This window comes from Cyrtonyx montezumae, unplaced genomic scaffold (assembly GCF_038088225.1).
Source record: "Cyrtonyx montezumae isolate F1298 unplaced genomic scaffold, pur_monq_1.0 scaffold_21, whole genome shotgun sequence".
Lineage (NCBI taxonomy): Eukaryota > Metazoa > Chordata > Aves > Galliformes > Odontophoridae > Cyrtonyx > Cyrtonyx montezumae.
Genome location: NW_027071948.1, coordinates 16927 through 88319, shown reverse-complemented (window position 1 = coordinate 88319; position 71393 = coordinate 16927). Strand labels below are relative to the sequence as shown.

General features: G+C 48.1%; 2 protein-coding genes across 2 annotated transcripts; both read left to right on the top strand.

Moving 5' to 3' along the window:
• Window positions 1-14506: 14506 nt before the first annotated feature.
• On the top strand, window positions 14507-45097 carry IGSF21 (immunoglobin superfamily member 21). Its single transcript, XM_065737834.1, has 10 exons — window positions 14507-14638; window positions 32004-32116; window positions 37241-37362; window positions 41029-41147; window positions 41528-41643; window positions 42249-42684; window positions 43763-43848; window positions 44007-44199; window positions 44281-44319; window positions 44544-45097. The coding sequence occupies exons 1-10, from the start codon at window positions 14572-14574 to the stop codon at window positions 44615-44617; spliced, it is 1365 nt and encodes a 454-aa protein (XP_065593906.1). The 5' UTR covers window positions 14507-14571; the 3' UTR covers window positions 44618-45097.
• Window positions 45098-48644: 3547 nt separating this feature from the next.
• On the top strand, window positions 48645-52087 carry KLHDC7A (kelch domain containing 7A). Its single transcript, XM_065737833.1, has 2 exons — window positions 48645-51180; window positions 51601-52087. The coding sequence occupies exon 1, from the start codon at window positions 48647-48649 to the stop codon at window positions 50912-50914; it is 2268 nt and encodes a 755-aa protein (XP_065593905.1). The 5' UTR covers window positions 48645-48646; the 3' UTR covers window positions 50915-51180; window positions 51601-52087.
• The last annotated feature ends 19306 nt before the right edge of the window (window positions 52088-71393 follow it).

Below are 71393 nucleotides of genomic sequence, written 5' to 3'. Positions count from 1 at the left end.
ATTTCCTCTCACCAGCACTGAAATCAATTTCTAAATATCGCACTGAGTAGATGTGGCCAATCTTCAACTCAACTGCATGGGTCTCTTCTTGCTTGAACCTGTGCTGTATTTCTGTGGCCACCTCACTGCAACTCTCTTTGCAATTGCAGAAATCTCTCCTCTCTCTCTCTCTCCTAGTATGGACTAGCACCATTGAGTGAGTTTGAGAAAAGCAAAGAGCATGCGATTCCTAGAATGCTAAGGTTGAGGTTTTATGCCATGGTTGCAGGGCCTGCTGTAAGAGATGATGGCCAACCAATAGTTAGCAGAAATCCTTGAGATCCCTTAGTTGATGTAAAACTGGTGTTGAGAGCTGTGGAGTTCCCCGTGCTGGAGCATCCTCCAACCCTTCTGTGTTTTACTAATCTATGCAACCAGGAAGGCATTTTCTCCTCATCTCGAACTATTTTAATCTTAACACTACTGTGCTGGGCTCTGGAGAGCAAGATTGAAGGCAGAAGAGGGGAAGTTTCTGATAAATACTTTGTTTTTGCTGGCAAGTCCTTTCAGAAATGTATGGAGGAGGGGAGCAGCTCTACAACAAGGCAAACAGTCTGCTTTTGTGCCTAGCCCTTTCTTTTCCTTTGCTGCCAGAGGATTTACCAATTAAATGGTTGTTTGGGGCTCTAAAACCACTAATCAGATCTGCCAAAAGTCTTAATGAGAGCTTTTCACTTCCCTTCCTCTTGTTTTTTTTTTTTCTTTTTAAAGGTTCATTAAATATTCACAAAGAGTAGCAATGAGTTTTTCAAGCTGTGCTCCTTGTCCTAAAATAATTGCCAAGTCAGTTCTTCACTGTCCATTGCTAACCTGGGAACTGAATATGGAATGTTTTTCCCTGGGAATTGTTCTGCTCTTCTTTCCTTTCACTTTTCACCACTTTTTTTTTTATTGTTTTTTGGTGGAGGGGGCCTTTTTCCTCTTTTAATTTTCATGCAAAGCCAAAGAACCTTCGGACGACTGTTGATGAGAGCACACTGAGTTTGACTCCATTGTTGATCTCTAAATTTCTTCTGGACGTTGAGTTGCTCTTGTGGTTTCTCTTGCTGTTGTCAGCATCAGAAAGAAACTTCTCCCCAAAGTGCAGAGCCTGTCAAGGGTAGCAGATGGTGATGAGAAGGAAAGTTGTGGGCAGAAGGATGCAAATGATCTTTGGATGTCTTTGCAGTATTCATCTCATCAGGGCTGTGTTGCTGGGGAATGTATAATCCAGCTTGTTGCAGGCTCTTCCCGCAAGGTCACATAGGTTTTGGGTGGTTGGTGAGTGTTTTGTGCTGTTTTAACACTTTCCACATCCCAGCCACTATCACATCATGTGCTACAAAAGATGTTTTCTGTCATAATAGAGTCACTGCTGAGATACTGTTCCAAAACTGTAATTGCATCGTGTCCATGGGCAGTTCTGCAATATCTCCACCATCAGCTGCAATAAACCTGCAAATTTCAGGACATTAGAATTGCTACTGCAGCTGAAGTCCTGTGTGTTTTGACCAGCTCTAATTGTGGGCTGTCACTGTACTCTGCTTGTGTGATCCAACCATGTAGGTGTTTCAAAGATCTCAAGAAAGTAACAATTTCCAGAGGGTGTTTAGATCTCAAAAGCTGGGCATTTTGCAGTAGAAGGTAACCAGCCTGCATCTTCCTAAAAGAACTGCTTGATCCTGGACCTGATGCTAGCTCCTGGAAGTAGGCAAGGATAGCATAGCATTGAGATGACATGTTTTAATACTTAAGGGAAAACTATAATAACATATGCGGAAATTATGGGGAATTTCTCAAAGCTACTTATCAGTGCAGAACTTACCCAGACCTCTCCAAAATGATAAAACTCTGCTCGCAGATGAGTGTATTGCACATTTAATTCTCTCTGCACAGATCTCCTCTGCATTGCTAGGCAGCTTAAGATACTTTAATGTGTTCTGGAAAGGCTCATGGTGACACATGTAATTAAGTCTTGCAGAACACCCTTCAACAGTAGAGATCAAAGCAATTTGCAAAATAAATGTGCGTCATTATCTTGACTTTACAGGGAAACTGAGGCTTAGAGAGACAAAATCTCCTGGCAGACAAAGACTTGTGGCAGGGACGAAAAGCAGGATTCCCAAATCCCTGTTCTGCTGAGGAGGCAAAACTGCAGAGCACTGAAATTTGCAATGAATGTGTTTGGTAGCCTACAATGAAGGCTGCAAAGCGGGGATAACTCAGCTTACAAGAAATGAATTGAGATGCAAACCCCCACACCCCTCAAAGAAAACGTCTTGAAAGAAGGGCTTGACTTTTGCTGCATGGGATCATAGCTTTAAGGAGAAAATTCAATTTTTTGTTAAGTTTATCCCAGGAGCTTCCTCCTGAGTGAATTGAGCCAATTGAGCCTCCAGTTCTATTGCTGTGAAGTCCCAAGCTATTTGCAACTCGTGGACTCAGTCTCTCTCCAGAATTCCTGCTTGCTGGCATGTTATGGCAACTCCATAGACCAGACAACCAAAATGAGATGAAAATTTAGGATTTCATGGTGGAGTTGCTGTCCCTGGAGGTGTTCAGTAAATGTGGAGATGTGGAACTGACTGATATGGTTGGTGGGCATGGTAAGGGGATGTTTGGACTGGATGATCTTGGTGGTCTTTTCAAACCTTTACAATTCTAGGATGTGCCCACATGCTGATATTCTCATGGCATGGTCATATTGATCAATGCTGGCATGCTCATTACTCTTTTTGGCTAAGTAGGAGTGGAACATGCCAGAGCTGTCCCTCAGCTCACCATTTCTTAACCCTGCATTGTGGTGATGAGTTGCAGTCAAAATTAGATGTTCCTCATCGAGAGGAGCTGGATCCACTACTCTCCCATCCTATGCTCTGTTTCCAAAAGCTCTCAAGATACTACCCGTGTACTTTCTTTGCCATAATTAAATTTTGCTTTGCAACTGCAAAAAAAAAAAAAAAAAAAAAGCCTCCTGACAACCAGTGGAAAAATAATTAGTGGCACATTGTGTCATTAAACACTAGACTTTAATTAAATTGCATAGAGATAACTATCTCTAATGACTGGAAGTCTGGAGCCTCAAGACAGCTGAGCACTCAGAATAATGGAGTAAAACACCTCATAAAACAGACAAAAGTCAGGTCCTTTCCTCTGGCTGATTAAGCACCTGTCTAAATACACCTGTCTAAATCACATTGCACCTTCCACATGAAAATAGTTTGCTATCCGTTTTCCTCCCCTGGTTGTCATCTCCCTGGAGCTAAAGGATGTTTGACAGGGTTAAGTTTTACCCTAGGAGGAGGTGCTGCTTCTCTCCTGTTGGCGCCCCTGTGTTTGGTGAATTCTTCACCTCACTGCTTTGAGAAGATTCTCCTGGCTGTGGTGTGGTCAGACCTGGACCAACCATGACAGTGGAGGTCACCCATGAAAGATCACCTCTGTCCACATGTGATGTAGACATGATTTTGCTAAATTGGTTTCTTGGAGCATCTAGGATGCTACGTCTAGTTGCTTGCCTATGTAGTCAGTGCTCTTGAGTTTCTATCCTTAAGATTTCCATTCACTTCTGATGCATTTTCAAGGTTGTTTTTTGTCAACCGTATCTCAAAATTGTTTTCTGGCCTCACACCAGCTGCCTGTCTCTGCTTAGGGGATGCTGGGGTGAGCTGGCACTGCTCCTGCTCACAAACTTTGCGTTGTCTGTGTGTTGAGTGGCGTTGGGGAATGGGGAGACAATTGAATTCGTATAGGGTGAGGAAGTTGCTCCCAGGCTTGTAATTAGTTTTTGAGCCAGAAAATATTACATTTTTCTAGGATTTCTGCCTTACCTTGGATACAACTGAGATCCCCCTCCATTGCTGGCCCACCCCAATTTTTTATGCTGACTTCTTCAAATGTGGGCAAAAAGCACAAGCCTTCTTCTGTTGTGAAAATTTAATTACTGCTTTCTCGTGTGTAGCTGCCAGACCTATAAAAAGAGGCTTATCAGGAGTGGTAAGCTCGGCATCCTTGGGAACTGTGCTGTAACTCATCCACAGAGCAGAAATGCAAAGGGGCAGCTCTTTGTGGCCTTTTTCCAACTGCTTTCTGTGGCAGAGTTACAGTGAGTGTAAATGCTCCAGGTTTTCTTTTTCCTCTTCTTAAATAAATAAATAGTAATTAAAAAAACCCACAAAAAAACAATTAAAATTCAACTGCTTCTCCATGGGTTTTGCTCCGTCTTCCATCCTGTTTCAACTTAGGGGCACAGTTCAGTGGACAATATTGGTGATAGGTGGACAGTTAGACTAGATGATCTTAGAGATCTTTTCCAACCTTAATGATTCTTTGTCTTTTTTCTCCTTAATCCAAAATTCCTTGGGAAAAGCTTTGTTTTTAAATGATCCCATTGTTGGTCTTTAAAGTCCACCCAGTTCCGACCGCCTGCCAAGAGCTTGGTGCCTCTACCAGATCAGGCTGCTCAAATGCCATCTAACTTGGCTTTGAGTATTTCCAGGTTGGATGAAGGCATTCAGGTTGTAATCCTGAAAACTAGAGGACTGGCTTCAAATCTGAGCTATATGTCTATTTCTGCCCTCCATCTAGGCACCATTGTGGAAGATAGTTTTCCTTGATTTTGACAGTTTTTGGTGAAAATAGGGGGAAAACAATGTGTTTGTGAGGCAAGATGTCATGCAGGCTTGCCTGCCTGTTTCTGTTAGCTTGGTGTTTTACACACCTAGTTAAGCCAGGGGGAAAAAGGTGATTTGTTCCTAGGGGGAAACATTTATAAAGTCTTGCCTGCCTTGGAAAAACTAGTCTCTGAAGAGCGATTGTAAAGACTGGATTTATTTCTCCAAGTCAAGAGCCTGGTAGGAAAGGCATGATGAGCCTATGAAATACAAAGAGATGAGAAATCAGATGCCAGCAGTCCTGGAAGACGAGAGGAGTCAGTGACAGAAAAACATTACAGAAACCCACTGGGGAAAATGTGAATTGATAAAAGGAACATTTTGCACATCTGGCCCACAGTGAGACAGCGTGTTGCCCTGCTGCAGTTCCCAATTCCCTCTTCCAACTCCCTTAAATCCAAGTCAGTGCATGCTATGGTGCAGCATCAATTGCAACAGGAGGGGCTGCTCTCTGCTTTGAAATGAGAAAAGCATCCTCTCTGTGGCTGCCAAAAGCATTTTGTTATCCTGTTTGCATCCAAACTTCAGATGGTGTTTGTTCTGGTCTTTGCAAGGTACTCAGTGGTGAATGGATGTAGCATTTAACCACAGCCTATTCTCCACCTCACCCTTCTGAGAAGATGTGAGGAGCAGCTTGTATATTTATTAAATATCTTTTCACAGGATACACGAGCAGTGGTGCTGTGTCTTGCTCACAGTGCTGGCAGGGAAAGGTTGGGAAATGCTCTTAACAAATTATGCTGAAGCCAACACAGGCATTGTGTTGCTTGAGCAGTCAGGATTTGTCTTTTTCTTTCCCTTAAAGTGGAGAAATGCAAGTTCTTTCTTCTCTCAGTTTGTCCACAATTTCTGCATTTTGGTGTAGTGGCGACAAAATGCACCATCCTCTTAGGTTTGGACAAAACTCTTCACTTTTGCAAGCTTGCACTTCCCCTAAGAAAACCCATCCTCTGCCATTGCTGCTTACTCCAAACTTGAAATTTGGGTTGGTTGTCTCAAATAGGCCACTTTGGAGCTCTTTTATCCAAAAGCATCCATCTCTTTCCTTTAGATTCATAGATTCATAAAGTTGGAAGGGACCTACAAGATCATCCAGTCCAACCATCCTCCTATCACCATCCCTACCCACTAAGCCACTCAATCAAATCCCTTAGCACCTCATCTAAACGCTTCTTGAACAGCGCTAGGGATGGTGCCTCAACCACCTTCCTAGGCAGGCCATTCCAGTGCCTGACCACTCTTCCAGAGAAAAAAAAAGTTTTCTCAAATCTAATCTAAATCTCCCCTGGCACAACTTGTGGCCATTCCCTCTTGTCCTGTCCTCTTTACCTGTCTCTTATTACTGAGAAGCTTGTGCTGAAGAGTTCATAGAAACATTAAAGTCGGAAAAGATCTCTAAGATTCCCAAATTCAACCACCAGCCCACTCTGCTTATATGACAGAAATCCCATATCCATGAGCTTGTGACATGCAGAGGTCATGTGAGAAGCCAGTGAGAGCACTGACACCCAACCCAGGAGCAACCTCAGTTTCTAACAGATAGCGCAGCTATGAGATGGAACAATCTTTGGTAATCACAACCAAGATGTTACAAAACCCATGCGTGGGATTGACTTGCTCAACTTGATGTCAAACAGTTGACCTACATGTCTTTAATCTGGGCTACAAATGAGAGTTTTTTTGCTCTAGCAGGGAAACTTGATAACCTGCCTGCTGGGAGAGTTTGCATAATTCACTTTCCTTCCAAGGCATGCTGAGCAGAAAGCAAATAAGTTGCTGCTGGGGATAAAGGAGAGAGCACAAACAAGCAATTCCCATTTGCACCTTTGGGAAGGAGACTTGGATGTGTGGAAATAAATGGAAAATGCAGTTATAGGCTTTATCCGAGACTGAATTTTGCCTGTGTGCATCAGCACACATTGTAATTTCTTGCTGGGTGATGGACAGGGCTTGAAGTCAGCATCTAGAGCAGAAAACAAATGCTATCCTCTGAGATGGATGCACGCTTCCTGTTCTATGAAACATATTATGTGCCCAAGGTGATACAGATATTGTAAGAGCTCCCCTGACAATACGTAAAAATTTATTGTTGCTTCAAACCTACTCTGTGTGCTGCAGATTTATGGGCTGAGAGGTGAGGTTGCTTGGAAGCAAAGTGGGTAATGGGAAGGTGTGGAGAGGAGGTACAGTGATGGTGACTTGGAGCAGAAACGCATATAAATTGTAGCTAAAAGCAAATTTAAAAGTATTTTTAATTTTTTTTTCTTGGTGAAGGCCAGGGGCAATTTCTTGAGGCTGTGGGGTGATGGAGATGGAAACAAGCTTTGTAAAGTGGGATGAGAAGAGGGAGTTGAGGTGGCATGGCTGAGATGTGAAACAAGATGATAGAATGCAGCTTGGTGAGATTGCTATGCAGGAGGGTAAACACTGGGCTGTCCGTGGGCAGCATTTCTGTTTGAACAGACCACAGCAGCTGTTTGCTCCTGTGATGAGAAATGCCGCAGTGCTCCCCAAAAGCTGCATGCCTGAGTGCCACCCAGGATTTACCAGACGATCTCTGGGAAATGCAAGCCCCTTTGCACATATTGGTGGGGATGCATTTGCAAATACACCTGTTAGCAGCATGCAACCTGTGCTGGATAAGCTGCAGAACGTGCAAATCACATATAGGTGAAGCTTGCAACTTATGATAGGTACACCCTAAATCAGGATCGAAAATTCAAGCTAACCCACAAAACTTGGGGAAAGTGGAGCAGGATGTAAAAAAAAGACCTGACAGCCTTTTCACTTTGTGCAGTGTAAGCAAACAATGGCAATGAGCATCAGTAAATAAATAAGAGATCTCTGTGCCGTCAACAGCAGCAGGGCCAGGTTCTGCTGACCCTGGCATTGTTGCTACCCGAAGGGAAAAAGGCTCCATAAAATATTGGGAAAAAAAAGTAATAGAAAGCCAGGCAGCATGACTAATGGTGTGGGGAGGGAGGCAGCCGTGCTCTCCCAACGTCATTTTGCAAAGGCTCGACACTCAGCTGTGAGAGGACCTCAGGAATGGGTGCAATGCTCCCAAAATGTGTTTTATCAGCCAGTGGTTTGCCACCACTCTGGGAGTGGGGAAAAGCACCTTCAATGTAGACAGTTCCAGAGGTGCACAAGTTGCCCCCGAGACCCCTGCAAGACTGCAGGTTGCTATGACTGAGTCCATCTCCCTCCTTTATCAAATACATGATAATGCATGTTAAGATTACAAATTTATTTATAGCCTTTTTTTTCCACCCCTCAGCTTCACAATTTGTCTTACAGTTCATCAGCCATATGACTTCATAAAGTGAAGATGTGGGTTATTATTACTTTATGGAAATAAAATGGAAGCAGCAGATCTCTGTTCCTGTGCTCAGAATTTGTTTCCTTGAATGCTTGATGTGGTTTCAGTTGATGCTTCAAATTTGTTCCAGTCCCTAAAGACAATGGCAGGCTCAATCTAGGGGGCTTGGATCATCTTTCCTCCCTCTGGCCATTGCTTTCAGTGGATATCGCTTCCAAACCCCATGTTATTTACTTCCAAGGGATGCTCCATTGCAAACACAATGTTATTTGTCCTCCTAAGGGATGCTTTGTTGCAAACCCTACACTATTTCTGTTGGAGGGATTCTTTGGGGGGATGCATACTGTCTCTTTTTGCAAACCTCTACAATTCTGATATTGTTAGTTTTGCAACTCCTTGTTGAGCTGAGGGTGTTGTTCTGGTTTTGCTTGGTGCAAGGGCAACTCAGCCTGCAGGGTGTGATCTGGGAGAGGACTTACCCCAAATCAGTGTATGTTGGAAGGGGAAAAGTCAATGGGATGGCCATGGTGAGCTCTGATGGCCATGGTGGAGTTGAGATGCCCAAAAAGTCAGCAGGGTTTTGGGCATCATCCTATGGCATGGTATGGGTGTGAGCTGATACCTGCTGCCCATGGACCCATTCTCACTTACAACCCTGATTCTGCCATGCCACAGTGTTTTTCTTGTTTTCTACCCAAAACAAAAACTCTAAGTAAAAAGTTGAATCAACCATTGAGCATGGCTGCCAGCATTGCCAAGATCAGAAAAAGATCCTGAAGTTATTATTTTCTTTTAACTCATTTTTAAAATTGAGGAATGTATGATAGGCCCTAATTAGGTACTCCTGGGGTTTTATTTTGAATTTAATGTACTGGAGGAAAAGGGAGAAACACAGCATTTGCACCAGCATCTAGCATAGATGACAACAATTCCTTTTGTGAGTCAAAGACTTGGAAAAAGAGTTTAAAATTAAACCACATGTCATCCTGCGTGTCTGGACGGAGGAGGGAGACAAGCCAGGGAAAAGGATGCCTGCAACTTTTATTTATATCAACTCCACGGCTGTCATCAGCCTATTTATGCAGCTGTGAGGATGTTCTCTAGAATGCCTTCTGTGTGTATATATATCTGTGCATGTGTACTTGTGTATTTATATAGCTCCAGGGGTTATTCGTTTAGTAAATGATGGGAGATGTTTCACCAGCTGAGGCTGGGCTCCTTCCACAGTGTGCAATCTTTTTCTCACTTTTGGGTGCTTTTAAGATTTTGAGGCTTCCTAGGAGGTTATTAGCACCAGAGAATGGGCAAGGTGTGCCTGGGATGGGCATCACACTGGGGGCGCTCATCATGTTGGAAAAGCAAAATACTTTTGTTTACGTTAAAGCAATTTGTTTTCAAGCTGGAGCTTATGAACTTATGAACTTATGAATTTATGAGCTTGGTTTTCATGTGAACTTCAGGTCAGTGCTACGGGATAGATGCTCCTGGAGCCATGGTTGTATATCAGAAATCATTGCCCTTGCAGTGCTAAGTTTTAGAACTGATGGTAAATGGAAAGAAACAGTTATGGGTTCTTAGCACACCCTAGGTTTAGGGGAAAAATCTGAACAGGTGGCTGTTTCATCTCTGAGGGGGCTGAAATGTTTCAGTTTTGTTATGGACTGAAACTTGCCATTTGCAGGGAGGAAGAGAAAGGCCAAGCTAATCCTTTAAAAATACTCATTTTTTTAAAAAATGTGACATTCAAGCCCAGAAAATCTCCCCAGGTGACTTATAGTCATGAAATACTGTATTGTTTGGGAAATCGGGATTTTTTTTGCACTCCCCCAGATCTTTATTTTGGTGGAAAACAGCAAATCCAGCCTTAAGATTGATTCATGGGCTTGGGGGAAGAGATGGGGCTGAACAGATGGGGACCATATATGCTGGATTTCATCTTTTCAAATGGACATTTCTCCCTCTCCTTTGATCATATAATGAACTATAGGATCTGGTTTTGGTGTTTTACGTAAGAAATTGCTGTGTAGTAGCTACCAGCATCCCAAACTGGTTTGCACTGATGTCAACTGGGCGGGACTCCTCCAAACAGGTGGCTGCAGTGGGTTTTCTGTCTTTTAATTGGAGCAGTATCAGCCTCACTGAGCCATGCATACTAGATGCAAAGCTCTTCCAGAACACATACTAAATGCCTTCTATATTTTTATTTTTAATATATTTATTTGTATATTTCTTTATATATTTCAAGCAAAATACATGCAGCAAAAACAAAACAAAAAAAACAAAAAACAAAAAAAAACAAAAAACAAAAAACCACACTGGGGAGAGAGACGTATATCAGAGCATTACCAAGAGCAATAATTTAATGAAAGCAAATACCTATGCTTGTGATTACACCAGAGTGGGGAAATAAGAACTTCTTAACAGCATTAGCCACTGGCACAGATTTGTATGAATAATTACAGCCCAAACACCAACCTTGGGAATTATCTGTGGTGCTGGAACTGGCTTGAAACATACCTGAATATTTTGGGGTCTGTAATACCATAATATTTTGGGAATAATACCTGAATATTTTGAGTTATGAAATATATATCCCCCTAAAGATTTAGGGCTAAGAGCACTTTGATGTGATGCCTCCAGCATGTGCAAGTGCAGCAGTGGGTTTGGGTGCTCAATGCTCTGCTCATGTCCTTTTGCATCAACGATGGAGTGTGTTAATTATAGCATATTAATTATATGTAATAATTAAAACATGCATTCTGTGAAAAGCCCCTTGCTAACATGATACAGCTCACTTGCTCTCATTGTCAAGGGAAGAGAAAGGCATTGAGGAAATCGCTTCAATTCCCTCCTGGGACTTGGTGCAACCTGGACAGAGCGAGATGAGTCAAGGGCATTTGGTGCTCAATATAACACTAAAAATAAATGCAGAGGGAGGGCAGGGCTCCTTGGAAACAGAAATAGCTGCTTGCAGGGTCGCACTGAGCCCAAGGTGGGTTTGAATGAAACAAAATGATGTCTCTAAGGAAAATTTGAGGCTGGATAAGCTGTGATTCTGGAATGCTGCTGTTTCATTTTACTGTGGCTTTTTATTGTTTAAAAGGGATGAAAATAGTGAGACCTTCTGCTATCGCAGCAAAGCAAAACATTTGGGGTTAAATGCAGTATGTTGGGTTATCCTATGGTGATATTTCTTTGCTTTGTGGCTGCCTGGGTTTCTATTTTTGATAGAGAAATGCCAGCAAGGGTCATGAGCAAAGCAGCAGCAGTCAGGGCTGGGAAGAATGGGTGGATTCTCCTACTGGGACATTTCTATTGAGAACAAGTTCCAGGTCCATACGTTGAGATAAATCTTCCTTTCTGTGGAGAAAATTGAATTATTTTAAGATGGAGAAAGTCTGAGAAATTGGTACCAATGCTGCAACCACATCTGCAGCATCCCAGTGCCTAAATCCTCACCAGTGCATCTCTTCCCAATGGGAGCATTTCTTTCCAATGACCGAACCTGGAGTATAAGAAATCCCAATTCTTTCTCTTAGGTAAGATTTCAGTGGGACTTACTCTCCACTACACCCAAGTATAAGGAAAATCATAGAACCATAGATTCATTTTTTCCAACCTTGAATTCATAGATTCAAGGTTGGAAAAAACCTCTAGGAATCCCCAGCTCCAACCCCAGCCCATCCCACTATGCCCACTAACTATGTCCATCAGTGCCACATCTCCACATCGAATGCTTCCAGTGATGGTGACCCACCACCTCCCTGGGCAGCCTGTGCCAATGCATTGTCACTCCTTTGGAGAATATTTTTTTTTCTAATACCCAACCTGGAAATCCATGGGGATGGAGTAGGGATTTGCAAGGAACAGGGATTCCTACAGCTTGATCAAGTGCTCAGAGTCCTCATCCAGCCTCACCAGGATTCTGTGATTCCATGATTCCTTTTTTTCACCTGCAAATGGGCACTTTTTATCATGAGGGATGGTGCAGGATGTGAACCTGCTAAGATCCTCAATACATTTCTTTGAGTTTTTCAACGGAAGGTAAAATTCAGGTCTTGTACAGACTCAATGTGGACTTGTTTTGGCAAGGAATATCCTCTCCAGAAAAGCCCATTTTGGGGTCACCCAATTCCTGACAAATAGTTGGTGAGGGACAGGCAATACAGACAGCTAGAGCCACATGCTGCACTTTGCCAGTTTCCTCATTAATCTTGATTATGAAGCTCCTGTGTTGAAGTTAATTTTCTTGTAGATGCATATCAATCATGTAGCTGGGAATCTTGTGTGCACTAATGAGGAATTGCAGCCTTGCCATGTTATTACTCTGCTAATTAGTATACAGACTTCTGGAAAGGTCAGGAGAGAAGAGATGAGAAACTTCACTTTTTTTGTTTCAAAGTGGGGTTGTTGGGTGCAGAGGGAGGTCTGCCCTACAGCTGTCTGCCCTAGATTTCTGCTGTTCCTGAAGGTGTTGAGGACAGTGCTTTGGACTTTGTTTTTGCATTGGCTCCATCCATCAGGGGTGGGGTGGATGTTGGCTTCATCCTCAATTAGGGATTTTTTTTCTATTGCAATGGGATAAAGCTGTGGGAAAACCCTTATTTCAGGAAAGCAAAGACAAAAAACAGCCAAATCAGCTCATTTTGTGCCTTTCCAGCCTCCAGGGCTGTCAGCAGAGTACCTTAACCAGCTGCTAAATTCACAGGAAATTAAAACCCAGGCAAAACCCAATGAAGCCAAACACCCAATACAAATGGCAATATTTTCATCCAACAATTTACATCACTTACTGTCTCCTCCAATGTCCTGGGATTCAGCTGACAGCCTGCACACTCCTTTTGCATTCCACTACTAAATCTGGAAACTGTCAAAGGCGTTTTGCTGGGGAAAGACGACTACTCCTTCTCCATGCATTTTGAGATGCCCCTCTCAGCTCACTGAGGGGGAGTTGTGCATGCAAAAGGCAGTTGCAGAATGGGAAAAAGTGGACAAAATTGATATTGGGAAGGCTCTGCAAGGAGCGGTTGCCTAGGGAAGCAGAGGAGTCACCATCCTTGGAGCTGTTTAAGGAAAAGGTAGATGTAGTACTTAGGAATGTTGGTTAGTAAGTAACATTGGTGGTAGGTGCATGGTTGGACCGGATGATCTTAGAGGTCTTTTCCAGTCTCACTGATTCTGTGATATCTACCTGTTAAACATCCCTCTTCTCTACACTGCTTTGAGCTGTGTGACCCTTTTAAACTTTGAGCCTCATCTTCTCACCCCTGTAAGTGTTTCTGCTATGGGTTATATCATCCAAGGGATGGAAAAAAATCCATATGCGCTCTCCCTTGGGCATGGAACAGCAAGCAGTGCTATTCCTGCTGCTCAGGCACTGGGAAAGCAGAGAGAAAACCCAGCCCCATGCAAAGGAATTTCAACGATTAATTGCTTTTGATTTGATTTTGCAGTGACCTATGCAAAGCCTGATTTCTTTCACTGGGGGTTGGTTGGTGAAGAAGCAAGCCACAAGCCAGCTGATTTCATCAGTTTGGTGCTGCTGGTTGTGTTGGTTTGGAAGCTATAAGCCCTAGGGACAATGCCGGGGAGGGGGTTGGGGGGGGGGGATGTTTTCATGAGGTTGGCTCGAAACGAAGGGAATGAAGCTGGGATTGAGGGCTGTGTGTCCCGTGTTCCTAACACTTTTCCAGTGGTGTGAGGTTGGAAAAATTAAATGCAATTGCAAAAGATAATTTTGCAAAGAAAATATGCAGGAACTAATGTGCAGGTGCCCCCACGCACCTCATTTACCATCCACTCCCCTATACTTCCCTTTCTGCTCCCCCATGCGAAGAACATCACTTCATCCACCTTCCATAGATCATATATTGATCATAGATCATTTCCATATATTGTTTCCTATAGCATCCCTATATAAAGCGCAACTCCCATGTACCATTCATCCCTATATACATCATCTCCAGACAAAGCTCAGTCCCCTGAACTCCCCCCATTTATCATGCAGCCCCTATGCGCTGCCCCCATCTATATCATGCACCTCCCATACATTACTTGTGTTTCTGCACAAGAAATGAGCAGCCACTTGCACCTCCATATAGAACCCAGCCCCCATATAATCACGCCCCCCATAAAAAAAAAAAAAAAAAAGCACAGCCTTCCTACACGCTATACATCATTCCTCTGCCTGCAATACCATACAGAGCTGAGCTGAGCCTCCCCTCATACACTATGCCATCCCACACACTTAAACAAATCACAGCCCCACCCCGCACCCCACGTCCCATCCATCCCCTCCCACCTCCCCGCAGTCCCTCCCTGAGGCCGGGCCGGGGCGGGATCAGCTGGCAGGCGGGTGCCGGTGGGGTCGGGATGTGATTTCGCGGTGCCGCAGCTGCGAGCGGTCGCTTCAACGCGGCGGGACCAGCGAAAAGGGGGGGGGGGAAATCACCGAGCCCAGCCCGGCTCCGCCGTGATGCCCTCCGGACCTCCCTACGCGACGGCCTCTGGCTCGGGGCACCGGTGAGCCCCGTGGGGCTGCTCCACCCCGCGGGCACTATGCGGACCGTGAGCCCCCTGCCCCTCTGTTTGCTGCTGCTTTGGGATCTCCTGGACCTGGCACCGGGTGAGTTCCATCGCGCCTCCACAACGCGGTCAGCCCTGTGTCCTGATCTTAAATAACGAGGGGAATGCTTTGCTGCGAGTGTCTGGGGGCTCTGGGCTCTGTGTCGTCGTCGTTGTCGTCATCCACCCCCATCCCCCCACGGCTTGGGAAAGACATTCTGAAATAGGGCAGTTGTTTTGGATCTGGGAATAAGGCACCCAGTGATAAGGCAGCGATATTGTACTCGATAATAGGGCAGTAGTTTTGGAGCCAGTAATAGGACAGTGTATTTGCACCTGGCAATAAGGAACCTGGTCATAGGGCATCAATTTTGGACCTGAAATTAGAGTACTTGTAATAGGTCTCTAGTTTTGGACCTGGTAATAAAACAGTGGTTTTGGATCTGGTAATAGGGGAAGCCACCAATAATGCAACTCGTTTGGATTTGGTAACAGTGTATCAGATTTTGACTTGTTAATAGGATGTCTGCTAATAGGATGCTGGATTTGAACCTGTTAATAGGGTGCTCGTTAACTGAATGCTAGGTTTGCATCTGTTAATAAGGCAGTTGCAAGTAGAGTGCCTGTTTTGGACTTGATAATAGGGGAACTCATTAACAAGGAAACCCTTTTGGACCTAGTAATGGGGCATCTGTTAATAAGGGTGCTAGTTTTGGATCTGGTGTTAGGTCACCTATTAATAGGGTACTTGGCCTGGATCTGGTAATAACTGAACCTGCTGATAGGGTAGTGGGTTTGGCTTCTTTAATAGGGTACCAAATTTGGACCTGCTAACGGGGCAGGCATTAATGGAACACTGGTTTTAGACCCATTAATAGGGCACTTGCAAATCAGTGCCCAGCTTTTGCCTTTTAATAGGGCTCCACCCAACAGGATGTTGATTTTGAATGCATTAATAGGGCACCTGCTAATAGGGTATGCAGGGATACCTCAAAGCCCATTCACTATAGAGTGCATCAAAGCCGTTTGCACAGCTCCGAGTGAGTGATGCTGATTTGAGCAACTGTTGGGATTTTGCTATTTCTAACATAGTTTTTCCTGCATGAAATGCAGCTGTCAGTTGCTGCATGACACAGGGAGGAGGAGCGGTGGCTGCTCTCAGTGGAATTGGCACAAAGGGGCCAGTTCTTCCCCAGTTTGAGGCGAAGTACCCGGTATTATCCTTTAGGGATAGATGGCACAGATCCATCTGCATCAGAGTTCCTCTTTTAATGCGCTCTTCTGCTGATGATTGATGAGAGTGGGGATGGATAAAGCTGTATTTGTGGCATGTGTTTAGGGGGGGAAAGGAGGTAAAAATGTTTTTTCCATGAGTCAGAGTGGGGCTGTGGGATGAGAAGTGGTATGATAGAGTCTAACCGTGGCTCATGGATCTGAATTAGTGTTGCCTTGACCTCGGTGTTCAGCTCTTAAAATCCCACTGTAACTTCTCTGTGTTCCCATATCCTGAGGTTGAGCTGCTCGAAGCATTTCCTCATTGCTGTCCCAAAACCTGTATTTTCCAAGCAAAAAGGAAATATATATATCACTGCAAAAAGCCCATCCCAATGGTTATTGAGCAGATGGCTTTTCCTTGGCTGAGAGCATTCTTGGCTGGGGATGCTGCACCCAGGCATCTTTAGCCTTGTTCTTGCCAGAGATGCAGCAGAATCCATCCCTAGGAAGGGGATGCAAAGTCCCGTTGCTTTTTCCCCCATAATACCTCTCTGAAGTGGTGAATTTTGTTGTTTTTTTCTCTTTATATGCACTGTCTGTGATGCATGGTGCGTACTCTGTGTTCTCCCCATGATTTCCCCTATCGCTGCCCCATCTCTGGGGATGCAATTGAGCATTCTATCAGCAGCATTCCCACTCAAGCAAAGCATCCATGGGAGCATCTGTGAGTGCATTCTGGGACTTTCCATCCATCAACTCTTAATGAAAAGCCCTTTTATTCCCCCAGATGATCCTCCCTGATTTCTGGATGTGTGTTAGGTCAGCTGCATCCTTCCTAATACAACTTTTCTCATTAGAACAAGCTCTATCTCTCCCCTTGGCCAGGAAAATCAGCCTGGGCTTGGCTAAGTGGGTTGGGAGAGCATCAAAATGGAAAAATGAAGGCATTTTCAGGAGGTGAGCGGTCAGACAGTGGCTGGCAGTGGCCACATAGCCTCAGGGTGGTGCTTTTTGGAAAGGCACAAAGTCTCATCTACAGGCAGGGTGATGGCTGCTTGGCAGACCCAACCCTTTTGCTGGCACTCCACTCGTTGCCTGAAATACGTTCCCATCACATGCTCGTCAGGTTTGTTTTAACAGCTGGGGAAAATCAGAGCTGTGTTTTGCAAGCATGAGAGGAAAGTTACATATATCCAAGTCTGATCTCAGGGAGATACTGTTCTAGCTGTCATCTGAGCGGATTTGGGGTGTAACGGGAAAATTCAATGCTCAGGAGTCTGGGAGTTTGCATAGTGCAGGGGGAGGAGGAGCATCCTTGCAACACGTGCATCAAAACCTGCTCTAATTCACCTACGAGCACACAGCGCTGACCTGGAAAACCAGAACACGTTCCATCAGCTTTCCAGCTCTTGCTTCCCCATCTTATATTCATCTCAGGGTCACCTCCTTTTTATCCTTTCCTTCCCATTTCCATGAATTTCTGCTTCCTGCAAAGCCTCACGCTGCCGAGTAAATCCATGAAGCCCTTCCAACAATATTCCTCACCCTGCTAATTGCCCTTCCCTTCTCCCAATTAGGCCAATTTTGCTATTCCTTTCTCTCTCTCCACCAGCTGTGTTTTGCAGCCCTTTAGAACTGCCAGCTTTAATCTGAAGTGTTCTCATAAAGTAGGCCTCCTCCCCCCACGCTGCACCTTCCCAAGTTAATAGGCAGCTTTGGGACACGAAGAAATTCCATGCTTCATTTTCTTGCAAAACCCCCATATTTTAAGTCCTGCTTCTGTGTTCTTCCAGGTGCTAGAGCTCAGTACTGGGGCAGATCCCCCAAATTCCCTGTTCCTTGCTGCAACGAGCAAGTTCTTAGTATTGGTCATGCTGCAGAGTTTAGCTTTAGGTCTGGCTGTTTTCCTATTGTTTTTACTAAATTTTGACTTCTCTAGACACGCAAAGGTCACAGAGTCAGGGGGAATGTGTGTTGTACATCCTGGGTTTGCTTTCAAGACCCATGAACTAGGCGACCCTTCTTGCTATATGTAAGATGCTAAATGATCCTATATGCAACATGCTGAACACTATATATACGATCATAGGATTATTAAGTTTGGAAAAGACCACTAAGGTCATCTGATGTGCACAGGGAGGATGGGCATCACTTGGGACCTACTGTTGCTTTAGTTACTGCTTTGGTTCCCTGCCCCATTTGCTTGATTTCATTGACTCCAAGTCAGGCACGGGGGAAGAGGAGAAGTCCATTGAAGGAGCCCCCAAACCCTGTTTTTTTGGGGGGAAAACTTCCCAGCCTGTAAATGAGCCTGCATAGAGCTGAGCAGGGAGGATGCAGCTGAAGCGCTGTTTGCTCTGTGCCAAGCTGCTCTCTTTGCCCTTTTGTTTGCTTGCTGCTGAGGCACTTGATGTACTGATGGGCTTGTTTGTAACCAATGGCTGGTCCTCACATTATCTCTCTGGTATTATCTCCTTCCCACTTTTCCCCATCTCCTTCCTAAAAAAAAAAAAAAATCCAGTCAATCATGGGCTTCTTTTCAGCACTGGACTCCTACCGGCTTTGGGATAGATTCATGATTAAAGTGCAAGGGCAGCCAGACTCTTAGCAAGGTGTGGGACCATGACCCATATCTCACTGTGCAGTCACTGTCACTGCCAGCTCTATATTTTCTGATGCACAAAGCCTGTAATAAACATAGGATTGGGTACCAAGCAACACCAAATACCAGAGAAAAGCAGCAGAAATGGGTAAATCAGTGACTCCTGTTAATAGGGTCCTGAACGATCTGCGACTCTCCATCCATCCCCATGTCCATCCCTCTGTTCACCCATCCATAGGATCACAGAATGGCTTGGGTTGGAAGGAACCTCAAGGATCATCAAGTTCCAACCCCTCTGCCACAGATAAGGCCACCAACCTCCAGACTTGGTACTAGACCAGATTGCCCTGGGCCCCGTCCAACCTTGTCTTGGGCACCTCCAGGGACACAGCATCCACAAGCTCTCTGGGCAGCCTGTTCCAGCACCTCACCACTCTCTCTGTAAAGAACTTCCCCCTGAAAACCACTTGAAAGCATTCCTCCTTGTCCTGTTATTGTCTACCCTTGTAAAAAGTTGATTCCCCTCCTGTTTATAATCAACCTTTTAAATACTGGACAGCTACAAAGAGGTCTCATCACAGCCTTCTCCAAACTGAATGAGCCCAGCTCCCTCAGCCTGTCTTCCATCCATCCCCATGTCCTGTCATCCCTATGTTCATCCCTACGTCCATCCATACTCACATCTGCCCATCCCCAAGTGCATCCCTCCCCACATCTGTCCATCCCTCCGCATGGCCATTGTTACCCACATTTGTCCATTCCTGTCTATCCCTAACATCTGTGTGAGGGATGTTAGGAGTGAGGAAGGAGGCTTTGCAGCTCTTGGCTGGATCCACAGCAAAGCCAAGGGACTTTTGGCTGCGCTCAGCTCCAAGGAGGTTTGGGGAATATTAGGATAAAGGTACGTTTCCCATAAGAGGGATGCTGTGAGCAAGAGACCCTTCCCAGCCTCTGGACCACACGTTTCGTCTGTTCTGCTGCCGGGAGCAAATCTCCATCTGCAAAACTCTTCTTAGTTGAAAGACAGCATCCCAAAGGCCTGGAGCAGGGATTTCACTCCTCTCTGCCCAAACCTCGGTATAATTTCCTTTTTATATAATGCTTCAACAATACACTTCAGAGAGGAGGGTGAAGGGATTAGCAGCTGTTATTCCAGCCCTGCTCCACCTCCCTGTGCTTGTAGATAAATCTTGTGGCTGCATCCTGTCTGCCCAGGCTGGGGAAATAGGAACTGGAGCTTCCTCTACTAGGATGTGCCAACTTTGAGTTTACACTGATTTATCTCTTTGCAAAACAATTGGAGAAACTTCAGTGGCAGGGATGGGCAGAAGCAACCTGGGAATGCCCCTCGAATAGGGGTTTGCTTTCTCCTGTAGGACTAAAGCGATGGTCAAGATGTGGGACCAAAGTGGTGGGGAGGGATGCAGGGTGTTTGGAGATATGGTGGTGGTGTTCCTGGGTGTGCTGCCATCAATGGAAATGCTGTTGGGGGGATGGATTACACAGATAACATAGGATTTGCTGGTGGCAGTGTTGCTTTCTGTGGTACAAGGGCTGATTCTCAAAAGGCGGTTGGTTCTTTGAGCTGGCAATACTTGAAAAAAGGAAAATGATGGAATGGGCAATGGCTCTGGGAGCTGCTGGGTCTCGGCAGGGGAAGCAAGATGAGCTAAAAATGGTGGAGAGGGGGGAAATGCTCCAGCTTAGCAGATATCACCAAAAGCACTGTAATTGCTCCAGTTTAGGGGCATGCTGGGGAGGGTGTTTTGCTCTACTCTGGATGACCAGCAGCCTGGATCTGATAGAGTAGATATGACTTTCAGTTACAATTTATATGCATGTAGAGATGAAGTATTTCCATGAGTGCTAGTGGAGGTGGCTCTTTTCAAGCTATATTTACATCTCATTGCTCTATTATTGCTGGGATGGACTTTTTTTTCTGTTTTATTAAGAAAATCTTAGGAAAGATTTGATTTGATATATGCAAGCTGGCTGGAGATGGTTGGGTTTCCTTCTGACGGAGAGAGAATTTACTCTGCTGTAATTATAGCTGCAGCGTGGGAGCGTAACAGCACTGAAGGAAGCCTGGTTGCCAAATTTAAGCCTTCTGCTTGTGGAAATGTCTTTTTTATTTTATTTTTTTTCTGTGCAGCAGGAAAACACATATGGGTGACTTTGGGGTGGGAGATGATTTTGCAGAGACAGGATCTGATCACTGGGATGGGAGGGATTCCCATGTTCTGGGGTTTCCCAGTGCAGAGAGGCTGCATTCAATCATTTGTTTGCACAGACTCCCCCCCCCCTCTTCTCCTACCCTCTGATCTGCTAAAAGCTTCCTACTGTGAGAAAACAACCTAACTCTTTAAAATTTAAAAGGCTTATTTAAACAGTGTTATCTCTCTTGGAAGGGAGAGAGTATATTGAATGGTTTAGTGCTTGGTATAGGACAAAGCAGATGCAGAGATTTTTAACACAAGGATGTTAATCACTTATGCCGCATCGCCTGGGCGGTGTGGATATATGGATTTGTATATGGATATGTGCAGCCAATCTGTGAGCATGAGGATGGGAGAAGCAGGGGGCAAGAGGCAGCCAGGCAGGAGCTGAGCCTCCCTTCTTGATCACTTATTTCCACCCCAAATGCTGTCTGTCTTGAGCCCCAAAAGGTACAGGAAAATAGGGATGCTCTGGCTATATCGGACCTATATGGGATGTAGCATGGAGAGCTATATTTCACCTTTTTCTACTCAAAAGCTGGCTGACTGGTGCCTTAAAAGGTGTGGCAGGATGGAGATGCTCTGGTTGTATGGGATATGTAGGGTATATAGCATAGATGGCTAGATAGGGTTGACTGCAGCATGAACAGCCCGAGTGCTCTATGCCCCAAACTAGGGCTGGGATGGGAAGGAGAGCATTTACAGCTTGTAAATGGGCTGTTTCACAGATCCTGCTGTCCTCTCTCCGCTGGCAAGCTGTGAGGAAATCCTACCGCATTACCAAGCTTCTATTACCCACCCTCATGGGAGCAGTGAATTAAAGGAAATATTTTATGATCCTACGCTTCGTTATGTTTTATTAAAAGCAGAGCATCGGCCTCCCCTGCCACATTCATCAGATCAGAGGCTCTGTTTTTTTTTTTTTTTTTTCCCTTTCCCATCCCAAGATCTTGCTGCTGTTGCTGTTGATTCCAGTGTCACTGGTTTGTGCTCTGCTGGCAGAGGTAAAGGAGGGAAAATGGAACAACTGATGTTTTTTGGGATGTCCCATTTCCAGACTGGCTAGAGGATGCGGAGTTGTGATGCACAAATAGGGGTGGATGTGGGAAAGTGGAGAAAAATAAGATGGGGGAGGGATGTGGGCCAGTACATCCTCAAACTTTGGGATATCCCATGGAAATGGTGCTTGGAAAACTCAGCTCTGCTGCATTTCAGCACAAACTCATACTGGCAGGATCAACAGGATGTCACATGTTTGAGGGGGGTGGGGGGAAGGAACCCAAATGCATACCGCTGCTTAACAGAGCTGAAGGAAACAGGATACCCTATCAGTCTTGTGGATTGACGGCAAAAAGACAGCCAAATAATGATAGCCAGGCATATCTGGAAGCAGTCAGGAGACAGAAAGGTATTAATTAGCAGTTATTTCTCAATGGAGTAGAGATGGATAGGGATTAAGGTAACAGCCATGTGCATCCTCTCCACAGCAGTGGCAACATAATGGTAAATCAGCATTATGAATCAGTGCTGTGAGAGGGTGATATGTTTTAATCTTATTAGCTGCGTGGCATTACTGGGAGAGCAAAGGGATTATTAATCACAAAGTGTAAATTGGGGAGAAGAGAGTGGCTTCAAATTAGCAATCTGGTTTTGTGTAGCAGTGTTGTGGAGATGGAGAAGAAAAGAGGTAGAGAATGGGTGAATGGGAGATACCAAGGGCTGAGTGTGATGCTGGGGCTGCAGCCAGCTCAAGGCAAAGGGCTGGAGCATTGCTGTTCCTTGTACTGGTGTTGGGACTGGGATATAGAGGTCAGACCCTGAGCAGGAAGGTGGTAGGAACAGGGCATGTTTGTGTGGGGCTGGGCAAAGGGTGAAGGGATTCCCTGGGGTTGTAATAATGTGTTGTATGTAATAATCCAGGATGTGCAGCTATCTGTCCTACCTAGCCATCCACCATCCCTTTCTCTGTTCTGTCCAACTCTCCACTCCTTCCTCCCTTTCACTGCTCCGCCATACCCATGTCCTCTTCTCCATCCTTCCCTCCTTCCCTCCATTCCTCTCTCCTTCAATCCCTCCCTCTACTTCTTTCTCCCTTACTCTGTCCCTCCATCCCTTGGTTCCTCTCTCCATCTTTTAGTTCCTCCATCCCTCTCTCCATGCTTACCTCAATTTTTCCGTCCCAATCTCCATCCCTCCCTCTCTGTCCCATCCTTCTTTCCATCCATCCATCTCTCCCTGCATTCTTCCCTCCCTTCCTCTTTTGGGGGTGGCTTTGCCTCAGTTTTGGACTTTTGAAGCCCTTCTGCCTGCTACCAGGTTTTATACCCCTAATATCTCTGCCTGAGGTCATACCCTTGGTGTATTAAGTTCAGAACATAAAAATAATAATAATAATCCCTTCTCATTTGTTGTGTACAGAAATGGTGGCACAAGCAGAAATTACAGGCGGCTGGGGAGAAAAGAGGGAACAGACAGCTCCCGTTTGTCACCAATCACAAGTCTGGGCTAATTGGATTTGCCTGCAAGTAAGGAAAGAGGCAAATTTGTCATCTAGCTTATGGTCTTCTGCTCCTGCTCAGTGCACAACCCCTCTCTAGGACTCTTAATATTGTGGGAAATCCATGGGCAGCAGCCAGACCTAAATCCTCATCCTTGCTTGTCAGGAAAATTCATTTTTTATTTTCCCCTTCTGTCCACCTGTATGTCTGAGTCATGGCCTGAACCAGAGTGAGCACCTGGCAAAAAGACCCATTCAGCCCTGGGAGCACTGGTGAAGGTAATACACCTATACGACTAGAAGGGGTGGAGCTAGGCTGCACCCCTATTAGACCTCATTTATGGGCTGTTTGTTACTGTGGAAGGATGTTTGCTGGTGATCCTTCCCTTGTGGAGTCTTTCTGCAAGCCTAGATCTTCAGAGATGGTGAGCATCCTCCTCTTGTAAGACCTTCTCATTGTATTGGTCCTGCTGCCATTACACTGCTCTAAGCTTGTACTTTTCTCAGTTAAAGCTGGAGGAGTAGGTTTTAGGGAGAACTGTGGTGTTACAGTAACAATAAGGCCAAGTGTCTTGCATTTTTGTCACAACAACCCAGGCAATCCTACAGGCTTGGGGAGGAGTGGCTGGAAAGCTTCCTGATGGAAGGGGACTTTGGTGTGCTGATGGGCAGTTGGCTGAATATGAATCAGCAGTGTGCCCAGGTGGCCAAGAAGGCCAATCGCATCCTGGCTTGTATCAGGAATGGCGTGGTGAGCAGGACTGGGGAAGTTTGGGTTGCTTTCAGCACGTGGTGTTCCACCAGCAGTTGGTCAAGGTGATGCCCTGCTCTCTCAAGAAGGGTTAGACTGGAAATGCTACATGAAAATCCCATGGAAATAAATGTGCTTACAACTGGTGCAATGTACCCAGAAAGCCAATGTGTTGGCTTATGAAGACAGGTGACATCTGTCACCCATTGCATCTCCTCCAATTTTGCAAAAATTGAGTATCTTTAGCTCACATATAGGAGAGAAGTTGGGGTGCAAGCAAGTTGGCTTTGGTTTGGAGGAATCTACCCTAAATCGCTCATTTGTGGCTTTTCAAACAGAATGAATGGCAGGCTTCTCTGCAAGTAATTAGCCACAATTTGCACATATGCATACATGCAGATGAAGAGCATGATCTCCATTTAAAAATCGGGGCAGCTGTGGCCCTGGCTGTCCCATGGGTGCTTTAGGTTTCAGTTTTGGCACTGGCACTGTCATTGCTCCAAATCAGTGGTGCCTGTGTTTTTTTTGGGGGGGAAGGACTTGGCTCTCTCAGGCTCTATTTCCATCCTTACATGGCCCAAGATGCCGTTTAGGACTCTGAAAACTCATCAAAGCACTCATGGTGGGCAAATCCCCTCTAAATGGGGATAAAGGAATGAGAACAACAAGCAATGTCCAATCCTTCCAAAAACCCAAACCCAACGACCCATCATGAGTCACAGTAGTTGATTCCAGCATCATCCCACCTGTGATAAATCACTTCAGCACTGCACTAAGACATTATATTTTAATAGCAAAATCGGTAGGATGAAGATGCTGCAGTAAAACATGCCCTTTCCACCCCAGCATCCTTAGGAGATGAAGACATGCATTGTTTGCTGGCAGCTTTAGGGCAGTGTACTGAGCGCGCAGGGGGAAAAATGATGAGTAAAATTTTACTGTGCTGGAGTAAATGCTGTTACGTCTGCGTAGTGGTGAAAGATAAATACTCTATCTATAATTTATGGGTATGGCTTCCTGGACTGTGCAGGGGGTCTGGAAGCAGCTAATAAAATACATTGAGAAGACTTATCAATGCAGCAAACTCAGCCCTGCTTGTAATTTCAATGGGGTGGGAAGCCCCGTCTCAAACCATATTGTTTGATTTCTTTTGAGTATGGTTTATGGGTTTTCGGGCTTGGCAGGTATTTCCAAGTGGTTTTGGTTGATTATCTGGTCTTCTTTGTTTTGTTGATATCACAGTCTGGGCTGCGTTGCACAAGCTGAATGGTGCATTCCACTGTCTCTGGAGCAAAACATGATAGCCTACTCCTGGGAATGACTTATTTCCCATGGCTTTCACACAAGCATCTTGCTTGACTGAGATGTACTACAAGCACTAACTCGATGCCAGGAGTGAACGGAGCTTTCTCATACTGTGCTCCGGTGAGCTGGAACTGCACTGCTGTCAAGTCTTGGCTAGAAAAGGCATGATGAAGGCATTAAAACAGGCTTTGTTTCCCATGCATGAGGTGTGTAGTTGCTCGGATGGTTCTGTCCATTGCAAATTTGTTTGTTGGAGCCACACTGGAGGTGGTGACAACAGGCTTGTGCAAAGCAAGGTTTTGCATTTGTTTTATTAACCGGTGCTTGGTGATGGATGGTTGGGTGGAGAGAGTAGGTAGGATGAGAAAGGGAACTAAAAAATGAAAATGCTGGAAGGAGGTGGGCACTGGGGTGGGAGAAGGTAGCTCCACAGTTTCACAGGGTTCCTGAGTCCTAGGTCACCCACTGTGTTTGTGTGATCTGTTGCCAAATGGCACAGCCCAAAGGCTGGGGGTGTTGAAGTAGATGGGATGACATCGAGTCCTCATTTATAACTTTGTACTGGGAAAGATGGAGGAGTCTAGCATTGCTTGGTGGCTGCTTCAAGCTGTTTTGCTGGCAGTAAGGTTGCAGTAGAGAGGCTGTCTTATGTTTGCGATGGGAGGAGCGCCTCTGGCTTTGTCTAGGGCTATCTGCAGAAATCCAAGCACTTGAGAGATGAGTGGCTTTTTCTTCAGACCCTTCTTCATATGTCCTTGCCTCTGCCAAGGTTGTGCTGATGTGGATAAAAAGCCACCCAAAGCATTTATGATGTGTTTTAGGTAGTTTTTGACCAATGTAATCCATTTTAAGCCTCAGTCTTATTTCTCTACAGCCTATGCTGTTGTCGTACCACACTGGAGCATGGCCATGGACACTGGTATGTTAGATCTAGAAATAATGTAAGATATAAAATGTAGTATTCATGATGATAACAAAACTAGCATAAAAATTGACTTTTCCAAAGGTGTGTTGGTGTGGTTTATTGAGAAGCCCTTGTGTGATGCTTGGTGTTGGAGTTGCACTCCAGTGATGTTTGCGTACTGTCATTATCAGTGATGTTGTAATGACACAACATTAGGCTTTATTTATAGTGGGAGATTTTACTTGGTGAGATTATTTGGGGGAAAGAAGTCCAGGATTTAAGACAGAAATGAGGAAAAAAAAAAAGCTATGGACAATGTTCAGAAGTCCTGTCTCAGTTGAGTTTGAGAAATTGTTGAAGTTGGTGTTGGAGTTTTGCCTTATATGCCAGTTGGACTGCGACACTGTAATAAAATCTGACTGGAAAGGCTTAAAAAGAGAACATTGGTTTGTAGAGTTTGCAAAGATTTTTATCACAGAATTGTAATTGAAGCAGACCCCTTAGGGCCTGCCTGTCCCCAGCAGCCCTATTGAAGGGTCCCTCCATAACTGATGATACCAGTGCCCTGCTTTTTAGTGGTTTTCTCAGTTAATCTTGATTTAAAAGGGTCAAAAGACCAAAGCAGCCATACTCAATGTATTGATTAAAATTATTGATTAAAATTACAGAGACCTAGTAAGACACAAGACACATCTGTAGGTTGGAGATAGCTTGATGTAGAGTTGGATGTGCCTATTGCAACCTATTTCATTAGAGAAAAATACACTGTGCTATTTATTCCGTATGCCTTTTCCCTATGGTGCCATAGGATTTAGGTGCTGGTGTGGTGCAGCAGCCCCCGTGATGTATAATTAGAGATACAGCTGCAAAGTGCTTCCTCCCTCTCATGCAAACGGGTGAGGTAAGAGGCATCTAATTAAATGTTTGTACTTTAGTACGCTGTAATGTGAAGGAAGATGAATTTTAATTACTGGCTCTTTAATTGTTTGGTCGGCCTGTTAATATCCTATTTACACAGCATTAATACAATTTGCTCTCTGCCAGCAGGGCTCTTCCTAGCATCAGGAGCGAGATTCTCCTTCTGCTCCAGGTGGCCTAGTGACGCTGGGTCTCATGGCTTTATTGCATGAGTAGCAAAAATAAATATAGCATGAAGAATGAACAAAAAATTACAAAATTCAGCCCAATTCTTGGGTAGGTTTTGGGGGCATTCAGCCTGGTTGGTTCTCAGCTTTTGGTTTTCTGTGAAGAAAAAGTGGTAAATCAAACAAAACTCATGTACCTTCATGTTGTTAAGAACACAAAGGGGCTCCCCCCCACTTTTTTCCTTTGCAAAAGGACCATCTCCTTTGGATGCCTGATGCTTCCTCCATCTGTCACATCTGATTTCACTTGTGAATGTTAACCTGTATTAAAATACTTTTTTCCTCCATTTCAGAGGGAGGAAAAAAATCAGTACATCAGCTTGCCTGGAGAAAAAGCTCAAGATTCAGCAAAATATGGCTACTCTGTGTTGGGGCAGATGGGAGTCCTTTGCTGCTTCTTGCCCCTTGCTGCCCTCCTGGGTTAGTAGGATAGGCAGCAGCCCATTATAATTGTAAATTGCCTGGGAAGATCATAAATAAGGCATTGCTGGATCTGGGGATGTGGCCGGGGAGAGAGGGAAAAAGTATTTTGCTGTGCTCACAGGAACGGGAGCAACTGCTGGTATTTAATCTTTGATGAACGAGATGTTGCCAAGTACTGCAAGTCAGAGCATGTTTGCTTAATGCTCCTCAGCCTTAGAGTTTGACATCCGTGGCCACGGAGCCTTCTGCTCCACCTTCTGCCCCGATGACCTCCTGTGTGCCTCCTATGATCTTCCTCCCTTTTTTTGGGAAGTGCAATTTTTTTACAATCATAGAATCATTAAGGTTGGATAAAACACCTAAGTTCATGGAGTCCAACCACCCACACATCCTTGAATGGAGGCAGAGAGACACCAGAGCCAAGAGAAAAGAAGGGAGCAGCCAGAAGGAAAAGGGAGAAAAATGATGCAAAGCACCTGTTAGGTTGCTTTTCCTGGATGCTTTTGGAGGACCAAGGGATAGGATGTGGTGAAGGGATTGGTGTGAGTTATGATTTAGCTCTGCTAATCATGTGCTGATTAAAGTGGGGATGTGTTAATATCATCCATGTTGGCGCCTGGAGGGTGTCCCTGTTTGGTTGCCGTTCCCAGCACAGCACCAGAAACAGCACTACCACCCCAAAATGGCCTTCCCTGCAGGCACAGAAGGGGCAGCTTGAAATGTGGGGATGTGTCCTGAAGAGACAGAATCCGTTGTTGGTTTGGCACTGGTTTCTCAGGGAGCGCTGAGATTTGACGAATTGGTAAATGTACAGGGAAGGCGATCGGTATCCATAAGCTCACATTTTCCTTGGAGGTAGCGGAGAAGTAATTGGGCACATGGTGAAAGGTTTTCTCAGCAGGATGGGGAACACTGTGGGACACATCAAAATGCACCAACATACTGTGACTTCTGCACACGTTGATGTTTGCACCTCCTCTCTTGCAGCTGTTCTGTAATTGAGGGCACTGAGCATGTTACAATGTACTGCTTTTATTAACGTGTCGCTCCTGATTTAAAAGGACATTTCACTTATCTCTCCCTTCCCCCTCCCTTTCATATTTTTTTAAGTGAATGTCCCAAGAATTCTCACTGCTCACTATCAAAAATACCTTTTTTTTTTTTTTTCCTTCCCCAGGGATGAAATCTAATCAGAGGACTGCATTTCCATAGGTCAGAATCTAATCAGAAGGTGGCATGGCATGTCATATCTTTGGCTATTAAGTATGTCTTATTTAAAAAGAGTGAAGGGGAAGGAGAGGAACACAGGACTCGGAGCTGCCTTGAGCCTATGGAGGTGCTGGCTGGCCAGACACAAATCCAGTGCTTGGCCCTTTGTAAAATGTTTTCAAAGGACCTTCAGGTTCAGCAGTATCTGACACTACTGTTTTCTTCTCCCATACAAATACAAGAATTCTAAAGAGGAACCAAACCAGGGCTGTCTGCACTGTTTCCACATGGGGTGAGTTCAGCCTCTGCTTCTGGGAAGGAAGGGGAAATATGCAGGTGGGATTTTGTGTTGAAGCCTGGCAGCCTTGTGAATATGGGAAATGCAGAACGCTTCCTTTTGCAGGAAAAAAATGGTAAATTTTGGACTTAAGAGTATGGTCTAAATATCATTTTACTTTAGCCCATTTGTTTGTTTGGTGCTCCCCTTTCTCTCCCTGCTCTTCCACCTGATTAAAAAAATTAAAAAGAAAAATGAACCTGGAGTCTTGAAAGCAAGACCAAACCTTGAAATTTGCCCTAAAGCACCCAAGTAGGAGGAGTAGTCTGTGCATTGCAAATTTAGCCTTGGGGAGCCCCTATGAACCGAAGCAGGGGGCTGCTGCCTTGGAAACTCTCCTGTTGTCCAGAATCAAGGCTCCCCTTCCAGAAATCTGCATTAAGAACACTCAGTTTGCTCTAACTAAAGCAAACACGATTGGGTGAGAGCTGAGGAGAAATTGCAGTGCAGCAGGATGAGAGCATCAACCACCTCGTAATAACATTTTGGGGATCAGAACCCTTCAAACTAATGGTTGGCCTGAGCATGGAAAGCAAGCAAATGACCAGAGTTTTGACTGAAAAAAAAAAAAACCAACACCCTTTTCCAGCATTTCTCTGCTCTGACTAAGCATTGGCTGTTGCATGTTAGAAAGCTCAATTGTGGCTTGGAGGAATTTTCTTGACACAGCTCCAAAATCCCACAGACCTGCACTTGAGTCTTTACTGCATCTCCTGCACACTCATCCTTCTGGGAAGTCGTAAGTAGGTTTGGGGGTGTGCAATTTGGAGGATGGTGACACATGGCAGTTCTCCATACTTGGGAAGAAAGGAGAGAGATGAGTGCCAAGATTCATACGCATCACCACCAGTGATGAATGAACCACTAAGAAACCCAGTTAACAGCTAGCAGGGATGTGCCAGCATGGCAGAAGCCCATCTTGAGAGCTTATTTCCCTGCCAGCAACAGGTGTGAGAGAGAGGGAATGAGCAAGGCCAAGTCCAAGCTGGCAGCAACATCACAGCACCACTCTCACCAACAGGGGGCTGGAATGTTGCATAGGAGATTTCTGAATGGATGTGCACAAGACAAGCAGGTTTTGGATGAGTCCATCTGGATTTCTGCTGGGTTTTTTTTTTTTTTTTTTTTTTTTCTTTTCGGTGCATGGCTTTATTTTCCCTGCTTTTACCACTCTGCACATGTGCCTAGTATTTTGGGGACTGGCTACTCTGGGGGACCAAGCATCTGCTTCTCCTTGCTTTGTGCTTTCCCTCTTTCACCATTTTCCTTCTGGTGGGATTTCACTCTGAATTGGGCATCTGCTGCTGGTTGAGCATGGAGGACGTTTCTTGCTCCTATAGTACCAGTGCAAGAAATAGTGAGTTTGCAAAGAAATAAGGGCTTTGCTTTTGCAAAGCACGGGATATCCCATAGCAATGTTCTGTTGTTTGTAAGGGGTGGATATTCTCCTTGCACCACCAAGCCTGAAATATCTTCTGTGATGCTTGGGCATTTGGATCCCGTTCTGAAGGGCCAACCCAACAGAGGCTAAATTTGGATTTGAGGATTGGCTTCGAGCAAAGGTAGAGGTAGGAACTGTGTGGTTGTAGCTTGTAGCTGTCAGACTTCTGCAACATATTGAGGGAGACAGCAAAAAAGTAATGACTTTGGATTTTTTGAACCATTTGGGAGATGGAGGTTGGAGATGCATGTACAAGGATTTGGATGCAGATGCTCTGGCTTTGCACTACCATGCACAGGAGTGGGGCTGCAGCCAGTGCAGAGCACTCTGCAATGCATTTTCACCCTCTGTGCCTCAGTTTACCCACTGAAAAAAACAGCCAAGGGGACTGCCTTCAAGCTAAGCTGGGGCTGCTGTATTTTAAGAACTTGCAGGCGCTAGGGAGAATGCAATCTCAACTCTGTCACCTGTCACTTGTGCTGCTGCTGCCAGCTTTATTTAATTGGCTGCTTGATTCATGCCAGTGACAGGAGGGATCTGAGATCTTGCCTGGGGGCTGCCCACATCTACTGGCAAGCAGAGCTCGGCAAGGCACAGAGCATTGCTTTGGTGCTTGTTTCTTTCTGTGTCCGATCTTTTGCAAATGTCAAAAGCGAAGCAGTGAAAAATAGGGATACACACACAGAGAACTAGCATGACCCCTGTATCCCTCCTTCTCTCCCATCTATGCGAGCCCCAGCTGCTTTCTCTGCAGAGGAATCTCAGTTCCTGCACCACTCGGAGCTGTTTGCAAACTCTCTCCTATTTATTCTGCATTGCTTTCCCACCTGATACAAGCAGCTGTTAAAACAAAATGGATTTTTTTTTTGCAGTGGATTTTGGAGTGTGCTGTTTGAGAATAGTGCCAAGCAGTACTCAGTAAGGGCTAAGATCTGCAGGGATGTTAATCTGTAGCTGGAGGAGATACAGCAGACTAAAAATGAAATGCAGTAGCCTGCTTTCTTGACCCCAGCTCTGTGCTCCTGTGTTGGGTTTGCAGCAAAAGGAGAAAAGAGAAAGGGGGGGGGGGGGGGGGGGGGGAACGAGGAGAAACAAGGCTGCAAATTTGAACTCTGGATCCTGAATCCTGACTTGTGTTTGGGGTTGGGGTTTGTGCACAGGTCAGTATGAGCCTCCAGAGACTGGTGGGATTTGGGTACTACCTGTTGGCAGGTTGGGTGATTTGGTGCATGTGATGATGTTATCCACATATGTAGGACGGAGTCAACGTCTAGTCTTTGAGCACTGCCATTGAATGCCCCCAAAACCACTAGAACAAAACATTTTTCACATCCTTCCCAGCTCTTATGTCCCTTTTTTCCCCTCTGTCCCTCTGTTGCAGCCTACCTGACAGTCAGCATTGAGCCACTGCCACCTGTAGTGGTGGGTGACGCTGTGACACTGAAATGCAACTTCAAGACGGATGGGAAGATGCGGGAGATCGTCTGGTACCGGGTGAGCAGGCACCTGGCCCTTGCCTTTGGGGTTGAAGACACAGGGGCAGCTGTGTGACTTAAGGTCATGGATGATGGGGAGGAACGTGGCCATCTGGCACAACAGTGGGGATATCGATTGAGCTGCTGTCCTTGCACAAAGCCAGTAAGGAGGTGGCTGGGCTCTTAAAGCAGGAAGGAGAAGGGGGGAAGTGTGTTGGCCATCATCTTAAGGCTTTATTTGTATATTTTCATGTTTGGTTTTTTTTGGAGGGGTTTGTTTTGTAGGTTGGTTTCAGTGTGTGGGAGCTATGGGTGTTAGGGATTGTAACCATCCAAGAATTTGGAGCTGGCACCTTTGGGGATTTCTGAGTTGGGGTTTGGACTGGCCTCATTGAGCAAAGATTTTTGGTTTTGTTTTATGTTGGATGAGAAATGGTGCAAAACTGAAAGTGTTTGGTGCTTTTCTGCACTATGCCTTCCTCTCAAAAAACAACTGCAGGGAAAAAACAAAGTAACTTCTGCAGGGAAAAGTGAAAAGTTTTGTGGGAGGTGAAGATTCAGCTCTTCGGTTTGCTTGTAGAGAAGGAGCTGATGGAGCTGGTGGTGTCAGACAAAAGGGCTGTCCTTTGCATAGGATGTTTATTTTGTTGTTGTTCCTACTGTGTTGTTTCTGCTCCCCAAATGGTGAGCTGCTGTGCCTTAAAGCTCTTCCACGTAGTTGACAAGGTTTATATGTAGGGAATATTGTTCATGGCGCTGATGGATATTCTGTTGCACGAGTGTGGTGCATGCGTTCCCATTGTGTCCTGCTATAAATGTGTGGTTAGGTGTATCAACAAAAATTATATTGAATTTCAAAACAAAAACCATCCCAGACCCCTTTTAAGTGATTTGCTCAGAGGCTTTGTCCCCCTTCCATTTTGGAGAGGAAGAGGCTTCTTTGCATGGTGCTGTCTTTGCTGGGTTTTTGCTTCCCTTTTTCACTCAGTAATATTGGATTAACCCACTTTCCTGCAAGCTAGGGCTAGATTTGCCTAATCCCCCTGCGTGAAGGCATGCTCGAGCTGTTACTGAGTGGACAACACATGGAGTGGCAAAGCAAACCATGTTGGGGGATGCCACAGGGAGAGTAGAGTGGGAGGGGGAAAAAATAACCCAGCTTTTATTTTTATCTCCCCAAATCCTCCTATCTTCCATTTTTGTGTGTGGTTTTTTTTTTTTTTTTTTGCCTCCCTTGTCTATTTTTCCTCCTTTCCCAGTTTGCTTTGCACATTTGTAAATTATTCTGACAGTGCTTTTGTGCTCTGTGCACTGGAGCAGCCAAGTGGAGCGATGCAGATAATCGTGGGGCTTTGTTTGTTTTAGAGAAGACGAAGAGCTCATTTGCTTTAAGTTGCAAAGCTTCTGCAGAGGTGCAAGTGGGGTGCATAGGAAGGAGGCAAAAGGGGTGGACTGTAGTGGCAAACACAATGGCAGCAGTTGGATGTAGGGTGTTGGAGTGTACATAACCCATACAGTGTGTGAGTAGACCATGGGATGCATGCTTAGGCTGGTGGGGTGTGTGTGTAGACTGTCATGTGCACTTGTGGTTCATAAGGAGCATGATAACCCATCAGGGCATGTGCGTTGCCCATATGGTTTGCATGTAACCCACTGTGTGAGTGTAAGCCATAGGGAGCATGCATAGCTCATGGGATGAGTGCATGAACTGTGTTATAGGCCATCAGACCATGAAGAGTATGCATAGATATGGTTCGCGTGCATAACACATCGGGTGTGCGCATAATTCATGGGATGTGCAAACCAAATGGTTGATGGCCCCTGGGACAAGCAAAGGACATGATGCGTAGGGAAGGATCACAGTGCCAGACAGCTTTCCCATGAAAAACCAGCAATGTGTGCTACCTGAAGAGGTGTTAATTAACATCCAAACACCCCCAGTCATCCTTCACGGTAAATCCATCCCCAGTGGGTGTGATTTGCCAGAGAACATGCCCGAACATGGGTTGGAACCCCTGGCTGCTGTCTCGAGTGCCCAAAGCCCTTTCAGGAGGTGAGGATGGCAGCGTCGTGGCAAATGGGCTTGTAATGAGCACGGGAAGACATGGAGCTGTCAAACTGTTAGCTGCCTCTGATCGCAGCGTCTCAGGGGTTGCACTGAAAACCTTAGTATGGCCACTTCTGCGCTGCAGCGAGTGATGGGGAGGGAAAAAATTACTTTTTGCATCATTGCAGAGCGCGCACGCACAGGAAAGAGAAGGAAAAAAATCCTCTGGGATATGTGTTGGCTCTATGCAGGTTGCATAAAGCCAGGGCTCAGATGAGGAGAGGCCAATTGCATGGGGTGTTTTGGTGGTTTTCGTTTTATATTGGTGGTGGATGAGATGTGGGGATGCTGCCTTTATGGAACAGTGAAGCTCCTGACTGGGAGGTGGTGTTTGTTCTGAGAATATGCAGCACCCAGCACTGGGGAGCCCCTGAGTCCAGTGTGGGTAGCTTTCCCCCACTTCATTGTTTTGTTGTTCAGGATAATTAGCAAGAAAGAAAACAAAACAGCAGAGTGACAGGAACTGGTATTGTGAAGTCCCTGGTGCATGGGCATTGCTCTCTGTAGCAGGCAGAGCTGATATGTTCCAGATGTTGGCATTTCCTGATCAGTGGTGACACTGCAGGGTCCCCACAGAGGCCCCAATTGCTCATTATGAGCAGTGTGACACCGCAGCCCTACCCTGGTGTCTCCCGGTGACACATCAAAGTAACCATAGGCACCAGGGGAAGGTGATTGTGAGATGCTAACACCACCACAAATTTTGGGGTGTTGCGCTCCAGATTTTTCAACCAAACCAAATACGTTGCAATTTATAAACCTACTCCTGCTTTGGGATGAGCCACTGGTTTTATAGCTGCAGAGAAATGCTCTGAAATACGAGCACAGTGCTGATGGAGAGATCTTGGGACAGTAAGCGAGCGCCGGCTGACTCGTGCCATTCATCACTATGCTGGATGGGTCGGCTCTGCTGCTTGGAGATGATAATTTAAATGTCAGCATGGGTAACTATTTTAATTCCTCAAGCTCAGGCAGGGAGACAAGGTCACACGCAGCAGCACAGCGGATTGAGAGCCAGCAGTATGTTCTCTGTTATGGCTCTGGCTTCAGGGAGTATCCCAAAACTGTACATGATTCTTCCGCCATGTGTGCAGTGCTCATCTGTATATATGTGTGTATGCAGCATCCCAATATCATTGCTCCCTTTGGGGTGCATGAAGGATGGAGATGCTCTTTTGGGGATCAGGCCATCCTATTTTGGCAAAGAACTCAACCACTCAATTTCTTTTTCTCTAGTAGTGTTTTGGGGTAGTTTTGAGCAAAAGAACAAGGCAAGGACCAAAGGCTGAGAACTTAGAATGCATAGCACTTCTCATCCTTTTGCAAGCCAGCGTTTCCTCCAAAGCACCTCCCTCCGTCCCTCGGTCCCCGTCCATCACTAGGTGATGCTTATCGAGCATCCGGATGAGCGGTTCCAGCAATATTAATGGGGCAGCCATGGTTTGGGGCAGTAAGCAGCTGGGTCACTGCAGAGGTGAGAGAAAAGGAGGGAGAAGCAGGAGGGAGTAGGTTAATGTCTCCCCACACAGTGGCAATTGTTGAGTTTTTGCCAGGAATAAGATCTTCACTGGGGTTTATAAATAATGCAGCAGGCAGCTTGCAGCCTCGGGCTGAGCTTGGTGCTGGTGCTGTAAATGCGCTTTTTCCTCTCCCTGCATCCCTTTGACTTCTGCAGGAGGGGCTTCTTGGAGCTGGGGCTTGCAATTTGGAGTGATAACCCCTCAATTCTGCCAAACCTTCCTCACCCCATCCCAAAGCTGCTTTTTTTTTTTACCCCCAATAGATTTTCCCAGCAACTCTTCTCTGTAGCTCCTCCTAAAAAAGCAAACCTGACCCTCGGGTGCATATAAAAGGCTGTAAGTAGGTCTAATCCCCAGAGAGAGACTGTGTTATGTGCGCCTTTTGTTAGCTGCCTGTAATCCTCTGGGACCCGCAGGGCTGCAGTGCCATCCCTCAGGGGACCGTGGGGGCTATCAAGGGCATCGATGCCTCTGCCTCCCTGGTACACTGCTCTGGTTCCATTCCCTTTGCACACATCTGGCCAGATGTGGTATCCACTCCTCTTGTAATGCAACTTGGCCATAGCATGGAGGTAGCATGACAACCCAGAGGGCTTTTTCAAAGCCAGTGTAAAAAAGCAAACACTGACACAGAGCATCCCTCCTTTGTCAGTGACCAGGCTGAGGAGGAACATAAAATAAGAAAATAAATAAATAAAGGATTTAGAAAAATTCATTCATTCATTTATTTTGTGAGATGCTTTTTCCAAAATAATCCATGGAAAACCCTCACAGACACTGCACCAACAGCTACAGCAGATTGAGACCCAATTGCAGTGCTCAGATTTCTCTTCCTTTGCCCAAACCTCCCTGTACCCAGACAAGGGAATAAGTGAAATTTGGGGCAAATGGGATCTGTCCTTGACAACTTCATCTTGCCCTGCAGTGGCCAGAGATTTATGGCTCCGATAATTCTTAGCACCACTCGTTATCCCACATCCATAGGAGCATGTGTTTTCTTTGTTATAAAAGCCTCAGCCTCAGCAAATAAATCTATGGAGACGGTTTTACTGACAGCATTTTTTCCCTCCTATATGCGATAAAAAAGGGGGAAAAGATAAAATCTGGAGCTAGAGCTGTTTTTCTCCCAAATAGGGAGGGAAGCACAGAGCAGGAGAGGAGGCAGATGCTGCTCTGGGCTTTGTCGCTGCTCTTCTGCATCTGATGCCTATTTTATTTCAAAGAGGACTATTTTTGTAACTCTCCAATGTATTGATCTGATCTGTTCCAGCCCCCAAAATCCCCATGGCCAAGATGAATCGCTTTCTTCTGCTTTTTTTCCTTTTTCTTTTGTACTAAAACTTTACAAGTCACAGTGGAGGGGTTAGGGTTATACCTCCTTTCTGCTGCCAAATGCCAATCCCAAGGAGCAGCTGGAGATGGGTGATGCCATAGCTTTCCAACTGCTGCAGTGATAACCAGACAGAAACTAGAGGATTTTATTTAGTGGGATTTATAGATAGAGATTTATTTGCAGGTTACCGATGGTGGCACAATAAAGCAGAAGATCTTCACCTTTGATGCCATGTTCTCCACCAATTTCTCACACATGGAGAACTACAGGAAGAGGGAGGACCTGGTCTACCAGTCCACAGTGCGGTAAGTTGTTCTGACTCTGCTGTCCATCTCCAATGTCACCTCCTCCAGCATGTCAGCTGCTTCTTAATGCCTTTTTTAGTCATTTTTCCCACATCAGGGTGTTTGAGGGTATTAAGTGAGCTACTGGGACAGACTACCCAAGGAGGTGATGGAGTCACCATCCCTGGAGGTTTTCAAGATGCGTGGAGATGGGACATGTTTAGTGGACATGATAGACATGGAGTAGGACTGGATGATCTTTCGGGTCTTTTTCAACATGAGTGATTCTATAAGTCAGTACTTGTCTTCCTTGTCCATCCATGGGGATTTGGTGGCCCCAGGAGCTTGCTAATGAGAGTAATTGCATGTGCTGGTAAATTGCTTCTTTTTTGCTATCTTTACTGTGTTGCAACCACTCCAAGGAAATGGTGGTACTGTAAAGTGCAGTCACCAAAGAGCCAAGGTCTGTCCCCAAGTTCCTGCTTGCCCCTGGAGGAAGGGGTGTTGTTGGTGGAGATTTCAAGGGTTGAAATAAGTTAGGAAAAAAGTAGTCAGCATGAAAACTCGTATTTGTGTTTCTTCCAAGTACAAAATCACTTGCAAGAGTGTCAGCTTTATTACTAATTACACACTTGTTTTATTGCTGATGTTATAAAAACAAAATTGAAGCCTGAAAAAAACTTCGAGGAGGGGGGGGGACGACGACGACAACAACAACGCCGACTTAATTTAAGCCTAAAATGCTGAAGCAAAGTATTTATTTTTGTGGTTTTTTTCTTTGTTTCTCTTTTAAAATTAGAATTTGCTAATTGTATTTCAAAGGTTATTTTTTCCAAGTGACACATGTTCCTATGTATGACAAGGAAAATACAGTCAATTTCTTGAGGTGCTTTGCACCTCCAAATATCCACAGTACAGAAAGGGCTCAGCGTGGTTTGTCCCTTGGATAAGCATCCATGCCTAACTGTGTGCAAGCGCTATATGCTAATTAGTTTTTTTGTTGGAGGTTTTTGGATGTTTTTATTCTGTTGTATTTGGCTTTGTTTTGTTATAAACGAGAGCAAGTGCATGCGATGCCTTGAACTCATGGCATAACATGGTTTGAATTTTGGTTGGTCTTGTGTGGAGCCGAGTTGCCCTGGATAATCATTGTGGATCCCCTCCAACTTGGGCTACTCTATGATTCTGTGATGGATAAGTGTGACTGTATAGTGGATAGTAAATAGGAAAATATGAATGGAGGAGAGATGCTCAGGCTGTGATTAGGAGGCTTAGAGGACGATACTCAGGGGATTGCTCATGAGGATGTTCAGAAGATGCAAATGAATTACTCAGGATGCTTGGAGGTTTGCTCAGGAGATTCTTAGTGGATGTTCAGGAGATGCCCAGAGCGTGCTCAGTTGTTACACAGGGGATGCCCTGAGGATGCTCAGGAGTTGCTCAGGGGATGCCCGGGGGATGCTTGGAAGATGATACCCTCCTTGGGTTTTGCTTCTCTATAAAGCGCAGGCTCTGCTGAGCTGCTCACTTTGGTTGTCTTGCAAATTTCTGACATGACTAATTACTGTTTGGAGGATGTTTTGGAGGCTTCACTAATGGATTACATGTTCTCTAATTTGACAACCTTGTTTTCTTGCTGTAACCTCAGTTTTTCTGCTCAGTGTGTGTTTTCCAACTGGTTTCCTTCAGCAGGAAGCTCCAGCAAGTTAAATCAGAATAAAACATTCCCCATGCACAGAGTAAGACCCCAACCATGGGCAACCCTTGAGCCTTCCCATGGGGATAAAGATGTACCAAATTCACCCTCTTTAGGGCACATTGCCCCTAACAGTATTTTGGCTCAGAAACCTCAGTTTTTTTGGTGGACTTTTTCTTTCTATGTGTGTTGTAGAACTAATACAATTTGAGAGCAGAAAATTTTGCTGCCCTAGATCTGAGCACTTTAAAGCATCGGTAATTGTCAGCGCATTGCCTACAAATCATCTGAATTACCATGCAGTTCAGGATGTTTGTGCTAGAAGTATTTGCACACAGTTGCCTTTTTTTTTTTTTTCAGTGGAAAGCAGCAACATGCCTCATATTTGGGGAGAAAGGAGCTGTTTCTCAAAGGGTATGAAAAGAGCCCATTTTCTGAATCACTGGCCTGATACTTTTGTGGAGGGTCTATCCTTGTATCCTTGTTTTGTTGTCTACTTCAGCAGTCCATAAAGTTGCTGTTTGAATCTTTTGAGTGGTATTTCAGTGGATTTTGAGCAAAATAAATAAATAAAAAGGTAAAATTAAAATTCAGCTCAGGGTGAAGAGGTGTGTGTTACAGGACTTTCCTGCTCATCCTACAGTGAACATCCAGGCTAGCTGCGGGGCACAGAGGGTACAATGGGGCATCACTGGGGTTTGTCAGGTCTATCCTGTCCTGTCTTCTTTGTTCTAGCCTATCCTATATTTAGTAATCTTTGTAGGTTCCTTCAAATCATCCTATCCCCCTATCCAGCAGGGCTGGATTCTCGTCTTTGGGATTTACAGCTGTAGAAACTTCAACGAGATCCATTTGGGCCCACTTTTCTCCTTGAAATCTTGCAAGCTTAAAGAGCTCAAGCCAGTGCAATAGGACAGGCCTGAAATGGACCAGAGACCAAAATGATTCCAACTGATTTTCTTTTCCCTCTTCTCCACTAACGAAGCATACGTGCTGGGTTATTAGAGGCTGCAACAGATGGCAAGGGCTTAGTTGAGAGCGACGAAGCTGTTAAAAGGCACTGTCAAGCAACTGCTCACGTCAATGCGTTTACACTAGCAGGGCTTTTGCATGGTGAGGGAGTGTGGGAAGACAGCCAGGGGCTTCCGGCGAGGAGTCACTGAATTCTGCTTGCCACTCTGTTTCCCCTGAAGCTGGGGAAGCCCTGGAAGGTGCATACCTGAGTGCTGCAGAAAATTCCTTTTGGGGGCTGGAAGACTTTTTTGTTTTTGTAAAATCATAGAATGGCCTGGGTTGAGAAGGACCTCAAAGATCATCTAGTTTCAAACCCCCTGCCATGGGCAGGATTGCAGCCACTAAGTTTGTAAAGCTGGGGCTAGCCAGACAATGCTCTTGATTGGATGTCCCAATGGGAGGATGTGTGGTGGTCCCATCCCAATTTCCACAGCAGGATGCTGCACTGGTGAGGTGGCTCTTTGCAGCTGGTTGGAGAATTTACTCCTCCATTGCATTCTTCTGTTTTTTAATATATATATATATAAATCGAGATGGCATATAGATCAAAGCATGCCCTGGATAGAAACACGCTTGCTCAGAGTTTGTGCTTTTGATGCTTTGATCCACTGTACTTTTCCATAGCCATGTCATTATCCAGCTGGTAGCAGGGGTCCATAGTACCTGAGCCTTTTCCATAAGCATTTTGAGAACATTTAATGTCCGTGGTTCACAGTTTTTTGCTCTCAGAAGTGCCTTTACCTCCTGTGAGCTTCTTCCTTCACTGATGCCATTACTTACCTTCCTGCAGAGCTGCCAGTGCTGGTAAACTCCAGCTGTTAAACTGCATTACACAGCTTGCTCCTGAAGCATTTGCAGTTATTAATAGTTATTGATCCGCAGCTCATTTCCATTGCTTTTAGTAGGATATTCGTTGTTATGGATGAGGGAAGCTGGAGTAGTGGGGGCTGGCAGTGAGTTCCCTCTGTCCTCCCCAGCCTCCCTGAGGTTCGAATTTCGGACAACGGTCCCTATGAGTGTCACGTTGGGATTTATGACCGAGCTACACGAGAGAAGGTGGTCTTGGCATCTGGTAATATATTCCTCAATGTGATGGGTGAGTGCAGCAGTGATGTGATGGTGACAACGATGTGATGGTGGGACAATGAACTGGTGACAACATGGTGATGGAAACAATGCTGAAGTGGTGATGATGACGGGGTAGTGGCAGTGATGACTAGGCAGTGATGTGATGGTGATGTTGATGAGTGATGGGCTAGTGAGCAGTTGGGTGGGGATAGAGGGGAACCATTAGGAGGGTCTCTGTACCCCTTGCTCAAACCACCACCAAGACATTTTGGAGATGGAGCAAGGGATGACCTCCAGTTCACATCTCCCCAGTTTGCAACCCTAGTGAGTTGCAGGGAGTCAGGGGGTGATGCTGGGGATGGGATAGTGGCACCATGCTCACACCCCAGCTCTTCCTCCCCAATGCAGCACCGCCAACATCTATCTCAGTGATCGCCGCTGACACACCAGCGCCCTTCAGCCGCTACCAGGCACAGAACTTCACCTTGGTGTGTGTAGTGTCCGGTGGCAAGCCTGCCCCACTGGTGAGAAGAATTTGCTTGTTTCTGAAAATATCTATTGGTTGGGTCCCTGCAACCACTTGGCAGAGAACGGGGAATTGGAGAGAGATGCTTTATGTACATATACTCACTATGACCTGGCAGTTGGACTCAAACATCTTTATAGATCCAGTTGAAATTTTTCTATTCTAGCCTATCCTACCCTATTCTCTATTCAGTGATCTTTGTAGATCTGTTCCAATTATCCCTTCCTGTTCTCTAGTCAGTTATCTTTGTAGATCCTTTCCAGCCATTCAATTCCATCCTCTATTCTTTTCTATTCTATTTTGTCCTATCCTATGACCAAAATTAGCTCTGACCTATCTTAAATTGTACTTGTGTTTTTACACACAGGTTGTCCCTAGATCTCCAATGGGAAATTGTGTTATTTAATTTTTAGTATATGGATTTTTACATATATATTAATAGATTCAGTGCCAAAGCAAAGTGAATTCCACCCTGTTAGCCCCTTAGCATCCTCCTGCAGAGCTCCATGGACAACTCCATGCAGAGCTGTCCAAGGGGATGGTCCAACAGGTAGTACAGTGCCACTGCCATGTGCTCCCCATCCCCTCCTATCCCCCCCACAGGTGTACTTCAAGCGTGATGGGGAACCCATCGAGGCCACCCCACTGCCAGAGCCGCCAGCTGCCACTGGGAACTGGGTACCTCGCAACCTCCTGCACCGTGACCTGGATGACACCAAGGTGCCCCAGGCTGAGGGAGAAATGGGGGGCGGGCCCCCCAACACTGCAGAGCCCCCACGGGGTCTGGTGGCTGAGCGGGGTCCCACCACTGAAGCCATCCCCGAAACCGTGGTGAGCCGGGAGTTCCCACGCTGGGTGCATGTGGCGGAACCCATTTACTATTTCCGCCACACGCACGTGCCCATCAGTGATGGCACGGTGGAGGCACGGGCCACCCTCACCTGGACCCTCAACCCTCAAATCGACAACGAGGCACTCTTCAGCTGTGAGGTGAAGCATCCAGCGCTCTCCATGCCCATGCAGTCGGAGGTGACACTCAGTAAGGATGGCAGATGTGGTTGGGTAGACTTACTGGCTTTCTTCATGCATTTATTGCAAATTGGGGGGGGAGGGGGGGGGGTAAAAAGTAATTTTTTTGCTTTCTCTCCAGGTGTTGCATTTTATGTCAGATATATATATGAATTTTTGCATTTGTTTGCGTTTATCACCTGTTTTTGCATCACTCTCTTTCTCTATGGCTTTTGTTGCAACTGTACATGTGTTGCTTTTTTTGGCTTATGATGCAATTTCAAATTTATTGTTTTGTTTTTGTTGTTTTTTTCTTAATTTTGCATTTAAAACTTTTTTTTGTCTGGCCTTTTTGCTTCTTTTGCATTTTATTTCAATTTTGCATTTGTTACTCTTTCGCTTTTTCACAGTTACTGCAGTTTTGCTTTTATTCTTTACCCTTTTCTGCATTTATTGCAATTTTATATTTGTTGCTTGTTTTGGTTTTTTGTGGTTTTTTGTTCTTTTTTTTCCCCCTTTTTGGATTGTGCTGTTGTTGTTTGGGTTTTTTTTTTGCATTTATTGCTTTTCTTTCTTTTCCTATTTATTCCACTGGGAGGTTGTTGGTTTTTTTTCTCTTAATTTCTTGCCTTTTTTTATCTCTTTACACCTTTTTGCTTTTCTTTTCCAGGGGGTGGGGGGGGTTCTTCACACACCCAAGAATCAAAACAGGGTGATCTATAGAGCTGCATGATGATATGACGAGGTGATATCAGGGCTTCCCAGAGGCAGAGGCACCTTAAGGGAAGGACTGCTGTGTTTTTGGGGTGGTCTGTCAACTGCAGAGACATTTTGTTGTGTGCTGTAGAGGAAACAGAGAGTGGAGCAGGATGCATTTTGGCTAGGAAATGTCCTTAGCTATGAATGCATCCCATAGCAGCTGTCTATTGATCTTGTCACCCCATTCATCAGTCTTCAGGGTAGTTGCCTACCTGTCCATTTGGCCACTGATCATCTGTCCATCAGTCACCCTGCAATCTGCCTCCCCTGCTTGCCAGCACTTCATCAAAACCTCATTAACTCCAACCAAGGGCTCATGACCCTTTTCTCCGCATCCCTTTCTGTTGCAGTTGCTCCCAAGGGTCCTAAAATCATCATGACTCCAGTGAGAGCACGTGTTGGAGACACTGTTCGGATCTTGGTGCAGGGCTTTCAGGTCAGTGTTCCCATGAAGTGTTGCCCATGCTGCCACGGGGCAGTGCTGTCCCTGCATCCATCCCAGCACTTCAAGGTTGCCATGTGGCCATAAAGGTGGGACAATGGAGGCGATGGCTTGTGGGTCACGATCCCCACCCTGCTGTCCTCTCCATGCAGAATGAAGTCTTCCCCGAGCCCCTCTTCACATGGACCCGTGTGGGAAGTCGGCTTCTGGATGGCAGTGCTGAGCATGCTGGGAAGGAACTGGTGTTGGAGCGAGTGCCAGCTGAGCTCAATGGCTCTATGTACCGCTGCACTGCACAGAACCCACTGGGTTCCACTGACACCCACACCCGCCTCATTGTCTTTGGTATGGTGTTGCCCCTTCCCACGTGCTCCCTTCCTTCTTTCCTCCCTCTTAACCTATTTCTCTGCTGGTTCTTTCCCTTAGAAAATCCAAATATTCCCCGAGGACCAGAGGACTCCAATGGTAAGTGGTGGCTGGAGGTGGCATTGACTCCAAGAGGTGGTGGCCCCACTAGGTCAGGCTGGAGGGAGCTCTGAGCACCTGAGTTAATTGCAAGTGGCCCTGTTAATTGCAGGAGAGTTGAACCAGATAGCCTTTAAGAGTCCCTCCCAACTCGACTGATAGTATGATTCTGTGATCGAGATGGAAATGCCTGAACTATCCATTCCTTTTCTCCTCCTGCCTAGGTTCAGTTACCAGCCATGGCAGCTTCAGACTAGTTTTGGCACTCACCCTAACAGTGATCCTGGAGCTAACGTGAAGCTTCGCTCGCCTCTTCCTCTGTCAACTCCACCTGTCATTTACACCTCTGCCAATCGGTTCTCTCTTTTTTCTTTTTCTATGCTGTTTACAGTCTCAGTCTCTTTCTGTCTGTGTCTTGGCTTCCTCAGACAATTCAATTAAAAGAAACAAAAATCTGCCTCTGTAGAAGGCTGCACTGAATGTTTTGTCCTCCTGTGTGTAGAGGTAAGGGAGAGGTTGGGTTGGGAACTGAAGGAAGATCTGGGTACTGGCCTGGGATATCTAAGACCACCTTGCAATACCGAAAACCCCACCATGGGGAATCCAGTGGCTTTCCAAGGTCTGGGAGAGGGACACACTTATGCTATGTTGCCATGGCCCAATGTCCATTGGAAAGGAAGCAGCAGGGACCGTGTCCCTCCATTTATATCAACCCTAGCACATGCCTAGGCTAGTAGAAGGGATGATCCTGACCCCACTGCACTGCTGTTCCAGGATTCAGCTCCATGGGACAAGCCATGTGCATCACCAGCATGAGTGCCATTGGGAACGAGACCCTAAAATGGCTGTGCCACACACCACCCTTCTGGTGCTAAACCAGCCCCATGCAGGCATTCACTCCTCTGTCTTTTCCTCCAGCAACTTAATCCTGAAGGATTAGCCAGTAGGCATGCAGTGCTTCATCCTCCTAAAGCCCTGTACTAGTGCTAAGCATTATTACTATTATAACTAATTATTATTAAGCAGATTCACTTCCTACCAGTCACCGTTGCCAGCAATTTCCAGACCTCAAAGGAACTGAATAAACAGACAGTGGCTCAGGAGTTGCTACCGATGTGCAAAACCATTCAGCATTGTAATTTTGTCTGGAAGCTGTGCGGGGACAAGCTTGCTCTAGAGGCCCTGGATGGATGGGATTTAGGAGGATTAGCAACTCTACTTTCATCCTGAAGCAAAAAGGACCAAGCGTCTGAATCCCTGCCGGCAAGGAAGGATGCCAGTTGCTGAATCCCCAGCTCTACAAACCAGCTGCCTTGTGCTACAAAGTAGGTTACAAACACTTCCCCTATCTGTTTGAAGTGAGAACCTTTCTTTTCAGGCTATTTGTTGTTTGGATTGCCACATGCTGTAGACCACACGGAACGATTCCCAATGGCAAAGCTATTCCTTGCTGGGTTAGAGATGCAGCAACCCCATTAGCAGTCTGGGGCCCTCATCCAAATGCAATTAAATAACCATTACACCTGCTCACTGTGAAAATGGGATTTAAAGACCCCCAAATCTCTGCAACACTGTAACCTAGAAGCTTGAAGATGAGCATAAGGAAGGCAGTGCCATCGTCCGGTTCATTGCACCAACTTCAGAGCAATGCCACCTCTGGGAGAGGATTGATGAGCTGGTGGGCTCAGCATCCCAGATCTGCTATCCATATGGGACACTTGGCTCTTTCCTTGTTGATAATGATTATAGCTTCATAAAATTGTTAAGATTGGAGAAGACTAAGAAGGTCATAATTTCCAACTGTAGATCATCTAGTCCAACCATCAGCCCACCCATTACGGCAGTATATTTATCAGTGTGCAGAGAGGATGGAGATTGAGACCTTCTCATTACTACAACAGCCCAAATGATGAGCAAAGTTGCGCACAAAATTCTCACTTTGGGCAGAGACGCCTGATTTAATGTTGTCTTACTGAGCACTGAAGCAGTTCTGTCACTTCCTCTGCCATATGAGCAGATGCAATTTTAACATAGAATCATTAAGGTTGGAAAAGACCAGTATGATCATCAAGTCCAAACATCAGTGCATCAGAGGTTGGCACGGAGTGGTATCACCTCACCAAAAACCCCATGCACAACTTGGGGCCAGCCATCTCCTGCTCCCTTATCCTTCACCTGCTGCGGTCCTACATGGAATTACATCAATTAAATCCCATCCCTTTCTCCACCATACTCTAGACCTGGCAGTATATAATGCAGGAGGCTGTGAGGTTACGGAGCTGCTCTGCTTGATTTATTATTGATGAGAGCTGACAGATCCTCCACTGACAATCTTCCTAAGAGATACGATTAGCTTGTGAAAAATTAATTGCACTTCTGAGGGATGATGCAAGCTGAAAACCCCAAGGAATGGCATTATCAGTGTTCTCCAATTTTGGTGGACTTTGAATGTAAGTGCTGTCTCCAAATTTTGCTAAAACCTGTTCAATTAGAATGACAATTGCCAAGATATCACTTCAGCTTGCAGTGGCTGCGTTTCTTGCCCCAGCACAATCCCTGAAAGGTTCTTAATCCTTCCAAGCCCTGTGAAAATGGGTGGTGATAAGAGAAACCACACACTGCAGTGTGCCTCGGGCTGGAGCTTTGGCAGCCTTCATCTCAAGGTTGCAGTGCGTCTAACGCTGGAAAGCCTCCAGGTTTGCGGGCTATGGGATGGGGACATAAAGGCAGGGATGCATCATGAGGGAGCAACAACGGGTTTTACTTGGTGCTCCCTTGCCTCTGTTCCATCATTACTGGGCACAGCTACTTGGCAGGGTTCACACGGCTGCTTACAAATGCATGTATAATTGATATTCCCTCCACAAGGAGCCTTCTATGCAGATCTTAGTGCTGATTAACAACTGCAGCAGCGAGAGATGAGAAACCCCAGGGTTGTATCTGTGTACAGGTGGACAGATGCTGTATGGTGCATGGATACAATTAGCCAAGCCCCAAAATGCACCCTTGCCTCAATGCCCTGAAAAAGAGAGCACTGAACAGAGTGGAGCAGTACTACAATCTTGATCTCATGAGTGATGAAACCGGGTGCCACCAGACTCCAGTGAAGACTGTTTCCCCATCTCTCAGGTAAGAAACTAGCATTGGTTGTCTCACTTTTTTTTTTTTTTTTTTTTTCATTTGAAAGAACTCACACTGTTCTTCTTCACCTCCTCAGCTTGTGCAGGACCTTGCTCCTTTGCACGTGTCTCAGTGCAGAGTAGTGTCCCTGGGGGAAAAGGAAGTTCATGGTTTCCTTTTCCAGCCCACTCAGCAGAGGCTACTGGGGGATGCCATGAAAGGATGACGCTATACCCCTTCTCTCCCCTCCATGGGAATGTGCAGTTCACCACATTTTTTAGAATTCAGATGAGAACTGCTCACGTGCATGGTATTTTTGCATGAGGAGTGGGAAAAAAATGTGACATTGTCTGTGCCTCAGTTTCCTCCCAGCAACTCCCCATCCTTGTGTGCGTCTGATAAGCCACAGTGCAGCACTCATCCCTTCAAAACGATGGCTCACACCTCTCCAATTCCTCCCTACACCATTTTTTCCCCTCAGCCCAATTATTTTGTTTTTCTGAGCACATCCTTTCCCCGTGCACACCATAGCTCCAGCCTGCAGTTCCCTTTCCACCTCCACTGCACCTCTATTTGCAGCAGTCTGCCCTCCCCAAGCCCCCAGCCCCTCTCCCCTTGGCTTGTTATCCACATGTCACTTCCAGGCTCACCACCAAGTGATCTCAGTGACTGTTGGGATACTTCCTGTCACCCTTTGTTAGTGAGCATGCTGCCGAATTACTTATCCGGTGGCACAGAGCAGCTGCTCTGCGTCAGACCAAAGGTCTGCCCAGCTGCAGGCTGTCTCCTCCCTTCCTACCCTGTGCTAAGCTTTCATCTGACTTCATCCCTCTGGGAGGCAAAACAAGGAAATAAGACCTTTCTTGGGTCAAGCAAGTTGTTTTCCCTTTACAGCAGTATTAAATAGCAAAAAGCAATGGAGAAAAGCAGCTTTGGCAGGATGTGTGAAGGAGACACATTCCCTCCTGTCACGTTTGTGCTTCCTTAAGCTCTCCCTGAGTCTCTTTGTTTGCCAAGCTCTGTGTCACAGCTCCCTGCTGGTGACACCTGAGCCCTCCCTGTCCCACCTTGCTCAAACACGCCGAGCTCTCATGCAAACGTCCTGCATGCTAAAAGTCACCTTGCCCCAAACTCCCTACCAGTTCCACTGGAGGCTCAGCAATTATCAATCGGATTCTTCATGTTCCTGAGTGCTTGGTGCAGAATAATGAGCCAGTGGATAACCGGTCCCTGGCAGTCCAACATGCAGCTGACTGGAAAGCTGGTCCTCTCTGCCACCGCTCTGCTCCTGCTGACTTTGGCATACAGATTTTACAAGTCCCGCTCAGCACCTGGAGGCAACAACCCAACATCCGATGCTTGCAGAGAGGAGAGAAGGGAAAATGCAGCCCCAGATGGGCAGGATGTGGAAGGTCTGCGGCACAGGCGAGTGTTCGGGGCACGGAGTGGTGGTGATGCCCAAGCAAGCGTCCCAGATCCACAGCGTAAGAGAGAGAAAATTCTTTCAGTGAACAAGGAAGAAGAAGGAGAGAAGGCAAAACCTCACAGCACTGGGGATCTGAATGAAATGCCTAATGAGGAGAAGGATGGTGGGAATGGACACGGCATGCTTGTCCCACACATCATGCTTCCCAGCCAGACAGCAGGGGATAGAGGTGCACAAAGCACCGAGCAGGATTTCGCCAACAGAATCAACAGCCAGGAGGGGAGCAGAGAGACAATGCAGATCCTTAGTGTCACCTCAGAGCTTGGGGTAAAGATAACAGCAAGTTACAGGGAGTCAGATACCTCCTACTCTTTCTCCTCGATTGCAGAGATCCAGGTGAAGGATAGCTACATTGCTGAGAGGAAGGCAAAGAGTGGGGATGGGCGACTGTCTCCTGGCCTCAGAGGTAAAGTCTATGACTATTATGTCCAGTCCATCTCCCATTCGTTGTCAACAAAAAAGACTCTCCCATCGGCCTTTATGGGGACAGCCTTGAGCTGCAGCTCAGAGCGTGTCAGGGAAGAGCTGCAGTGCTTGGAGTGGATGAGTGTGGAGCAGCAGAGATCAGAGCGGGTCAGTGAAGAACTGCAGAGATCGGAGAGTATCAACGAAGAGCTGCAGAGCTTTTCCACTCCACTTCCTGAGACTCGATCCCAAGAGCCAGCTGTGGCATTGCAGAACCCTACCACCTCTCCTACTGTCCCATCAAATGCAGAGAGCTTAGAGAAGGACCTCAAGCCCCCAGCTCCCACTCACAGCATCAGTCGGAAGAACAGTGTCCTCCAGATTGCAGAGAACTCTCACCTCCAGCTGCCTGCGGATGGATTCGGTGTCCCACCAGCTGGCACGCCACCAGCAAGCCCTCAGCTGGACCTGGTGGACAAAGCTAACTTCCTCCAAACATCACCCCCCACCCTAGATACCCATTTGGACCTGGGGAACTGCTATGAAGTCCTCTGTAGGGCCAAGGCAGAGAAGCTTGACTTCCTCCAGGAGGCTGCCTACAAGGTCATGAGTGACAACTACCTACAGGTGCTGAGGATGCCCTCCATCTACTGCCGCCTCAATGCCAGCGAGCGGGACCTCATCCTTCGTCGCAGAATGAAAGGGAAAAAGTGTGTCGTTGTGGCAGACATCAGCACACATGAGCTTGGCCTCTACACCAGCCAGCTCTGCTTCTACGATGACAAAGGGGACTGCTGGCATCACCTTTGCCATGTGCCACCAGAGGTGGTCTCCCAGGGGTGTGCCATGTGCAGCATGTTTAACTACCTCTTTGTGGTAGCAGGCTGCAAAGGCTTGGGCCGTGAACAGAAGCCTTCCAACCGTGTCTTCTGCTATGACCCATTGACCAATATCTGGAGGGAGATCTGCCCCTTGAACCAAGCACGGCCTCACTGCAAGCTGGTGGCCTTGGATGGCTGCCTCTATGCAATCGGAGGGGAGTGCCTCTACACAGTGGAGCGGTATGATCCACGGTATGACTGCTGGGTCTTCATTGCCCCACTGCCTCGTGACACCTTTGCCGTAGCCCACACGGCCACGGTGTGTGATGGGGAGATCTATGTGACGGGGGGTACCTTGCGCTATGTGCTGCTGCGCTACATGGCCCATGAGGACAGCTGGACAGTCAGCCTGGCTGGCGGCGGCAAGGACAGGACAGTGGAGATGGTGAGTGTCAATGGTTTCATCTACCGCTTTGACCTCAATCGCAGCATGGGCATTGGTGTCTATCGCTGTGGAGCTAAGGCCAAACTGTGGTATGAGTGTGCCACCCCTGCCAAAGCCTACCCAGCCTGCTTCCAGTGTGCCGTGGTGGGCAGCCTGGTGCACTGCATCGGTCGTCACTTCCACATCCGTTTCTTGGCTGACTCGGTCTCACCACGCTTTGGAACAAAGGCGCTGCAGCCCTTCCCTTCACCCCAGGGTAGCCTGATCCCAGTCGTCCTGGTGCTGCCATGGGCAGAGTTGGAGCAGACACAGGTCTGAGACACGATGAGATTGTGACAAACAGGAAACAGAAGTCACCAACCTTCATTTACAGCTATATATTGGACTAACGCTATCAGGACTATGTCACATTTGTTTACCTTCTACTGTTGGACCAATGCCATCAGGACAAGGTCACTCCTTCATTTTCCTGTTTCCTGTAAGTGGAAGAGAAGGAGACAGATTGTACTGAAATGCATGTAAACCAAGCCCTGGGGACAGAAGAAAGAGCAAAGCTGGAGCTGGGTGGACTCATTTGCTTACAGGTGTGTCTGCTTGAATGCAAATAAACTCAGGTTCCCAGCTACCCTCATTCAAGGCTGCTTTGCAGACAGCAGGTTTTTAATACTGATGCACATGCCTAACATATGGGGAGTTTTAGGGCATAGAAAGACAGCAGTGAAATTTGGTCCCTAAGAGGTATCTCTAGAGCATGCCCCATCAGCATCAAGCTGTCACTGAACCTTCATGTCACCCCAGAATGGGAGATGAGGCTGGGGACCAAATCATTCCATTGAGGTGTCACTCCTTCTATTGACTTGTTACCCATTATTTATATATTATTCTGGGCTGAAGATAAGGTAAATACTTATGCACACACCACGTATGTAAATAGATGCTATAGATTTTATAGACAGTTGGTCTTAAATAAAATTAATGTGAACATTTGGTAAAATTAACCACAGGCTACTGTTGCGCATCGTTTAAAGACTAATGGGAACAAAGAGGCCTGTGCGTGTTTTACATTGCTAATTGCTGCATGAGGAATGTCTCCAAGGAAGAGCCCAAAAGCAAAGCAGAGCTCTCACTGTGAGTAGCTGGTTTGGCATCGGGACTTCTCATCTCTTTTTCCTGGGTTGTACAGTCCTCACTCAATTTACACACCCGTGTCCTGCCAAAAGCCCACTTTGGGTAATTGCATTTTCTTCCCCTAGCTCCTTGAACTGTCAGAGAAATGGATTGTCATCTGTCATGTCTATTGCTGCACACCACTGTGGTTCCTGTACCTATATCCTTGGTCAAGTGCAAAGCCACTAATGCATTCAAAGCGCTCAGAGATAAGGGAGGGCACTGGTGCCACACTGTACATTATATGGTGTTGGGAGAGTGTACATTCATGTTTGTCCAAAGTGAACATTCTGTGTGTAAGCAGGGAAATAGCCTCACTTTGGATTGATTTTATCCCAGTTATTATTGCTACCTCATCTCATTCTCTCTGACATTGTGAGGAATAGCCCAAATGGCACAATTAGTGCATATGGGTGTTCATGGGTTTTATGGACACGTGTTCTCAAATATTTTATGACCTGGCACCAGAAGTCATTAACTCACAGCTCAAAGTCCACAACCCCACAGTACTTACTACTTCTCTCTGCATGGCCAAAAGTATGTGATTTTTCAGGTCCCTTCCAACCCAAGTCATTCCAGGAAATGGCCTTGAAGATCTTCCCACAACTTTTGGTGGTATCAGTGGGGACCTTCCTACTAATGTTAGGAGACCATAGGAAGAGGTAAAGCCATGCTAATTAATTCTGCTTCTGCACTTTGCTCATTAGCACGTAGTACATTGTACACTTTGGCTGGTGGAGGATGGCAATGCAACTCTACTATGCTAGAAACTGTCATAGTCCTGGGGCCACCTCATCCCACCTCACAAATGATGTGCATTATCTCTCTGCTGTGATGCCGTATGATTCAAAAAAAGCTTTATTATTATTATTAAACCCCTCATTATTTGGTTACTGTCACAGTCCATTCTCAGAGCAGCAATCCCAATACATTGGGCATCCCTGGGAAGGAGGGTGGGAAGGAGGCAGTTGGACCCCTTCCAGCTGACAGCTCTCATTTCAAAAGTTTTGTAGGGATCCTGCACCTCATGGTGATATTTGTTTCCGCATGAGGTTTCACCTGAGATTTAACTCCTTGTTCTCAGGACAAGGCAAGGATGAATATACTGCAGCACTAAAGCTTTTTTTGCAGCATGATGACCTTGAGCAATTAAAATCAACCTTGCACCCTCCTATATTAAGACAGTTCTCCTGGGGTGGCATTCTGGAGATTGAAAGCACTGAGGGCACCCCGTGTCATTCTGTAGACAAAGCCAATTTCAGCCACAAAGCACACACTGATCCTACACTCAAGGGCAAAGTGAGTTTTAGCTGAGGTTAGGGGAAAGCAGCACAGAGGAAAGGATAAATGTAAAGTGATACTCTAACCTGGATGATGTTTTTCCTTGTGACATCAAGGCATTATTTTTGCTTCAGAGATCGGCAAAGAACTTTTTGTTCATCCTTTCAGAACCTATTCCTGGCCCATAGCACCAGCTCTGATCAGCTAACAGAAGAAGAGCTGATCCCTAGGTGTAACTGCTCAGACACCCTGCTTTGCAAAATCTACCAAACACAGCCCTTGCACTAAATTTGGTATTTTCTTCTAGTCAGGAAGTTCCATTATGCACCCTACCACATTTACTTAGGCAATTACATAGTTTAATGTACATTGATTTCGATTCTTAATTTTTACATTTTTGATTATGGCAGAAAACAGAGAATGACGCATTTCTTATTTACCAGACGTTCTTTCTCCCTTTGCAAGTGTGTCAGGCTGCATCCAAATGGAAATTAGAAGTCAATTAAAGAAGTACAAAACTAGCATTTTAAAATCTTTTTTTTTTATTAGTTAAACACTGCTACCTTCAATGTGTTAGCTATATCATGGGGAAAAAGAAAGCAAAAACTGAAAAAGTGAGCTTGTCCAGACGTGTTTTGCATTTAAAATTGATGTGATACATGAAAGAAATATTAAGCGCAGCAAGCTGCCAAATTAAGCAACTCGTTCATGATGGGCAGGAGCAAGCTTGTATCGGTACCTGAGGTTGTTCAGAGGAGACTAGTGGGAATTTAGGAGCAGAGAAAAAGAAAAAAGGAAAAATCTTGGTACCCGAAGCAACTCTCAGCCCCTGGCTGTGACTTCTCGTGGATGCTGATGAGGATTCCTACATTGTTTTGAGACATTATGCTGTTACAGGATGAATTGCCATGGAAGAGTCTCCAATGAGGCATTTGGAGGTGGAGGAAAATACTCTTCTCTCCCTTTAATAGGTCAGTGGTTGGACTTGATGATCTTCGTGATCTTTTCCAACCTTAATGATTCTGTGAGTGAGAGTGGAGGTGATGGGTTGATGATTGGACTTGGTGATCTTAGAAGTCTTTTCCAATTTCAATGATTCTATTATATATTTCTTTGACCCTTCCACCAAATTGCCCAAGCACTGCTTCATGGAGAGGATGCTGGAGCCACCAACATGAGCCTGGTTTGCAACCAGGAAGGTGATGGGGAGCTGAACCCAAACTGCTCAACCAAACCCCTTTGCAGACATTGATGCTTTCACGATGTCTTGGTCCAAACTCATCCTAATGCATGGTGCCCAAGAGCGACTTGGCAGCATCTTTCTCACCCCAATGGGCTTGGAGGCTTCATCCCATTACAACAGGTACATGGAGAAACCGGGGAAAGCTGAGCATCTCAGGTATGTGGGAGCTCAGTGGAATCAACCACTACACAAAGACCTTACCCAAATTTATGCCAAAAGGCTGGAAGATGGGAATCAGAACCTTCTGTGCAAAGTGGGGCTCATAGCACACCAAGGACGCCTGCCAGCACCAAGAGGTCAGCAACGATGAAAGAAGCTGTCAGGAGAACAGCCAGCCAGCCAAATGTAATTAGTGGCATTTGTGGACAACAAACCTCAGCAAGCTTGGGGAGGAAATGGAGCTGGGGGAAGGGAGGACATCCCAACACCAGCAACAGCATCTCCCCCCCCCACCAACACCAGCAACAGCATCTCCCCCCCACCACCAACACCAGCAACAGCATCCCCCCCCACCACCAACACCAGCAACAGCATCTCCCCCCCACAACCAACACCAGCAACAGCATCTCCCCCCCCACCACCAACACCAGCAACAGCATCTCCCCCCCCACCAACACCAGCAACAGCATCTCCCCCCCAACCCCTTGGTCTCCCACCCCCACCATCACCCCCACCTCCATGTCTTCTCTCAGTATGACTCCCTGATGTCACCCCCAGTAACACCTCAACATCACCCCAGTGATACCAAACAATGTCCCCCAACAAAGTAATCTTCCAGCATCACCCCAGTATCACTCCTTGACTTCAGCCCCCACTGATACCCCGACATAACTTCCACTGTCACTGCCTTATATCACCCCACATCTCCCCCAGCATCTTTCCTTGATGTGACCCATAGCAGTCCCACAGTGCCCCATCACTTTATGACCCCCAGGAGGCAGCAAAGCGCCGTAAAGCAGAGAGCAGAACACCGCAGCAGTGGGTGGGACAGGCAGTGCCAGCAGGGCGTCCCCTGCACCAAAGGGCACTGTGCCTCTCCCCCACCACTGCCTCTCTCCAGCTGTGCTTCCCCCCAGGGTCTGCAGGGTTTGTTCCATTGCTGCACCGCATCTGCGTGGCCAGCGCAGGACACGGAGCCCAAGTGGAACTCCTGCTCGCACAACAACTCTTGGTTTGGTGCCCAACACAGCCCCCCAGGTTCAGCACCAATGTGTCACCCCAACATTATTCCCTGATGTCCTCCCCCCAGGGGAGGCCCTAAAGTCACCTCCCACCATCCATGCCCCACATCAGCCCAAAGCATCACTGCCCTACAGGAACCTAACGCTCTCAGCCCCCAGCGTCCTCCACAATATCCCTTCCTGGGTTCAGCCCAGCATCGCCCCACAGCATCTCCCCATAACAGCATCCCCCCGTAACGAGATGGACAACACAGCAAAACAGCATAACAACATCACAACCAACTCCCATCAAATGAGAACAATGCCCAAATACAACAAACGTGGACACAAGTACCAAACAGAAAAACTACCCTACCTTGGACTATCTCCGGTATGTAGAGAGCTCCAGGAAGAACCGCTCACCTCTACTTCCTGCCCTTAAACGAAGGAGAGGAAGGGGTGGTCCCGGCCCCTCCCCTTCCTGTCATCAGCGGCATTGCACACACCTAAGCTCCCCTGGTTTGTCCCCGCCCCCCACCACGTGCGCCATCACTGTTCCAAGTCCTCACTCAGCATTTCCACTGCACCCCCAGCGTCACCCCAACATCCCCGCTACAGCATCATCCCAACAGTGTCACCACTGCATTACCACTACAGTGTCACGCCAGTATCACTCCTTGCTGTTAAACATCAGAGGTACCCGAACATCACCGCACCACTTCAGTCTCCCCCAATATCAGCTCAGTACCATTCCTCATTATCACCCATCAGCGCCACCCCCCAACAGCAACACCAGCAACAGCGCCACCCCCCCCAACAACAACACCAGCAACAGCGCCACCCCCCCCAACAGCAACACCAGCAACAGCGCCACCCCCCCCAACAGCAACACCAGCAACAGCGCCACCCCACCCAACAGCAACACCAGCAACTGCGTCCCCTTAACCAACACCAGGAACAGCATCTCTCCCCCCAGCCAACACCAGGAACAGCATCACCGCCCCCATCCCCTTGGTCTCCCACCCGCACCTCGGTGTCTTCTCTCAGTGTGACTCCCTGATCTCACCCCCAGTGATACCTCAACATCACCCCAGTGATACCAAACAATGTCCCCCAACAAAGTAATCTTCCAGCATCACCCAAGTATCACTCCTTGACTTCAGCCCCCACTGATACCCCGACATAACTTCCACTGTCACTGCCTTATATCACCCCAGTGTCACCTTAAAGTCTCCTCCAGCATCTCTCCTTGATGTGACTCATAGCAGTCCCACAGTGCCCCATTACTATATGACCCCTGGGAGGCGGCAAACTGCCGTAAAGCAGAGAGCAGAACACAGCAGCGGTGGGTGAGACAGGCAGTGCCAGGAGGGCGTCCCCTGCACCAAAGGGCACTGTGCCTCTCCCCCACCACTGCCTCTCTCCAGCTGTGCTTCCCCCCAGGGTCTGCAGGGTTTGTTCCATTGCTGCACCGCATCTGCGTGGCCAGCGCAGGACACGGAGCCCAAGTGGAACTCCTGCTCGCACAACAACTCTTGGTTTGGTGCCCAACACAGCCCCCCAGGTTCAGCACCAATGTGTCACCCCAACATTATTCCCTGATGTCCTCCCCCCAGGTGAGGCCCTAAAGTCCCCTCCCACCATCCATGCCCCACATCAGCCCAAAGCATCACTGCCCTACAGGAACCTAACGCTCTCAGCCCCCAGAGTCCTCCACAATATCCCTTCCTGGGTTCAGCCCAGCATCGCCCCACAGCATCTCCCCATAACAGCATCCCCCTGTAACGAGATGGACAACACAGCAAAACAGCATAACAACATCACAACCAACTCCCATCAAATGAGAACAATGCCCAAATACAACAAATGTGGACACAAGTACCAAACAGAAAAACAACCCTACCTTGGACTATCTCCGGTATGTAGAGAGCTCCAGGAAGAACCGCTCACCTCTACTTCCTGCCCTTAAACGAAGGAGAGGAAGGGGTGGTCCCAGCCCCTCCCCTTCCTGTCATCAGCGGCATTGCACACACCTAAGCTCCCCTGGTTTGTCCCCGCCCCCTACCACGTGCGCCATCACTGTTCCAAGTCCTCACTCAGCATTTCCACTGCACCCCCAGCGTCACCCCAACATCCCCGCTACAGCATCACCCCAACAGTGTCACCACTGCATTACCACTACAGTGTCACCCCAGTATCACTCCTTGCTGTTAAACATCAGAGGTACCCGAACATCACCGCACCACTTCAGTCTCCCCCAATATCAGCTCAGTACCATTCCTCATTATCACCCATCAGCGCCACCCCCCAACAGCAACACCAGCAACAGCGCCACCCCCCCCAACAACAACACCAGCAACAGCGCCACCCCCCGCAACAGCAACACCAGCAACAGCGCCACCCCCCCCAACAGCAACACCAGCAACAGTGCCACCCCCCCCAACAGCAACACCAGCAACAGCGCCACTCCCCCCAACAGCAACACCAGCAACAGCGCCACCCCACCCAACAGCAACACCAGCAACTGCGCCACCCCCCCCAACAGCAACACCAGCAACTGCGCCACCCCCCCCAACAGCAACACCAGCAACTGCACCACCCCCCCCAAAAGCAACACCAGCAACAGCGCCACCCCCCCCAACAGCAACACCAGCAACATCTCCCCTTAACCAACACCAGGAACAGCATCTCTCCCCCCAGCCAACACCAGGAACAGCATCACCGCCCCCATCCCCTTGGTCTCCCACCCGCACCTCGGTGTCTTCTCTCAGTGTGACTCCCTGATCTCACCCCCAGTGATACCTCAACATCACCCCAGTGATACCAAACAATGTCCCCCAACAAAGTAATCTTCCAGCATCACCCCAGTATCACTCCTTGACTTCAGCCCCCACTGATACCCCGACATAACTTCCACTGTCACTGCCTTATATCACCCCAGTGTCACCTTAAAGTCTCCTCCAGCATCTCTCCTTGATGTGACCCATAGCAGTCCGACAGTGCCCCATTACTATATGACCCCTGGGAGGCGGCAAACTGCCGTAAAGCAGAGAGCAGAACACGGCAGCGGTGGGTGAGACAGGCAGTGCCAGCAGGGCGTCCCCTGCACCAAAGGGCACTGTGCCTCTCCCCCACCACTGCCTCTCTCCAGCTGTGCTTCCCCCCAGGGTCTGCAGGGTTTGTTCCATTGCTGCACCGCATCTGCGTGGCCAGCGCAGGACACGGAGCCCAAGTGGAACTCCTGCTCGCACAACAACTCTTGGTTTGGTGCCCAACACAGCCCCCCAGGTTCAGCCCCAATGTGTCACCCCAACATTATTCCCTGATGTCCTCCCCCCAGGGGAGGCCCTAAAGTCCCCTCCCACCATCCATGCCCCACATCAGCCCAAAGCATCACTGCCCTACAGGAACCTAACGCTCTCAGCCCCCAGAGTCTTCCACAATATCCCTTCCTGGGTTCAGCCCAGCATCGCCCCACAGCATCTCCCCATAACAGCATCCCCCTGTAACGAGATGGACAACACAGCAAAACAGCATAACAACATCACAACCAACTCCCATCAAATGAGAACAATGCCCAAATACAACAAATGTGGACACAAGTACCAAACAGAAAAACAACCCTACCTTGGACTATCTCCGGTATGTAGAGAGCTCCAGGAAGAACCGCTCACCTCTACTTCCTGCCCTTAAACGAAGGAGAGGAAGGGGTGGTCCCAGCCCCTCCCCTTCCTGTCATCAGCGGCATTGCACACACCTAAGCTCCCCTGGTTTGTCCCCGCCCCCTACCACGTGCGCCATCACTGTTCCAAGTCCTCACTCAGCATTTCCACTGCACCCCCAGCGTCACCCCAACATCCCCGCTACAGCATCACCCCAACAGTGTCACCACTGCATTACCACTACAGTGTCACCCCAGTATCACTCCTTGCTGTTAAACATCAGAGGTACCCGAACATCACCGCACCACTTCAGTCTCCCCCAATATCAGCTCAGTACCATTCCTCATTATCACCCATCAGCGCCACCCCCCAACAGCAACACCAGCAACAGCGCCACCCCCCCCAACAGCAACACCAGCAACAGCGCCACCCCCCCCAACAGCAACACCAGCAACAGCGCCACCCCCCCCAACAGCAACACCAGCAACAGCGCCACCCCCCCAACAGCAACACCAGCAACAGCGCCACCCCACCCAACAGCAACACCAGCAACTGCGCCACCCCCCCCAACAGCAACACCAGCAACTGCACCACCCCCTCCAAAAGCAACACCAGCAACAGCGCCACCCCCCCCAACAGCAACACCAGCAACATCTCCCCTTAACCAACACCAGGAACAGCATCTCTCCCCCCAGCCAACACCAGGAACAGCATCACCGCCCCCATCCCCTTGGTCTCCCACCCGCACCTCGGTGTCTTCTCTCAGTGTGACTCCCTGATCTCACCCCCAGTGATACCTCAACATCACCCCAGTGATACCAAACAATGTCCCCCAACAAAGTAATCTTCCAGCATCACCCCAGTATCACTCCTTGACTTCAGCCCCCACTGATACCCCGACATAACTTCCACTGTCACTGCCTTATATCACCCCAGTGTCACCTTAAAGTCTCCTCCAGCATCTCTCCTTGATGTGACCCATAGCAGTCCCACAGTGCCCCATTACTATATGACCCCTGGGAGGCGGCAAAGTGCCGGAAAACAGAGAGCAGAACACGGCAGCGGTGGGTGAGACAGGCAGTGCCAGCAGGGCGTCCCCTGCACCAAAGGGCACTGTGCCTCTCCCCCACCACTGCCTCTCTCCAGCTGTGCTTCCCCCCAGGGTCTGCAGGGTTTGTTCCATTGCTGCACCGCATCTGCGTGGCCAGCGCAGGACACGGAGCCCAAGTGGAACTCCTGCTCGCACAACAACTCTTGGTTTGGTGCCCAACACAGCCCCCCAGGTTCAGCCCCAATGTGTCACCCCAACATTATTCCCTGATGTCCTCCCCCCAGGGGAGGCCCTAAAGTCCCCTCCCACCATCCATGCCCCACATCAGCCCAAAGCATCACTGCCCTACAGGAACCTAACGCTCTCAGCCCCCAGAGTCCTCCACAATATCCCTTCCTGGGTTCAGCCCAGCATCAGCCCACAGCATCTCCCCATAACAGCATCCCCCTGTAACGAGATGGACAACACAGCAAAACAGCATAACAACATCACAACCAACTCCCATCAAATGAGAACAATGCCCAAATACAACAAACGTGGACACAAGTACCAAACAGAAAAACTACCCTACCTTGGACTATCTCCGGTATGTAGAGAGCTCCAGGAAGAACCGCTCACCTCTACTTCCTGCCCTTAAACGAAGGAGAGGAAGGGGTGGTCCCAGCCCCTCCCCTTCCTGTCATCAGCGGCATTGCACACACCTAAGCTCCCCTGGTTTGTCCCCGCCCCCTACCACGTGCGCCATCACTGTTCCAAGTCCTCACTCAGCATTTCCACTGCACCCCCAGCGTCACCCCAACATCCCCGCTACAGCATCACCCCAACAGTGTCACCACTGCATTACCACTACAGTGTCACCCCAGTATCACTCCTTGCTGTTAAACATCAGAGGTACCCGAACATCACCGCACCACTTCAGTCTCCCCCAATATCAGCTCAGTACCATTCCTCATTATCACCCATCAGCGCCACCCCCCAACAGCAACACCAGCAACAGCGCCACCCCCCCCAACAGCAACACCAGCAACAGCGCCACCCCCCCCAACAGCAACACCAGCAACAGCGCCACCCCCCCCAACAGCAACACCAGCAACAGCGCCACTCCCCCCAACAGCAACACCAGCAACAGCGCCACCCCCTCCAACAGCAACACCAGCAACAGCGCCACCCCCCCCAACTATCACCAGGAGCAGCATCTCCCCTTAACCAACACCAGCAACAGCATCTCCCCCCCAAAAAAAACAACAAAAACCGCATCTCGCTCCAAAAAGAAACAAGAACAGCATCTCCCCTTAACTAACACCAACAACAGCATCTCCCCCCCAACAGCAACACCAGCAACAGCGCCACCCCCCCCAACAGCAACACCAGCAACAGCGCCACCCCCCCCAACAGCAACACCAGCAACAGCGCCACCCCCCCCAACAGCAACACCAGCAACAGCGCCACCCCCCTCCAACAGCAACACCAGCAACAGCGCCACCCCCCCAACAGCAACACCAGCAACAGCGCCACCCCCCCCAACCATCACCAGGAGCAGCATGTCCCCTTAACCAACACCAGCAACAGCATCTCCCCCTCCCAAAAAACAACAAAAACCGCATCTCGCCCCAAAAAGAAACAAGAACAGCATCTCCCCTTAACTAACACCAACAACAGCATCTCCCCCCCAACCAACACCTGGAACAGCATCTCTCCCCTCAACCAACACCAGGAACAGCATCTCCCCTTAACCAACACCAGGAACAGCATCACCGCCCCCATCCCCTTGGTCTCCCACCCCCACCTCGGTGTCTTCTCTCAGTGTGACTCCCTGATCTCACCCCCAGTGATACCTCAACATCACCCCAGTGATACTAAACAATGTCCCCCAACAAAGTAATCTTCCAGCATCACCCCAGTATCACTCCTTGACTTCAGCCCCCACCGATACCCCGACATAACTTCCACTGTCACTGCCTTATATCACCCCAGTGTCACCTTAAAGTCTCCTCCAGCATCTCTCCTCGATGTGACCCTTAGCAGTCCCACAGTGCCCCATCACTTTATGACCCCCGGGAGGCGGCAAAGCGCCGGAAAACAGAGAGCAGAATACGGCAGCAGTGTGTGGGACAGGCAGTGCCAGCAGGGCGTCCCCTGCACCAAAGGGCACTGTGCCTCTCCCCCACCGCTGCCTCTCTCCAGCTGTGCTTCTCCCCAGGGTCTGCAGGGTTTGTTCCATTGCTGCACCGCATCTGCGTGGCCAGCGCAGGACACGGAGCCCAAGTGGAACTCCTGCTCGCACAACAAGTCTTGGTTTGCGTCCCCAACGCAGCCCCCCCCAACAGTGTCACTCCAAAATGTCGCCCCAGTGTTACTCTCTGATTTCTCTCTCAGTGGTTCTCCAACATCACTCCGCAACATCCCTGCCCGGCATCACTCCCAGCATTACCCCATCATCCACACCCCACATCGTCCCAAAACAGTGCCCCCAAAAATGTTCCCAGCATCCCTCTTTTAAGTCCCCACACAGTGTCACTTCCCAACATCACACCAATGCCACTGTGTCACTCTGGCATGTCCGCAGCAGCGTCACCCCCATATCACACCTTGCTGTTAAACATCAGTGGTACCTCAACATCACTGCAACACTTCCCTCTCCAATGACTCCCCCAATATCACCTCAGTACCATCCCTCAGTGTCACCCATCAGTGCCACCCCCACAAAAATACCACCAGGAACAGCATCTCTCCCTGCAACCAACACCAGGAACAGCATCTCTCCCTGCAACCAACACCAGGAACAGCGTCTCCTCCTCGCCACCAACACCAGGAACAGCGTCTCCTCCTCACCACCAACACCAGGAACAGCGTCTCCTCCTCACCACCAACACCAGGAACAGCGTCTCCTCCTCACCACCAACACCAGGAACAGCGTCTCCTCCTCGCCACCAACACCAGGAACAGCGTCTCCTCCTCGCCACCAACACCAGGAACAGCGTCTCCTCCCCCCTCAACCAACACCAGGAACAGCGTCTCCTCCCCCCTCAACCAACACCAGGAACAGCGTCTCCTCCTCCCTCAACCAACACCAGGAACAGCGTCTCCTCCTCCCTCAACCAACACCAGGAACAGCGTCTCCTCCTCCCTCAACCAACACCAGGAACAGCGTCTCCTCCTCGCAACCAACACCAGGAACAGCGTCTCCTCCTCGCAACCAACACCAGGAACAGCGTCTCCTCCTCGCAACCAACACCAGGAACAGCGTCTTGTCCCCCAACCAACATCAGGAGCATTGTCTCCCCCCCACAACCAACATCAGGAACAGCGTCTCCTCCCCCCACAACCAACACCAGGAACAGCGTCTTCTCCCCCCACAACCAACACCGGGAACAGTATCTCCTCCTCGCAACCAACACCAGGAACAGCATCTCTTCCTTGCAACCAGCACCAGGAACAGCGTCTCCCCCCCCTACCACCACCAGGAACAGCGTCTCCTCCCTCCTCAACCAACACCAGGAACAGCGTCTCCCCCCCAACCAACACCAGGAACAGCATTTCCCCTCCCCAACCAACATCAGGAACAGCATCTCCCCCTGATCAACAACACCAGCAACAGCATCTCCCCCCCATCAACAACACCAGCAACAGCATCTCCCCCCCAATCAACAATGTCAGCAACAGCATCTCCCCCCCAATCAACAATGTCAGCAACAGCATCTCCCCCCCAATCAACAATGTCAGCAACAGCATCTCCCCCGCATCAAACAATACCATCAGCAAAAACTACCCTACCTTGGACGATCTCCAGTACGTACAGAGGTCTAGGAAGATCCACTCACCTCCACTTCCTGCTTTTAAATGAGGGAGAGGAAGGGGTGGTCCCAGCCCCTCCCCTTCCTGTCATCAGCAGCATTGCAAACACCTGAGCTCCCCTGGTTTGGCCCCGCCCCCCACCACACGCGCCATCTCTGCTCCAAGTTCTCACAGCATTTCCACTGCACCCCCAGCGTCCCCCCCACATCACCACTACAGCGTCACTTCCACATCACCCCAACAGCGTCACCACAACAGCATCACCCCAACATCACCACTACAGCGTCACCCAAACATCACCAATACAGTGTCACCCCAACATCACTCCAACAGCGCCACTCCAGCATCATCACTACAGCATCACCACTGCATTACCACTACAGTGTCACCCCAACATCATCCCAACAGCGTCACCCCAGCATCATCACTACAGCGTCACCCAACAGCATCACCCCAACATCGCCCCCCAGTGTCACTCCTCATCACCCAAATGTCATCTCAGCGTCACTCCCTGGTGTCACCCCAATTTCACCCCCACTGTCACTCCCTGGTGTCACTCCCCCAGCATTACCCCAACATCACTGCTGCTGTCACCCCACACTGTCCCCCTGTCCTCCAATCCCCATGCTGTACCCCTGTCCCTCCATCCCTCCCCAGCCCCCATCCCTGCTGTATCCCCCCCGTTCCCCCATGTCCCTCTGGTCCCACCTGCTTACTCTGACCCCCAACTGCAGTGCAGTGCCCCATGAGTGGTTCTGTGTCACCTTCGGTGTCACCTCCACCAGCATCTTCAGGGACAGTCCAGCGCTGTGTCCCCTGTCTCCTATGTCGCCACGTGCGCCCCACGTCCTTCCATGTCTCCATGTCCCCTCTGTGCCCTCATGTACCACCATGACCTCACCGTGGCTTTGGCACACAGCATGGGGTGGCCCACATGGCACAGCAGTGTCCCCACCTCTGTCCCTGCTGTCACCAGAACTGTCACCTTCACCTCCACACAATTGATGGACACCGGGGATGTGCCTCTGGGGGATGTGGGGACACTGGGGACACTGGGGGTGACACTGGGGACACACTGACATTGAGGACAGTGGGGAGATATTGAGGGGACATTGTGGGTAAGCTGATGGTGTGGCAACACCGGGGCACGGGGACATGGAAAGGGACACTGTGGGGATCCAGGGGGATGCGGGGACACTGTGGACGTTGGGGAGACACTGCGGATGTTGTAGAGACATTGTGGAGCAGTGGGGGATGTGGGGACACTGGGGCAGTAATGGGGGAGCTCATCCGTTGTTCATCCCCCCCCTGCTGGACAGGCAGACCTGGTTTATTTTAGTTTATTCACACCTGTATGGGAAGTCAGCCATTACTTACACCTGTATGGGAACTGTCAGTCACAGCCCGAGCTGTGATGGAGCACCTGGTGAGGGGGGCGTGGCCAGCCCTGGGAGCACAGGTGGGAGCAGTTGAGCCGTGGGAGGGGATAGGAGGAGATCCCTGGCTCCACCCCCCCCTGCCCTCATTTAAGGGCCGGCAGCCGCAGGGGCAGCATCTCAGCCTGGAGCTGCTTCCTATGGAGCCTGTGGGTGAATGCTGCTCCTTGGAGTAAGGTCAGTGATTTCTGTTTTGCTTTTGGGTTATGCTTTTTGTCGTTTTGGGGATTTGATTCTGGTTTAAGGGAGCTATGTTTGTTTTCTGTGTTCTCTCTATGCCCTTCCTTTTTTCTGTAAGGGAGGTGCTGGGGTTACTTCTTTTTCTCTGAACTGGTGATGGAGGAGCTGCTGTTTATTCTGTTCTTTCACTACTGCCTCTTTTCTGGAACGCTTCAATCAGCCCCAGGGTAACGCTGCTCAGCTGATAGAGTACTGCAGCTCTGAGAATGTCTGAGGCTTATGCCCTTTTCTATAAAGGGGTTCAGTATTCTCACAATCTTTTTTGTGCTTCTTTTTAAAGCTCTTTTTTTTTTCTGGTTAAGCCTTTGTTTCTTCTTTTACAGTTTTCATCTCATCATCTCCACGTTGGGGTCCTGAACTTTGCTCCTGCATCATCTCAGCCTGTTTTACAACTGTGGTAAATGGTGCTCTACATCAGCTTAGGTGGAGTATTGTTTAAAGGCATTTTGTGACTCATTATCACATAATGAATTACATTATGTGTTTCTTTGTTCTGATCTCTTTTTACAGCTCAGTGGTGTTTAAGGCTTGCCGGGACTCCTCTAATTGATGGTGTAAGTATTTTGAGATCTGCAGAGCAGGAAATGGAACACCACGAGCCCCTCATTTGTGCATCACTTGTATGCAGGCAGGTTTTCTGCTGGCCGTGGTAAGAGATGAAATGGGGTTACAAGTGTTCCTTTCTCAGAGGAGCGCATTTGTGTAAGAGGTGCTGCTCTATATGTGCGGGGCAGTGCCTTCACTGCTGTTTTGTGTCCAGCAGGTGGCCACGGAGAACTGCAGCACTCCTGGGGATACAGCAGCTGCACTGAGGAATGTGGGGTGCTCCATGAAAGCAGTGAGTAAAACAAAGCTGCATCTCCCGGAATGGCTCAGAACCGGACTTTGCTGACTGGTAACTGGTCACCCACAAAGGTAAGGACAGCACACACTCACTGCTGCTTTTCTATAACCTGGCATGGCACAACGTAGTCCTCCCAGAGCTTTTTCCTGTGCTTTAGGGTACCCAAAAGCTGCCTGTCCTTTTCATTTTCCTCCTGGGTGTTGTCCTTGCCCTTTCCCTCGTCTTTCTTTGCCTTGTTCTTCTTCCCTTTGTGCTGTCTCCTTACTTTTGCTCGGTCTTTCTCCTGGCATCGGACTCTTGGCCCCTGAGTGCATTCCTTGCACTGTTTCCCTTCCGTGCCCTGTGCTTTCCCTGCTTCTCCTCCTTGTCTTTTGCCCTTTCCCTGGGCATTTTAGTGCCATTCTCTCATCCCAGCTCTAGGCCTTTTGGCGTCGCTCTGTTGTTCCTGTAGTGCATTCCTTGCACTGTTCCCCTTCCATGCCCTGTGCTTTCCCTGCTTCTCCTCCTTGTCCTTTGCCTTTTCCCTGGGCATTTTAGTGCCATTCTCTCATCCCAGCTCTGGGCCTTTTGGCGTCGCTCTCTTTGCCCCATAGCGTGTTCCCTGGGCTTTCTCTGTTTCTCCTCATTGTCTTTTGCCCTTTCCCTGGGCTTTTTAGCGCCGTTCTCTTGTCCTAGCTCTGGGCCTTCATTTGGCGTCGCTCTGTTGTCCCTGTAGCGCATTCTTGCACCGTTCCCCTTCCATGCCCTGGGCTTTAGTGCATTCCTTGTGCCATTCTCCTTGCCCTCATCTTTGCTGTGTCTTTCCCTGGTTCTTCTCCTTCACTTGGCCCAGCTCTGGCCCTTTTCTTTACACTGCTCTCTTGGCCCCGTAGCGCAGTCCTTGCGCCGTTCCCTTTCCATCCCCAGGGCGTTCCCTGTGCTGTTCTCCTTCGTTCTTCCCCTTGCCTTTCCCTGTACCATTCTCCTTGCCTTTCTTTTGCTTCATCTCTCTCTGGGATTTCACTTTGGCTTTTCCTTGCCTGGGTGTTCTGCTTACCTTTGCCTCCCTGGGATGCGTTGGAGGCAGCTTTGATTTTAGTTATCACCTGAACTGTAATCTTAATGGGAGCTCTAAAGGTAATCGTAATCATGTGCAGCGTAACCCTAAACTTAATGCTAGTTGTCTTTTTCCTACTTATCTCTGTTAACCCTATTTAACAATATCTAGATCCTCCAATAACACCGATTGCCTGGAGCACTGCAGCCAGAGTCCAGCAGCCGGACCTCAGCCTACAGCAGTCAGCGTCAAGACCCTGCACTTCCTGACTCTACTGAGCCTCTGTATCCCTGCTGCCCCCACCCCTCTCCCTCCCATCTCCCAGGCCCTATTTTGAAGGGAACTGTGCAGCTGCAGGACTAGGTGGCCCACAGAAGGTAATTCCTCAGAGCCCCGCACCCTGCGACAGAGCTGTTCCAGCTTAGGTGCAGCAGAGCCCGGCGATAGCACCAACGGGAGCACTCGGTGAGTTTCCTGGGAGCCGTCAGCAGGCAGACTTGTCGGTTCTCCCATATCACATCCTGACCTTCCACGTGTCTCAGCGGCGCTTCTCTGAGGATCCGCTGCACCATCTTTCCCAGTACAGAGGTGAGATCGAGGGGTCGGTGGTTCCTGGGGTCATCCTTTGTCTACGTTTTCCAAAGAGGTGTAATGTTGCCTTTATTCTTCTCACCAGGGACTTCACCTAATTGCTCTGACTTCAAACACCATTGAGAGCAGCTCTGCGACTCCATCGGCTCATTCCTCAGGACTCCAGGATGCGTCTCATCGGGACCCATAGACTTTGGGACGCTCCGGTTCCCCAGGCGGTTCAGTACCCGATCTCGGCTCGCTGTGGGGGGTGGGCGGCATCGCTTCTCCAGTCCCCATATCCCAAACCAAAGCATCTGAGGGCTGTGCAATGAGCAGTCATCAGAGGGGACAGAAGCAATAAAACTGAGCACTGAAACTTCTCCTTGTGCTCTGTTACAGCTGCAGCACTGCTCCTGGTGAGCAGCATTGCGCACAGGGTTCAACCACGTTGCTCTGGGAAAGGAGCACTGCCGTGCGTGTTTGTGTAAGAGACGTTGTCCTGTATGTGTGGGACAGTGCCTTCATTGTTGTTCTGTGTCCAGCAGGAGGCCATGGTGAGCTGCAGCACTCCTGGGGACGGAACGCGGAAGCAGCGAGGAATGGGAAGCTGCATTTCCTGGAATGTTATGGAACCGGACTGTGCTGACTGGTAACTGTTTCCCCAACCAGGTAAGGGCTGCGCACGCCCACGGGCGATTGCCCATCGTGCCGTGCAGCGCTCCCAGAGCTTGTTCCAGTGCTGTAGGGTATCTAGAGCTGCCTGCCTGTTTCCTTCTGGCTGTTTTCTTTGTCTTTACCCCTTAGCTTTCCCTGTGGTGTTTTCTTTGCGTTTCCCCTTTGCTTTTCACCCCACTTTTCCCTGTTTCTTCTCCTTGCCCTTTGCCTTTCCCTGCAGTGTTCTCCTTGTGCTGGCCCTAAGTTCTGCCCTGACCTCCTCTTGGCATCGTTCTCTGCCCCCCATTGCTTTCCCTGCGCCGTTCCCCTTGCTCACCCTTTGCTTTTGCCTCTGCCTGGGCCTTTATGCGCCGTTTTCTTGGCCCATTTCCAGGCTTTCTCTTGGCATCGTTCTCTTGGCCCCTTCGATGAATTTCCTGCATCATTCCCCTTCCTTGCCATGGCTTTCCCTGCAGTGTTCTTCTTGTGTTTGCCGTTAGTTTTGCTGGGGCCTTGTCTTTGTGCCGTTCTCTTGGTCCAGCTCGGGGCCTTCTTTTGGCACCATACTCTTGACCCCCATAGCGCTTTCTTTTTTTGCGCCGTTCCCTCCCTCCCTTTCTCCTCGTCGGATTTTTGCGCCGTTCCCTCCCTCCCTTTCTCCTTCTTGGGTTTTTGCGCCGTTCCCTCCCTCCTTTTCCCTTTCTTGCTTTTTGCACCGCTCCCTCGTTTTCTCTTCGTGTTGCTCTGGCTCTGTGTTGTTTTTGCTGCCTTTGCCCTTTGTTTTGTCTTGGCTTTTCCTGCGATGCTGTCCACGCCCTTCTCCTGGCACTGTTCTTGTGGTGCTGCTGTGGCCCTTCTCCTCGTGCTGTTCTGTTTCCTCCTGTTTTCCCCTCGGCATTCCCTGCACAGTTCTCCTCACCTTTGCCTTTATCCCATTGTCTTTTCCTGAGATGTTCTTGACTTTGCATGCCCTGCCTCTTCTCCTTTCCTTTTCTTTGTTTTTTTTTCTTGGGATTTCACCTTGCTTTTGCCTGCCCTGGGTTCTTGCTTGCCTTCGCTTCACTGGGTTCGGTTGGGTGGCAGCTTTGGTTTTAATGCTGATTTGAACCCCAAGCTTAACGGGAGCTCTAAAGATAATTGTATTACAGCATACTGTAGCTGTAACACTAACCCTAACTCTCCATTTCCTATTGATTACTGTATTAACCCCATGAAAAACCATCCAACCCAACGGTGATGGTAATGCCCAACCCTCCAATAACTCTGATTGGAGTTCCCAATGTCTCTGATTGGAGACATTCCCGCACTCCCAATTGCCTCTGATCACCGAACTCCTTTGTGTCACCATGTCTCTTGGCCCCAGGTGTCTTTAGCAGCGCTCACAGTGCAGCCCCCGTGTTTCTGAACAGCGCACTCACTCTTTGTTGCGTTCCACAGGTGGGAGCGGAGAACTGCGCCGCAAAAACCACACGGAGGGATCCATTGTTCTTTACAGACTCGGTGAGAAACGGTAAGATGCGACTCCTGGAATGGCACTTTGCTGCCCAGCTGCCTTAAGAGGTAAGGACAACGTGTGCGCACCATTGTTATTTATGAATAAATTACTGTGTTTCTAGAAGATGGTTATCCCGTTGTGTTGTACTGCATCACTTTGTGCCCTGGATTTCAATCTGGGTCACCGTAGTGTAGAAGTAGAGTGTGCGTGTGTGTGTGCATGTGTAGTTGTAACCTAAGAACCGTACAGCAGTACAGGCATAGTGACAGAGCTCTACACCTCAGTTGTGCACTGTGACCATCTCTGACCTTCAAAGTCATATCTCAAACAGCTCTAAAAGTTCTCTGTAATAACGCTAACCTGACTCTTGCACCGTTTACAGGGCCGGGCTGACGGCGAGCTCTACTTGCGTCTCTGCGTTTGTAGAGTTTCCAATGTCTCTTTCTAAATGATGTCTCTTGTTGTTACAGGTGGAGGCCTCTTCAGCACTGCTCAATTCCAGCCCATAGCGTCACCTGCAGTTGTAAGCACACCGTGTGGGATGCAGCACTCGCATCGATCGTACTTCGTTTCATAGTCCTCAGCCCGGCGATCCAACGTGTCCACGTCCGTCTGTCCACATCTCCTCTACGGCGGCTGATCGACGCTTCCTTCCACCGCGACGCCGTCTCCAGACTTGCGCAGGTGCACTGTGTCCCTCACCCAGTTCATCAATAAAGATTTTGGACATGCCCCAATTCCACTTGGGATATGACACTGGTTATAGTCCCACCCTATGGGCGTGGCCATGGCACTTGTTCTTTACACAGCCAATAGTGTCCCCGTCCCAGCACCCCCCTGTACTTATCTCCTGGAGAATCCCATGGCTCATCGTGTCCAGTACTTTGCCTCGCTTACGGGGTCGGGTTAGCTTTGCTCTGAGTTTGCTTGTCCAGCAGGCCGACCCAAACCCGTAACCAACACCCAGAGTTTGCAAGGAGTCCTTTTGCACTCTTTTCCCATTGGATTGAGACTCGTGCCGGTTTGCGGCCAATTCGAGATGGGCGCTGATTTCAGCGCAGCAGAGGCTTTTGCCTCTCCCAAATTGAATTGAGTTAGGCCTTGCTTACGGGGTTGGGTTAGCTTTACTCAGTTTTTCCTTGTAGAGTAGGCTAACCCAA

Bases quoted from the DNA above. Each gene is read 5' to 3' on its own strand.
- IGSF21 (XM_065737834.1), top strand. From the start codon at position 14,572: ATGCGGACCGTGAGCCCCCTGCCCCTCTGTTTGCTGCTGCTTTGGGAT. The intron at 14,639-32,003 runs GTGAGTTCCATC...CCTCTGTTGCAG, and splicing joins TCTCCTGGACCTGGCACCGG to CCTACCTGACAGTCAGCATT. The intron at 44,320-44,543 runs GTAAGTGGTGGC...CCTCCTGCCTAG, and splicing joins AGGACCAGAGGACTCCAATG to GTTCAGTTACCAGCCATGGC.
- KLHDC7A (XM_065737833.1), top strand. From the start codon at position 48,647: ATGAGCCAGTGGATAACCGGTCCCTGGCAGTCCAACATGCAGCTGACT.